Source organism: Gadus chalcogrammus, chromosome 4 (assembly GCF_026213295.1).
Source record: "Gadus chalcogrammus isolate NIFS_2021 chromosome 4, NIFS_Gcha_1.0, whole genome shotgun sequence".
Lineage (NCBI taxonomy): Eukaryota > Metazoa > Chordata > Actinopteri > Gadiformes > Gadidae > Gadus > Gadus chalcogrammus.
The window spans coordinates 3,863,212-3,934,626 of NC_079415.1; the positions used below are offsets into that span (position 1 = coordinate 3,863,212).

General features: G+C 47.6%; 4 protein-coding genes across 5 annotated transcripts in view; 2 read left to right on the forward strand and 2 right to left on the reverse strand.

Annotated features, from left to right (window-relative positions):
• The first annotated feature begins 5,756 nt into the window (after window positions 1–5,756).
• On the forward strand, window positions 5,757–30,788 carry LOC130380432 (uncharacterized). The gene is made up of 21 exons (XM_056587625.1): window positions 5,757–5,802; window positions 6,184–6,245; window positions 6,685–6,846; window positions 9,239–9,348; window positions 10,009–10,069; window positions 16,619–16,886; window positions 17,382–17,435; window positions 17,584–17,710; window positions 18,383–18,551; window positions 18,945–19,038; window positions 19,967–20,057; window positions 21,106–21,185; window positions 22,078–22,131; window positions 23,151–23,277; window positions 26,591–26,759; window positions 27,056–27,155; window positions 27,593–27,689; window positions 28,312–28,396; window positions 28,722–28,852; window positions 29,097–29,248; window positions 30,043–30,788. The coding sequence occupies exons 1-21, from the start codon at window positions 5,757–5,759 to the stop codon at window positions 30,678–30,680; spliced, it is 2,877 nt and encodes a 958-aa protein (XP_056443600.1). The 3' UTR covers window positions 30,681–30,788.
• A 5,245-nt stretch (window positions 30,789–36,033) lies between these two features.
• LOC130380434 (nascent polypeptide-associated complex subunit alpha, muscle-specific form-like) lies at window positions 36,034–45,611 on the reverse strand. The gene is made up of 9 exons (XM_056587626.1): window positions 45,363–45,611; window positions 45,101–45,227; window positions 42,133–42,301; window positions 41,826–41,934; window positions 40,792–40,888; window positions 39,602–39,686; window positions 39,176–39,306; window positions 38,642–38,793; window positions 36,034–37,577 (listed from the first exon to the last, which is right to left on the reverse strand). Exons 1-9 carry the CDS (start codon window positions 45,397–45,399, stop codon window positions 36,034–36,036), a joined length of 2,451 nt encoding a protein of 816 aa, XP_056443601.1. The 5' UTR covers window positions 45,400–45,611.
• On the reverse strand, window positions 45,572–47,903 carry LOC130380435 (protein mono-ADP-ribosyltransferase PARP12). Its single transcript, XM_056587627.1, has 5 exons — window positions 47,271–47,903; window positions 46,492–46,630; window positions 45,922–46,183; window positions 45,700–45,749; window positions 45,572–45,583 (listed from the first exon to the last, which is right to left on the reverse strand). The coding sequence occupies exons 1-5, from the start codon at window positions 47,543–47,545 to the stop codon at window positions 45,572–45,574; spliced, it is 738 nt and encodes a 245-aa protein (XP_056443602.1). The 5' UTR covers window positions 47,546–47,903.
• Window positions 47,904–53,482: 5,579 nt separating this feature from the next.
• etv6 (ETS variant transcription factor 6) overlaps window positions 53,483–71,415 on the forward strand; it is a 25,774-nt gene continuing 7,841 nt past the window's right edge. Inside the window, exons 1-3 of one of the 2 annotated variants that reach the window (XM_056588084.1) lie at window positions 53,483–53,844; window positions 55,396–55,525; window positions 67,094–67,258. In XM_056588084.1, coding sequence (XP_056444059.1) covers window positions 53,812–53,844; window positions 55,396–55,525; window positions 67,094–67,258 — 328 coding nt within the window. In that variant the 5' untranslated portion in view covers window positions 53,483–53,811. The remainder of the gene's footprint in view (window positions 53,845–55,395; window positions 55,526–67,093; window positions 67,259–71,415) is intronic. The other variant, XM_056588087.1, reaches the window with a different exon arrangement.

The following is a 71,415-nucleotide window of genomic DNA, read 5'->3' on the forward strand; positions in this document are numbered from 1 at the left end:
CCGAAACGTTTTTGCGGGAGCCAATCACCATGCTGGCTTTTCCCCTTGGTGCACTATTGGCTGACGATGACGACAGGGAAGCGACGGCAAGCAGCCAATCGTGTACAGAGTCAGTTGAACTAGGCCCGTTGATCATGCCCTTGTGCTGAAGAAAATGACAGCAGCTTGTACTTATTGACAAATGTACAAATGTACTTATTGTAAGTCGCTTTGGATAAAAGCGTCTGCTAAATGCCCTAAATGTAAATTTAAGCTTGTAACCCGTCAAGAAAGATAGTAACACAAAAGGAAATAATGGGTTGTGTGACATTCAGAAACCAATAGACCAACAACTTACCTCTGAGTTGTGTTTGCAACTGTGTTTGCTGTGTTTGTGTATAGCCCTTAGTTGTGCTTTATATCTCTATTGTATTACAACTTTTTATCCCAACAACAATAAAAAAATAACAGATGAATCGATAACAATTCATGATGCTGTTTATTACCCTTCTTTACAACATGCGTGTGTACCCTCAGCCATCCCGGAAAACCCTTCTATGGTTGGACGTCGACGCAACGCAACGACCACGCAGTCGCTCCGACACCGTCGTGAACCTTTTTTGGTCCTGCGTCGGGTTTACGTTAGCGGACCAATCACAGCCCTTGCTACTGCGTTGCATCGACGCAAGGTTACAATTTTTGTGAGGCGCCACCATCGCAAGGCCTGACGTGCGCCTCCAAAAACATGTAACCTTGCGTCAAGGCATGCCGCAAATGTCCTTCAATGTATCTTCATGGTCGCCATAACATAAGTTCAGAAATGTCTTGGATGCTGCATGCCAACTGGCATATTATTGACACCTGTTGTTTGTGTCATCTTTTGTATTTATATCCACACATCGGCTTATAGAAGCAAGCGACTTGATTGGCTGCTGTTTGGTCGATTTCTGCTTCCCTCCTCACCTCAGACCCAGAGCTACGCCCCTTTATTTCCCCCTTCATTTCCCCAATTAGCCCATATCAATCAGTTAATTACTCCCTGCCCTGCCACACACTATTTAAGCCTCACTTGTGACCACACCCCTTTCCTTTGTTCAGAAGCACTGAACACCTTGAGAGCTCTACCTTGAACTCCTTGTGTGCGCAATGCGCATACAAAGAATCTGAGTTGTTTTGTGGTCAATGGATTTTGTTATCTAACCTTATAAGGCTTGTACGATTTATTGAACTGAACTTGTGGCAATGCATTGTGGAGCTGATTGTTGTTCATTTTGTTTGCTTTCCAAAAACCACACATATCCTGCCTTAAGGCCTGATTCCACCGGACGCGTTACGGCAGCGTTACGGCTGCGGCACGTCTTGGCCGCGGTCACCGCAGCAGATAGGTTCCACTCTAATCAATGAGACCATTTCCACCGGGCATGGCTGCGTAACGTCTCAGCAGCGTCCCAGGAGCGGCTCGCCGTGCCGCAGCGCTATCATTCCGTAGGATTTCTATTTTTGCCGCAAGCCGTTGCTGAACCGCGTCAATTTCAACAGAGCAGATCGAGCAGGGCAGGAAGTGAAAAAGTAAAAGCCATAGAGCATCCGGTAAATTTTCAAAATGAAACACAATACTCAGCTCATGTAGCCTATCACAACTTCACATCAACATTATTACGTCATGACCGGTGGCACCAGGTCAGCAGTCAATCAATCAAAGGGTCTCAGAGGGTCGGCAACATGGACGACGAGAGACTCATTGTCGAAGTTCAGCAACATGAAGTCATTTATGTACCAAATCATCCTTTTTATAATGACAATGGCCGGAACGACAAAGCGTGGCATTTAATTGCAGTAGTTTTGGGAGTGGAAGGTGAGTACATTAGGTTTAGGATTATTGCGTGATCTCGTGATCTCGCGTGAATATGCCTGGCTCGCAAGGCAGCGTTGCGCTGCCGTAACGCGTCCGGTGGAATCCCGGGGTCAGCCACAAATACCTTAGCCACCGGTGTTGGGAACATTACTTTAGAAAAGTAATTAGTTATAGTTACTCACTACTTGTTCCAAAAAGTAACTGAGTTAGTACCTGAATTACTCTATAATAAAAGTAACTAGTTCCCATGGAAAGTAACTATTTGCGTTACTGTAAAAAAAAATAAGTTGCTTTGTCAAAGGATTTGGATTTTTTAAATGGTTGAACTGCCGATGCAAGGCCCTGATATACTTCCAACTGAATTTGAATTTGCTTGGTTGCTAAGGCTGTGGAACATCTGCCGAATACTACGGAAAATGCCAACTTTTCATCGGATTGCTCCGGACTTGCCATTTCTGCTGCTTAATCGAATCAGTTTGGTGTGTGCGTGTGCGGCGCGCGTGTCCTGGCTTGTGTCTAAAAACACTGGATCCGATTGGCTACCATGAAACATGACTCTGCCTTAGCCAATCATAATCGCTTATCTTGTTAACCCACCTGGTCTCCTCCCGAGAAGTTTGAGTGTGGAGCCAGGGATGCGTTCGGATTACGCAGTTCAATTCATTCAATTAATAGTAACGCACCGCATTTAACATACAGTAACGATAACTGCGTTGTAACGACGGAAACAGTAATTAGTTAGATTACCCCGTTACTGAAAAAATAACTAAAGCCGTTCTTTTAAACGGCGTTATTACAATCACTGTTAGCCACACACACATCCTACCTTAACGCACATCCTACTTTAGCCCATACATCCTACCTTAGCCACACACACATCCTACCTTAACACACATATCCTACCTAACTACCTACCCATCACACCTAGTTGCACATTAGCATCATACCTACCAAGACCCATCCATACAGCCCTGCTCGCACCTTTGGACATAAAGCCTATGCAACTTGGAACTCTGACTGGACAACCCTGTGTTCTCACCGACACCCCCATTGGTCTCAAGCCAGCACTAGACATTCCCCAAACCTCCTCTTCAGCTGCAGTATGCGTCTACAAAGAATAGTCCCGTATACGTCACACACGCCCTCGGTCATCCGTCGACAGACGCATTTAGTGTGAACAAGGCGACTACCTCTGTCTGTCGACAGATCTTATTGACTTTGCATGGGACTCTTGAAATGCATTGTGGGTCCGTCTGTTCTGTTGGCTCCATGGCCTGCGTCAAAAAGTTGAGAATCGTCCAACTTTTCAGGCAGCGATGGATCCGTCGGCCAATCAGATCACGGTTATGCAAATACACTCCAAGCGACAACTGGATCCATTTTGCAATAACAAGCAGGAAGAAGCTGGACAGTGTATTTGCGCATATTTGCAAAACACAATCTGATTAGCCAACGGATCCGTCGCTGCCTGAAAAGTTGAAAATTTCTCAACTTTTGACGCAGACCACTGAGCCAACCGAACAGACGGACCCACAATCCATTTCGAGAGCGTCCGAGGCAAAGTCATTGAGATCCTTCGAAGGATCGCATGTAGTGTGAACGAGGTTGCATTCACACTGCCTCCGCCCGTCGACGGATGGGGGCTTTTTGACGTTCCATCTGTTTTCCTGGGTTGTATTACAAAGGCGATTTCATTATAGTATACTTGCGTATATTTGCATAACACAATCTGCATGAATCAATCAAAAGGCCATTGCACAATCGTCATCATTATACAAGAGTATGCCAATTAAAACACTAATTATCAATTATGTAATTGTCAATACTATAAATACTGTTAATACTGGTGGAAGCTGCATTGCCATGAAAACGTTTGAGTACCAAAATCATAAAACAAACAGACGACCCAAAGCAAGAGCAGACAATAGGCTACACTTTCAACTGATAAGGCCTTGGTTATTAAAGTAAAGGATAAATAAAGTGTACGGTTGGCTAATAGTGCAACAGCAGGCTATTGATCTGAAGCAAGCTAATATTAAATGAATACCAAGCCTTAATTATTCTACATGATGCATAATAACTTAAGGCATGTAGGCTAGTGAGCCCCAGACGTCATGACATCACAAAATGGGGGGGGGGGGCATCAGGACTTCTTGTATATAGGGCCCAGAAATTGGTGCTACGCCCCTGTAAGCAGTCCTATGTTAACCGCAGAGACGAAGGCAACCTGTATGCTTTAGGATTATAACTCAATGATTAGGATCACATCATAGTTTTCCACAACACACATCTCTGACCGTGTTGCCAGATTGGGCCAGATCTCTCGTCGTTAGCCGTGTTCACCCCCTCTTTCAGGGGCTACTTCGCGACGTGAGGGGGTGTAACGTCGCTGGTGGCCTTGGTCATCACAGATCACAGGGTACTTCTGCATGTACGTATGTGTTAAGTAAATGGGCTAAGAAAATTTACTTACTGATAATCGAGACTACAATTGGCACAGAAACAATACAGACTCAAAAACGATCAGATTTTTCAATAAATGTATATATATTTTAAAAATACATTTACAGTTAAAAAAGCTATCACAGCTTGTTCCTTCAGGATGATACACACTACAGCAAATAAATAATGTTTTTAACCCTGCAAAACAACCTGTATTTTAAGGTAATCAAACGCAATCATGACATTGGTCGTAGTGGCGTTGGTTCGTGTGTAGTTGCTGCCCTCTGCTGGCCACAGGTCAGTACAGACATTTAAATGTTTTATATACACTCGTGATGACGTCCTCTCGCTGACGTGTGGACAGACTGGATGCGTCATGAATCCTTCATCAAGGCCAGCTGTGGTTTCCATCGATTTGAAAAATTATTCAACTGTGCAATCAAGCTCATATGCACAGAGCAACTCAAATATCATCTCCCACGGTTACCATAAAGCATTTTTCTGTGTGTGTATTGCATAATTGTGACGTACATCAATACATTTTCTTATTAGTATACCTCCGGCTTTTCAGAATATACCTCATGTTGAAGGGCGAGTCGAGACCCAAAGCCCTTCCACAGAACCACCGCCCTTTCACGACCCAAAGGTAGATCTAAAAAACCAAAACAGATTCCCAAAGTCCTCCAGGGGCGTGTCTCCATGACTCCCGAGTCCACCTTATTAGCCCCGCCTCCCCGCCCCGTCCCGCCCTAGCTCACCACACACTTCTTCGGGCTAGGGGAGGTCGGGGGCGGGGGGACGTAGAACTGTGAAGTGGGTTCCTCGTAGGCCTGGGTGTACACCGGCGTGGCTGTCAATCTGCGGAGGGGCGTGGCCCTGTGCACGGGCGTGGCACTGGGCACGGGCGTGGCCGTTGGCACGTGTGTGGCTCTTGGCACAGGCGTGGCACTGGGCACGGGCGTGGCCCTTGGCACGGGCGTGGCACTGGCCAGGAACGCAGACCCGTGCACAAACCTGGCACTGGGCACGGACGTGGCACTGGGCATGGGCGTGGCACTGGGCACAGGCGTGGCCGTTGGCACGTGTGTGGCTCTTGGCACGGACGTTGGTGGCCTTGGCACTAGGCACGGGCGTGGCACTGAGCATGGGCATGGGCATGCCCGTTAGCATGCGTGTGGCTCTTGGCACGGGCGTGGCACTGGGCACGGGTGTGACCCTTGGCACGGGCGTGGCACTGGCCAAGAACGCAGACCTGCGCACAAACATGGCACTGGGCACGGACGTGGCACTGGGCATGGGCGTGGCACTGGGCACGGGCGTGGCACTGGGCACGGGCGTGGCACTGGGCACGGGCGTGGCACTGGGCACAGGCTTGGCACTGGGCATGGGCATGGCTGTTGGCATGCGTGCTGCTCTTGGCACGGGCGTGGCACTGGGCATGGGCGTGGCACTGGGCACATGCGTGGCCCTTGGCACGGTCATGGCACTGGCCAAGGATGCGGACCTGCTTACCAACATGCCAGTTCGTAAGCAGTACCCTTCTTTCTCTATAAAGAAAGACCCTTCTTTCTTTATAGGTCCATGCCCTTCTTCTCCACAACAATCATTTTAAACATGACGTGATGACGTATTTATCGTATTACGACGTGATGACGTATGCATGAAGGAGCAATCGTGCCCAGTGCGACGGCCAATGGGCACTGGGCACGATTGCTCCTTCATACATATGTCATCACGTCGTAATACGATAAATACGTCATCACCAAGCGTGGTGTCCAGCTGCGACCACGGGCCAGCGGGGGGAGTGGGGAGGGGGGGGAATCGTGCTGAATCTTCCTGCAGCACGGAACAGGCAAACTTGCCTAGTGTGAGTGCGCCCTTGATTGTGTAGTCCTGGGACCCTGCAGTGAACTCCATCACCTCCTGGGGGTCGTTCTGGAACTTCTGCTCCAGCTCTGTGCTGCTGTTGGTCTGGAGCGAGCGAGTGGGCGAATTAACACACACACACACACACACACACACACACACACACACACACACACACACACACACACACACACACACACACACACACACACACACACACACACACACACACACACACACACACACACACGGGAGCTTTTGTAAGAACAAAACGGATTAGTATTTCTGTTTTTTTATCCTTTCAGGTCAGTTCTTTAAATAAATATTATTTGAGCATAATTTATGGCATTTTTTGTACTCTACCACCAATAATCTACCCTGGCCCCCCTAGCAGGTACTCTAAACTTAACGTTTACAAACAACAAACAAACTATCGTCTTACGTCTGCGGATGTGAGCCGATACAGGCTGGCGCCGCTTTGCGATGGTGCTGAACTCACCGGTGAATCGTACTGGTTCCAGTTCCCATGCTCTTCCTCCCAGTACCAGAGCCACTCGGTGGTGAGTAGGAAGGTGGGCTGGAGGACTGAGGAGATGGAGGAGAGACGCCTGACCTTCTGGAGTCCACGCGTCATGGTGTCAAAGCACACCGCTTCTACATCCACCGTGCTGCAGGAAACATCACACACCTTTGACCCTCAGTATGTGGGTTTAGAGATCAGCATAAAAAGTGCAGCATAAAAACACAACACAACTTTTGTTGCATCAAATCAATGATTAAAATTGACCAGACATTGGGAATACAACAGGAGCAAAGTGAGGTTTTAAACTGGGCTAAAAACTGGGGTTCAGTAACGAACTCCACCTTCAGTAACGAACTCCACCAACGGCCAACACAAAATTATATTTTGTGTAACAATTTACTTCAAGGCCATCCATTAAGGCTGGTGTCCTAGCCCTATTTCTGGCAGGTGACAGGTAGACTAAACTAAACTTCCCTCAACAAGCAATCACAAGTCTACTACCAGTGCCCTGAGAGCAGCAGACCCCTATAGTACTGCTGAGTGACTTGTGTTTGTCCTCTGTGAAAAGGGGCTATTCTAGCCCGGGCATTACCCCCGTGTGTGTGTGGGAGTGTGTATCAGGGTGTCAGATTCCCACTGTAACTCAATCTCCCAGCACATGAAGGGAAGTGGCCGCTCAACATCCAACCCCCCCTCCTCCCTACGTCCACAGTCACCAAAGACGCTCTTCAATTGATGGACGTTTCTATGGCAACTGCTAGTCGGCGACGTCTGGACAGACTCCAGACATGAACTCTGATCCGCACCTCACTGATGACAGGTGATCAGTATGGCGTGTCCGCCCCCATCCAGAGACACCCGCTTGGATAAATTGCCCCATCGATATCTGTGCAGCCACGGAGCGGAGGAAGCGAGCAGGAAAGAGTATCGCTGACCATGGCGGCCCTCACGGTGGCCCACTTTTCCCGACTCGTCCTCTGAGGGGCGTGGTGCGTCTCTGCCACCAGAGGGCAACAGAGCGCTGTACCGCCCATGGGAGAGACAGAGACGGGTCTAGCGCAGAGTTGTTACCCGTCAAGAAAGTTTAAATAGTAACACAAAAAGAAAGAATGGGATGTATGATATTCATAAGCCAGTAGACCTACAACTTACCTATGGGTTGTGTTCAAAGATTGTGCAAAGGGGTTTGTACTAGGGATCGACCGATATATCGGTCGGCCGATATCATCGGCCGATATTTACGTTTTTTACGTGTATCGTACCGGCTGATACGCGGCTGATTTTCACCGATTATTATTTTTTTTTTTTCTTCTTCTACCTCAGCTGTTTTTAATATTTGTTAAATATTCTTCATCTACTTGTTCTTACTTGTTCTACTTCACCTGTTTTTACTATTTGTTAAATATTGTTTTTTATATTGAAGTTCAATAAATATTCCTTTAAAAAAAAAAAAAAAAAAAAGAAACGGCTCAAGAAAATCGGTATCTGCGTATCGGCGTATCGGCTAAGGCTGATGAAAAAATATCGGTATCGTATCGGCCCTAAAAAATCGGTATCGGTCGATCCGTAGTTTGTACAGCCCTATATTAGTTGTACTTTATGTCGTTATTGTATTACTACAATTGATAACAAATAAATAAATAATAGTTATGGAAAAAAATAATCAATAACTTAAAGATATGATCTAAAACCTATTATACAATGATGTTAATAAGAGGTTTTTCAATGCTGTTTATTACCCTTCTTTAGAGTGTGCATGTTCCTTATTTGGTCATCCCGGAAGAAACTTGGGTTTCGTTTTCCAATTGTAAGAAAAGGAAACTCAAGCCGACTACTGCCGTGAATAAACGCGACCCACCCTTTCTTTACAAGGTCCATGAACCCACCGAGTTCACAGCCGTGTACAACTTGGAGTGAGAGCAGTGGTGGTTTTAGCATAGAGGCATAGGTAGGTTGTCCCCCAACCAACCTTAAAAAAAGAAAAAAATAGGTTTTTTTTTGCACACACAGAAACGAAGCAAGACAAGTCTAAACGATAGACTTGTCTTTCGTTTAGACTTGTTAAGGGTCGAGGTTATTCACGGCAGCAGTCGGCATGAGTTTCCTTTTCTTATGATTGGAAAACGAAACCTAAGTTTCTTCCGGGATGACTAAATAAGGAACATGCACGCTCTAAAGCGTTAAAAAATAAAATTAAGGGCTAGGAAAGGGTTGGTGATGTAAATTATTTTAGTCTATGCTATTTCTGATGACATGTGTCAACAGTTATGAATGGTTCTCCACGTAATGGACAACTCCATATAAGGTTTGATGATTTTGTAGATAAGTTAAAGACTACAAACATGGCCACTTTGCCATTCCGCTAAAGCCAAGACAGACCAAAGGTTTACCTGGGTAAACTAGAACGTGTAGGCGTGGCTTATTTACAATTCCTCCCACTTGCAATATAAACTGTTTGTTTACCTGTGTTTGGGAGATGCTTCATGAACCACCTCCAGAACTCAAGCTTGTTTACCGTGTGTCTCTGTTAGAATAAACCACGTGTTGAACATTTACCACTCTCCGAGTCATAGAGGAGGCACGAGACCGCCACACCACAAAGGATCAAAATAGTTTTTCATCAATTGGGGAGCAAGCCCGGAAGGCCGCGATCCGGACAACTCAACTTGGCGAGCCGGCACAGGTAAGCAGAGCCTTTTGAAGTCTGTTGTAGTGTTGACTGGGTTATACATGGTAAGCCAGTTTTGTCTGTCTGATCCATTCTCTTAAAATAACCTGGCGTGTGGTATAATACGTGGTATAGTGTTGACGGAGTGATAAATTCCAGGAAGGTTGTTTTATAAGAGGGTGTGGTTAGCCCTCGGACTTTCGAGTGACGACTCAATGGTAAACTGGTTTGGTAACTAGTTAGTCCTTACACGCCTATGTGATGGAGAGACTTCATAGGCTGGGAGATTGAGTTTTTTGTTTGTATTGTTGCATGGTGGGTCACTTCACCCATGCAACATTTATTCCTAATCGTCCCTTCTTCTGCGTCATCTTATAAACGTTGATGCCACTTTCAAATTTGAAGTGCCCCGAGTTTGGCCAGGCATTGGAAGAAATTTGTTTAGTCAAATACAACATTGCACTTCCTCTTCTGAAGTGAAAGTGAGATGTGGGAACCCGGTCGTTCCTGTAGACGTGTGTGGACGACAGGTTTTGAACAGCAATTTAAATGAGATAATGTCTGAAAGAATCTGAGTGGTTTAAAAGAAAGTGTTACCAAAGCGAAAGCCCCCTCAGTGACGTGTGTGTGTGTGTGCGCGTGTGTGCATGTGTGTGTGTGCTCGTTCTCTTTCAGTCCGCCGCCCGGCCCACCGGCCGCATGGAGGAGGACCCCGCCCGGCTGCCCTCCCACCTGCGTGAGTCTCACCTGCGCCACAGACAGACAGACAGGCAGACAGAACGACAGACAGAACGACAGACAGACAGACAGACAGACAGACAGACAGACAGACAGACAGACAGACAGACAGACAGACAGACAGACAGACAGACAGACAGACAGACACAAACCTGCGTACTCATGCATGCACCCAGGTACACACTCACATGGGTACTTACACATGCACATACACAAACACACGTACATGCTGACACGTACGTGCTGACACACACACACATACGTACACGCGGACACGCATACAAACATACGCATGCACACGTACAGTATACGCTGACATAAACCCAAACACACGCGTACACACTGACACACGCGCAAATGAAAACACACGGACATGCTGACACACATACACAGGAACGTGCTGACTTGTACACACGCAGACGCGCACACCCAGTCCAGCGGTGAGAGGCGGTCCCTGGGTCCATGCGTGGATCGGTGTGTTTCAAGGAGAGGAGGAGAAACGGTTTGTTTTGTGTTGTTCAGAATGACGTCAGTAATCCCTAAACTCGGCACGCACTAAAAATAGAACCTTGATGAGAACCAATGAGGGGACGGAGCACACACACCAGCGAGAGGCTGTCAACATCAGTGCAGTTCACACACACACACACACACACACACACACACACACACACACACACACACACACACACACACACACACACACACACACACACACACACACACACACACATCGAGAGCTCACACTTTGGTTGAATATTAGCACAAAACAGGCACTGGCACTTTTTAAGATGAGACATAAGATAAGATATACTTTATTCATCTCAGCAGAGAAATTTAGATGTTCCAGCAGCCAACATACATACACACACAACACAACACAAAACGTGTATGCATACATATCCCACCTATACAAAACCATGAGCCCACAATACCTAGGATAGAAAAAGTGGAATGGATGGTCCAATATACAGGTGCAAAATTAAAAATACAGGTTGATATAAACTTAGCACAAAAAGTAAGGAAAGTTGTGTTTGGTCGATTATTTCTCTGTGATAACAATGCTTTTTGGCAATAGATCTTATACCATTGGAAAGCCTGTTTAGTTCCCTTTCAAATGGTGCCCCATTTGTAAGGAACATGCATTTGTGGGATGAGCATCAGCGCTGAGTAGGTCGGTTGCGCCCATGAAAAATGTTGTCAAATCTTTTCTGCCATTGCCAAAGCGGATATTTTGCTGTTGCTATTGAGAATTGTTTTGAGCTTCTGGTACCCCCAGGTGCTGCCAATCAGGTGCCTAATTGGCATTTGATTGGGCAACTTCAAGCTGGTGTTCCGCAAAAACATTATTTGGAGTGAGCCCTAGTACCCTGTCCTGTCCTGTGTACGGCCGCTTGGAAGCTCCAAGTATAGCAGCATCAACAGCATTGACCGCTTCCTTCAATCCATCCCTGACACTCCCCCTAATCCTGGATACACTGGGGCCAACAGAAATTCTCTGGTGGAGTGGGCTAGCAGCAAAAGTCAACTATAGCTGCTACCAACGGGAAAATGGCGGTGGAGACACCTGATGTCTTGACCTAGGTGTTCTAACCTGAAACAAACCTTCGGTACCCTAGGTAGGTACCATCTCCAAACTGAAGGCCAAGTTCTATATAACGGAGGATGTCAAAGACAGGCCGCGACGTGGGCGTCCCAAGAAGACGACACCATAAGAAGACCATTTCATCACCCTGTCAGCACTTAGGTGCCGTAGGCTGTCTTCTACAGATTTGCAACCAAGGTTTGCAGGACGACATGGCCGACGGCTCTCTGCCCAGACAATCCTGAACAGACTACACCCAGCCAACCTCCGGTCTCATAGGGCTCCCAGGAGTCCTGCCATGACTGCCCTTCACCGTCAGGCCCGTTTGCACTGGTGTCGGCAACACGTGCACTGGAAGCTGAACATATGGAGGAACGTTATGTTCAGTGATGAGTCCAGATTCTGCCTATGGCAGTTGGATCGTAGGGTCGAAGTGTGGGGAAGACGTGGAGAACACGATGCTTATTGCTGCACCGATAGAATAACTCTTTTGGTGGAGGCAGTGTGATGTTGTGGGGTGGCATCTCCCTCACTGGAAAAACGAGGCTTGTGATCATTGGAGGCAATCTCAATGCAGAGAGATATAGAGATGAGATTCTACAACCAGTGGTAATCCCATATCTCCACAGTCCGGGACCGAACTCTATCCTCCAAGATGACAACGCTCGCCCCCACAGGGCGGGGTTTATCAGAGACTACCTCCAGAATGTGGGAGTGGAGAGGATGGAATGGCCTGCTAGCAGTCCTGACCTTAACCCCATTGAAAACTTGTGGGATCTCGTGGGGGTCAGAGCATGTTGGGGGGGGAGTAGGTGAGGTCCAATTAACTTGCGGGCGCGGGGGGCCTTTGTGAGGGGGGAGGATGTTGGGTCTGTGTGGCTATCAGAGGCCGGGGAGGTAGCCAAAGGCCCTGTTCTGAACCTATTAAAGAACCCGTTCAGCTCATTGGCCCTTTCCTGACTGCCTTCTACCTGATTTCCTTTCACTTTGAAACCGGTTATGGTTTTCATACCGTACCACACATCCCTTATGTTGTTCTGCTGGAGCTTGCTCTCCAGCTTCCTCCTGAATGCTTCCTCCTCTTTGTTTTTTCTCAGCCTCACTCTCAACTCCCTCTGTACGCTCTTCTGCTTTTCTCTGTCACCGTCCCTAAATGCCTTCTTCTTGTTTAGCAGAACTTTTAAGTCACTGGTGTGAAAGTGTTTGCAAGGCACCTCACTTTCCTAGCAGGTACCACATTATCAACACAGAAGGAGATGTAGTCTGTTATAAAGTCCGTCAGGGAGTCAATGTTATTCCCATGTGGTTCGCAGAGCACATCCCAGTCTGTAGCCTCAAAACACCCTTGCAGGAGCTCATGGGTTTCCTGAGACCACCTCCTGACCGTCCTTGTGGTTACCGGTTGCCACTGAACAACGAGTGTGTAGGTGGGACTAATTAGAACCAGGTTATGGTCTGACCTGCCAAGGGGAGGAAGGGCTGTGGATCTGTATGCATCCCTGTGTGTTTGCATACAGTAAATCCAGTGTTTTATTGTCTCTGGTAGGGCACATGACAATTTGGTGAAAAGTTGGGAGTGATGTAGAGAGATAGGCATGATTAAATTCCCCTATGTACGGTAGGAAAAAAGTCAGTACCTGACTGCCAATTCCCAGAATACAAGACATGCTGGACTCTCTTACTGGCAGCTATTGGTTTTCAGTCCTGGACAAGGGTATTGCCTACCACCAAGGCTTCTTAGATGAGCAGAGCAAACCCCTAACAGCATTCATCACTCCTTAGGGTTCATAACACTGGACTAGAATCCCATTTGGCCTAAGCTCGGCCTCTGCCGAATTGTAAAGAAACATGGAGGAGTGTTTGTGTGGCCTAAGAGATTTCATGTGTCAACCGTACCTGGATGATAACCTGGTACATAGTTCCAGCTTCGAGGGTCATCTCCAGTGCATCTAAAGAGTGCTACAGCGATACCAGAAGCATGGTGTCAAACTGAGTCCAGGCAAGTGTGAAGCATTCAAGAGGAAGGTGCGCTTTCTTGGACGCATGGTGTCAGGTGGTGTCTCTGCAACAGTGGGTGACCTGAGAGAACTGCTAGGATTTCTCTTCTACTACAAAAACATGTATACCAAACTTTTCCAGGTTAGCAAAACCACTGTATCAAGGGGAAAAGACAAGAAAGGGTTGAACACAAGAAACAAAGGTAATTTTGCCCCCAATTTGCCCCATTGACTGGACACAGCCATCAAGCCATCAAGAAAGGCTGCACTCTCTCATTGACAAGTTGACACCGCCGCTCTTCTTAGGCTACCTATCTCACTGAGCCCTTTACGCTTCAATGTGATGCATCAGAAGAGGGTCTGGGAGCAGTCCTTTACCAAAGACAGAAAGGGAAAATGGTGGTAATAGCATATGGTTCACGAACACTGACACCGCCTGAAAAGCAGGTGCTGTGAGCGCTTCCCGGATTACCTTTACCACTCACATTTCACTGTCTATTCATACAATAATCCTTTGATTTATGTCCTTTCAACAGCCAAATTAAATGCCTCAGGGCATGGCTGGGTTGCTCAGCTGGCAGACTTTCGTTTCACTATTAAGTACCGCCCAGACAGGTTCAAAGCCAACGCTGTCGTGTTCCTTTAGAAAAGGTTATCAAATCAGGATTGCTTTTAACTCACTTAATTTGTTAAAGTTTCGGTATGGTAACTATGAAGCAAAAGGAGGGGAATTGTATATACACACGTGGAGAGACGCTTAACAGGGCATCCTGGCTACCCTACCTCTAGAGTTTCTGCTCTATTCTTGCTTACGCGCTGTTTAGATACGGAGTAGGCTCGGCCTTTATGACGTAGTATGTAATCTGATTGGCTATGATATTGAGGCCCCGTCCACACGAAGCCGAAACGGGCGAAACCGTTACGGTTTCGATCTATCCGGTTTCGAAGTATCTCCGTAAAGACGAAGCCAAGCGAAACCGGATAGATCTGTAGAAACGCTGTAGTAAACATTCCAGGCCCATAAGGGGCGCTGCTTCTGGTACACAAATCCAGAAGAAGAAGAAGAGGCGAGCATGCGCATAAAGGCTGCCCCCCGAACCACTAACAACACAAACAAACAGCTCTTCTACGATGGCGAACTAGATTCTCAATAAATAATGGCTTAGCAACCCAACAAGGGACATGATATGCTGCAGAACGATTACAAGCTTGTAGTCCGCCATCATCTTTTTTGTTGTGATTTCTGAGACTCCGCGGGCTTAAGAGCCATTGGCTAGGAGGTCGAGGGGTGGGGCGATGACGTCATGGTTTGCGGTTTCAGTCGGTTTCAGGCGTCCACACGAAACCAAAACGAAACCGGATAGATTTGAAACCACCTCCGAGGGTGGTTTCAGAAGTTTGCGGTTTCGGTCAGCGGATTCGCCGGCTTCGTGTGGACGGAAGGCCGAACCGTACAAGACCTTTGCGGTTTCGCCATGAAATCGGCTTCGTGTGGACGGGGCCTTGAGTCCCCGCCTCCGGCTTCTTCATATGTGCGATGGTGCTGCCTTCTTGTGGCTATGTGTGGTTATTACAGCTTATATGCTTGTTGTTGCTCCCTGGTATATTGTGCAGACTTTACAGTTTATTTGCTTTGACATGTGCTGTGATCCAATGTTGAGTATCTCAGTTTTATCTGAATTTAACTGGAGAAAGTTATTTGACATCCAATTTTTAGCATCATATATCATGTAAGTCCAGACCAACATAACGGTTGTGTGCGAGATACATATGAACGTACACTTACCACTTTTGTAAATGCCGTGTATACAATACATTCGGATTGCATGATAGGAATCGATCGATTCCAATTAGAAATCTAATCGGATCAGAAGTGTCCATGTAAACGCGGCTAATGTCCAATAGTTATTAGGGGCGAGGGAGGGACATTAGATCTGTCACTCAAACCTCTGCGTCAGTCGTAAGGAGATTTGATTCATGATGTTTAGTCGAGCTTGTGTTGACTGAAAGGTTGATGTTCTTTAAGTTCTTGTATGATTATTTCAAGTTGAAGTTCTACATAAATGTAATATTAATTTCTGTAAGACTATTTTCAGGGTTGTTTTATTTTAGCTCATGTACCAAACATACATTTTCCGTGGCTGTGTCCCTGCACACACACACACACACACACACACACACACACACACACACACACACACACACACACACACACACACACACACACACACACACACACACACAAACACACCATTTAACATTTCTTTACCTCTATGTGGCTTTACTAAAACATTTTCAACCTCACTTTGGCACTACAGCACTCACCGCATTTTCTGCAGGAAATGCATTTTCTGGTTTCAAATGATGTCAGTATCAGATATCACAAATATAAAACATTGTATTTAGAGTGTTGTTAGTGTTTTTTTTTTTTAACCTTAAATGATTTGAGTGCATAAAGGTTTCAAAAACGACATAGCTAGACATTGGAACTACATTCCACCAAATTACTTTTACTCTTGATACTTAAGTACATTTGAACCCAAGTTCTTTTTTGACGTTTAAAGGGAGTACTTCCACTTTTACTGGAGTAATATTTTACACTAGGTATCTCAACTTTTACCCAAGTACGTGGTCTGAGTACTTCGTCCACCAAACGTTAGCGTGGGTATTTTTTTGGTATACTGTCAGAATGCAACACATAGAGGGTTGAAGTGATTCTGTTCCTCAAAATACACTTTAACTTTAATTTTGTGAGAAAACATTACCAACAGTTAAATCACTTTTTCTTTTGGAATCCAACTTTGAAATTGAATTCCAAAATAAAAGTTTAATTCTGAATCTGATTTAAAATTCTTTAAAATGTCTTTCTTTAATTTATCTTTTACTATGGAGATCACCATTGCCTTGCCACGTGAATTTCCCTGAGGCAATCATCCATAAACACCCCCTCTCCTCTCCCTCGAAGGTGTGCTTCGACTACACCAACAACGGATGCCAGGAGGGCTGCATTAGGATCCACATCTGTGAGCGATACCTGCGTCGTAACTGCTGCGGCTCGCGGGCCCACGATTTCTACGAGCCGCAGCCTTTTGAGATGCTGCAGAAGAGCCGCATCCCCAACGACCTCATGGCGGCCATGGAGTCGATGTACATCAACAAGGAGGTCCTGGAGGCCAAGGCCAAGCAGGCCGGACAGGCCAATCAGGTCCCTGCTGCTGGTGCTGGTGCTACTAGTGAGTGAATCAGCACATTGGGGGCGCGTGGCTCAGGAGGCAGCGTGGGTTGGCTGGTACCCGAAAGATTGCTAGTTCAATTCCCCGGCTACTCCTAGCTGAGTGGCGAGGTGTCTCCGACCAAGATACCTCACCCTAACTTCTCCCGACGAGCTGACTGTTGCCTTGCGTGGCTAACACTGCCGTCGGTGTGCATGAATGGGTGAAAGTTCGGCAATATCGTAAAGCACTTTGAGTGGCCACTGGTTATAAAAGTGCTGTATAAATGCATTCCATTTACATTGATATATCTGTTTCAAAACAATGACTAAATATTACTTGAAATGCAACACGGTGTCATGAATGTTATGTATTATGACGTAGTAAAAATTGTTTTAAGTGCAACACGATGTCTGGAGAACTGGAGAAAATTTTTAAAACACATTTTAAAACTTACGTGGAAGTGCTCGTCCTTGGATCTGAAAACAATTGTTCATTGTTTGTTGTGTCTTTCAGATAAAACCGAGATTTGTCTGCTCTTCCTCGAAGGCAACTGTATCCAACCCGTAGGTGAGTTCAAACGAATAGATCATATTTTAGAACCCATCGCATAGAAGACAGCTTTCAAACCTGATGCCACCAGTGCACCAGAGATGACCTGATGTGTTAGCCGCATGAATCACCAATAAATAATCAATTGTTCCTCCGTCTTCTTCAGAAAAGTGTTTCGGAGCTCATTACAAGCTGCCTTACAGATGGGAAGTTCTGGAGGGCCATCAGTGGACGCTGCTGGACAGCTCAGAGAAGATAGAAGAGGATTACTGTGACCCCAAAATAACATACAGGTATGGGACACACGAAAGCGTATAGGATTGAAGGTGCTGATAGGATGAGGAGACTCTAGTCGTTACAAGCAGACCTGCCACTGCTTGTACATCTCTAGTCAAAACCCTTTGGTTTAAATGAGCCTAGTCCGTTTAATCCAAGTTTGAAACCCTTTCTGTTTAAATTAGCCTACTCGGTTTAATACCAGTTTAAAACCCTTTTTATTTAAATGAGCATATTCCGTTTAATACCAGTTTGAAACCGCTTTTGTTTAAATTAGCCTGCTCGGTTTAAGATCAGTTTGAAACTATTTTTGTTTAAATGAGCCTAGTCCGTTTTAATGCAAGTTAGAAACCCCTTTGTTTGAATTGGCCTACTCTGTTTTATCCCAGTTTGAAACCCTTTTTGCTGAAATTAGTGTACACCATTTATACCAGTTTAAAATATTTTTTCTTCAAATGAGCCTACTCTGTTTTATCCCACTTTAAAAGCCTTTTAGTTGAAATGAGCCTACTCTGTTTAATCCCAATTTGAAACCTCAGTATGCTCCGGTTGATTTCTATTGTCCCCTTAATCCTGTCTGTTTTTCATTATTGAATTGATTGAACAAGTGTTGCGTTGTGTTTTTATGCTGCACTTGTGATCTCTAAACCCACATACTGAGGGTCAACGGTGTGTGATGTTTCCTGCAGCATGGTGGATGGAGGAGCGGTGTGGTTTGAGACAATGACGCGTGGATTCCAGAAGGTCAGGCGTCTCTCCTCCATCTCCTCAGTCCTCCAGCCCACCTCCATACTCAGCACCGAGTGGCTCTGGTACTGGGAGGAAGAGGATGGGAACTGGAACCAGTACGATTCACCGGTGAGTTCAGGACCATCACAAAGTGGTGCCAGCCTGAATCTGCTCACATCCGCAAGCGCAATAATCCAGCCGATAGTTTGTGGTTTGTTAAGTTTAGAGTACCTGCAAGGGGAAGCAGGGTAGATAATTGGCGGGAGAGTTAAAATATGCCATCAATTGTGCTTAAATATTTATTCGAATAACGTATTCAAATAGACAAATGAACAGAAATTCTTAACCAACGAAACCATTACTTATCCCATGTGTTTAAAAACATTACTGTGTGTGTGTGTGTGTGTGTGTGTGTGTGTGTGTGTGTGTGTGTGTGTGTGTGTGTGTGTGTGTGTGTGTGTGTGTGTGTGTGTGTGTGTGTGTGTGTGTGTGTGTGTTCATTCGCCTGCTCGCTCGCTCCAGACCAACAGAGCACTTGAGCAGAAGTTCCAGAACAACCCCCAGGAGGTGTTGGAGTTCACCGCAGGGTCCCATGCCTACACACTCAGCCTCCAGGGTGAGGCCACCGTTACCCAACCCCCGATCCACCATCGGTGTACACCCCGTGAGCTGATATAGATTGTCATACAGCGGGGGAGGGATGGTGACGTTGCCAGGGAGTTTCAACCCCTTGGACCAAAGAGGTTGCTGGTTCAAACCCCAAGCTCACTGCATTAACATTTAGGGCATTTAGCAGACGCTTTCATCCGAAGGGAGTAAGCGACATACAACCACACACACTCGTCAGGAGAGGTTAGGGTGAGGTGTCTTGCTCATGGACACCTCGAAACTAAGCTAGGAGGAGCCAGGGATCAAACTAGCAACCTTCCGGTAACATCTCAACCCTTTATTAAAGGGGACCTATTATGCTTTTTCGACTTTTATGACCTATAAACGTTGTTATAATGATTGATAGTCATGTTTAACCATACTAAAGTGTCAAATAATGACGTACATGCATTTCGACGTATTCCCTGCTGACAGTCTGGGGTGGCTGTGCAGAGCGCTAAACACTCGGGACAACGTTTGCGATTCACTTGTTCACATTTCCGGGAAGTCATCTACGTAGAGGCACTCCTGCCACGCCCCCATATGCCTGGTCAAATCCGCTTCAAGGTAAGTAACCAATCACAACGGAGTTGGGTTGGCAGGAGGGGGGCGAGGGGGCGGAGAAGGACGAAACCGAGCGTTGACAGAGAATGCTGAAAGCGCCCAAATGAGAGGAAGAGTTTCCCGAAAATCTACATCGTTTTTTTTGTGTATGGTTAAACATGACTATCAATCATTATAACAACGTTTATAGTTCATAAAAGTCGAAAAAGCATAATAGGTCCCCTTTGATGATCTGTTATGTGAATTCTCTGTGAGTCGCTTCAGACAGAGTCTGCTGAATGACTCAATTGAAATGTAGCAACATAAGATTTGTATTCCTTTGCATTTTGCAGACATGATTCAGACCAATAAGAGTTACAGCACCAAGAGGCTGGTGAGGCGACGGCCTCGGTTCCTGTCCTCCGCCGTCGTGCAGCTCATCAGGTAGGGGTGTGACGATACACTCAGCTCACGAGACGAGACGAGACACGATATTGGGTTCATGAGAACGAGACGAGACGAGATTTTAAGAAAACTACAATGACAAAATATATGACTGGACCAACAGACATTTATTTAACCAAGTCGCGCATGCATTTTGAAATGTTTTATTATAACTCTTTACATGCATGAAATTGAAACTAAAACTAAAATTTATAAAAGTTAAATTAAAATAAATTAAATTCAATAATTCTCTTTTTTTCAAGTGCAAACAATACTATGTGCAAAACCAAATCAAAGTACCCAAAATGTACTTTGATTAAATGTATTCGTTTTTGCGGTTATTCAGCCTCTTCTTCTCCTCCTGAAAAACACGACCGCATTGCATTGTGGTATACGGGAGTAACATGTAGGCTACATCGTATGTACACTCAAATTTTGGGTATTTTAAGTGCACTATATAGTGCATGAAATTAACCACTGAGATTTCGAACACCACTACAAAATGGCGAGCACCCTATATAGTACACTATATCCGTGATAGGGAACGATTTCGAACACAGCTTATGGCTGCTTTCGATGCTTCCCCTGCTTCCCATCCTTCTCCTCCTCTTCTTTTCCTTCTCCTTCTTTAGGTTCTGGCAGGAAGATGTAGCAAAGGCGCATTACTGCCCCCACAGGCGACAAATAGAAGTTTGGATAAATCACAAATCTTGCGAGACCAATTTTTAGCGCGACGGGTAATATCGTCGAGTTTAATCTCGTCACACCCCTATCATCAGGACAAGGTGCCTTCCACCTAGAGGACGAACTGCCTCTCTGTTTGCTTTTAGAGAAGCCAAACGTCTTGGTCCCGTTGCACCAGTGGTTCTCAAACCTTTTCTACTAGTGTACCCCCCCTACGATTATTTTTTTAACCAAATACCCCCTTCACAAAACATTTTCGGCAGAAAAAAAAATGAAATTGAGCATGAATAATATATGGGCGTATTTGGCAACGTAAAGTTGAACATTGAAAGGGTCACGTTTCCACCACCTTTCCATTTTCTAGAGCTGGTGCTACTGGTGGTGCTGGTAGTAGTGCTGGTGTTGTTGCTACTGGAGGTGGTGAAAGGAGAAGCCCGCCCCAAGGTAAAGCAGAACGTTTATTTGATATTTTTACGTTTGTTGTCACCGTATGTTTTTTTTCAGCACATTGGCGGCACGTGGCTCAGGAGGCAGAGCGGGTTGGCTGTTAGGCGGGAGGTGATAGTTCGATTACCCGGCTACTCCTAGCTGAGCGGCGAGGTGTCTCTGAGCAAGACACCTCACCCTCACTGCTCCCGACGAGCTGGCTGTTGCCTTACGTGGCTGACACCCCGGGCGAGATTCCCTCTGAGGGGCGTCCCACCCGTATGGGCAGGTGCATGCTCCCCTAAAAAAGTTTGGGGAAATCACTGCTCCAAGTCTATTTTTAGTAATGTGATTGTCACATTAACTATCTATGGTTTCTGTAGGCTTTCCGGCTATAATTGGTCTGTAGACATCAAATTTTGGATGAGGGTGTGCGGCGATTCTAGCTGAGCTTAGCGTCTCATGCATTGTTGAGGCAGGGCAGCTTAGCCAACGCGTTCCTCTGTATGTTCATCACATAACCCTGCAGGCTTCACTAAGGATTTCAATTTGTGTATCCCCATGTCCGTTCCATTTGGGAGACGCAGAGTTGAACTTTCCCCCGTTCCCCGTTCCCCGTTCCCCGTTCCCCTTCTCACACAGCTTATGTGCACGGCACCTTCTCAGCAAGGGGGGGGGGGGGGGGGAGGGGGCGCCAATTTGCCAATTCCCCACACAGTGATATGATTGATAACAGAAAACCGCTTGCGGCGCGGATTAGTATTATTTTTTAAGTGCTCGTGCTGCCCCCCCATGTGTCATGAAATAATGCCGCCCTGGGCGGCTGTCTGCTTCGCCCGTGCCTAAAACCGCCACTGGTGCTCATCAATTGATCTGAAAACAATTGTTCATTGTTTGTTTTGTCTTTCAGATAAAATCGAGATTTGCTTGTTTTTCCTCGAAGGCAACTGTATCGACCCCATAGGTGAGTTCAAGCCACCCGTGGCGCTACCATTGACCCACCCATTTTAGGTCCGGGCCCGCACATTTTGACCCAGGCCTATAGTGAGTAGTGAGGGATTTTCAATCTAGCTGTTCATCCAATAAGCAGCCTGAGGAAAGCTTTGAGTAAAAGCTTCTCAGCCAATCAGCGGCTTCTACCCCACGTGTGGACTGCCTGCCCGCAGGCTGCAAGTGATCCAATGAAATGAACGACGTTGGCGCACAAGCTTTTCAAGCAAGCTCAATGAGACAGACGCAGACAGTAGCTAGCTATTAGCTAATATGAAACGCAAAGCAAAGCAGCTTCTTTTCATTTAAATTCAGCAAGAAACGCTGCGAGGAGCAGGAGGAGGAAAATCCTGGCATTTTAAGTGATGCGATTACAAGTGACGAGTTACCATCCTGATCGGCCGCCCTCTCCCCATCAAGTCCTCCCGTAGCCCCCCCCCCCCCCCACCCTCACACCTGGAAGGCAAGTAGGCTAACAGTTAGGCTAACATAAACGCTAGTGTCTGGCTATCTGTATGCACATTTTCTGGAGAGAAAAATAATATTGGCAGTTGGCAGAGGTAACTTATGATAGCGTTTTATGTGTTATAGGAGGAGACAGGGTTCAGTAGCCTATAAACGCCGTTCCCCAAGAAGACCTGTCACAACCTCCGTTAGAGCTGTCATCAATAGATGAGCCTGCAAGCCAGCCCAAACTCTGTACATTCCCAGCCACACACATATCGGGGAAAGATAGGAGTTTTTCTGACGGGTGGTACTCAAAATCCCTGTGGCTGGAATACAGCATCTCAAGAGATGCTGTTTTTTGTAAGTCATTTCCCTGAAGCAGCTAATGAATTACTGAATTGTATTACAGAACCAATCGTATAGCAGACAGCAGAAACCTCATGCCACCAGAGCACCGGAGATGAACTGTTGATGAACTGTTGAAATGAACTGCTAGCCTCATAAATCACCGATACATAATCAATTTTTCCTCTCTGTCTTCTTCAGAAAAGTGTTTCGGAGCCCATTACAGTCTGCCTTACAGCTGGGAAGTTCTGGAGGGCCATCAGTGGACGCTGCTGGACAGCTCAGAGAAGATAGAAGAGGATTACTGTAACCCCAAAATAACATACAGGTATGCAACACACAACAGCGTATTGCAGGGGTCAGCAACCTTTTCAACATGCAGTGCCAGTTTGAAATGTTCTCGTTAATGAGTGTGCCTTAAAGGTCCCATGACATGAAAATCTCACTTTGGGAGGTTTTCTAACATAAATATGAGTTCCCCTAGCCTGCCTATGTTCCCCCAGTGGCTAAAACTTGCGTTTGGTGTAAAACTAGCACTAGCTGTTCTGCTCGCCTTTGAAAAAACGGAGGCTCAAGCGCGCTGATTTGGAATGTCTGTGCTTATGACGTCATCAGGAATCTCAGCTCCTCCCCTTACTCTGCCTGGCCCGCCCAGAGACGTTGGCCCGCCAATGAGACTCGACCTTGCGAGCGCCACATGTGTGTGTGTGAATACACACACTGTAACGCAAGTGTTTCTTGTCGGTTCTTTGACGTGTCTTGTATTTCCACAACGAGACTGTCGTGGGGGTTATCTAAGCCATGGTTGAGAAGGAATTGGGGGAAAGGAACTTTGGTTTGACTCGCTGAAGTACATGAACTGCGACATGCCGCCGGTTGCCGCGAGGCACCATCGCCCGGCAGCAGGCAGCCGGCAGCAGGCAGCGCGCGGTTCAGTCGACTTCAGGTTGATGTGAAAGTGGAAGAACCAGAGACGTCGCAGAACCCGACAAAGTCGTTTGTGATTCATAATATCGTCTGGAGGCGCACACAATATGTTATATGATATAGATATCTATGTATTATATGATATTATTTAGATATAGAGCTCCAGGACTGTAACGCAAGTGTTGTACACTTCCTTGTTATTTGGATAACCGTTCTGCTGTTGGTGTGATGGCGCATAACACGTCGGACTCTCGTCTCTGGTATTTCTACAACGAGACTCGTATTGGGGGTTATCTCAGCCAAGGTTGAGAATGAATTGGGGGGAAGGAACTTTGGCTTTGACTCCCTCAAGAACATGAACCACGACAAGGAGGAGAAAGGGATCTTTGCCGGGCAGCGCTTATGCACCTCCGCCTCCGGCGGTGGTCCCTCAGCGGGGCTCAAGCGGGAGACATTCGCCGCCAACAATCCCTTTCTCCTCCATGTCGTGGTTCATGTTCTTGAGGGAGTCAAAGCCAAAGTTCCTTCCCCCAATTCCTTCTCAACCATGGCTCAGATAACCCCCACGACAGTCTCGTTGTGGAAATACAAGACACGTCAAAGAACCGACAAGAAACACTTGCGTTACAGTGTGTGTATTCACATTGATGTGGACGTTGAAGAACCAGGAACGTCGGAGAACCCAACGCGGTCGTTTGAGATTCATAATATCGGCTCACACAGCTTTTGGCCGTGATAATATATATTATATGATATAGATATCTGTGTAGGCTATATGATAATATTTAGATATAGAGCTCCAGGACTCCCGTGTGTTCTAGAATATTTACAGAACACGGCTAAAGGCTGTGTGCGCTTCGCCATTGCGATACATCCACTGTAAACAGAGCGCATGGTGGCTGCAAGCTGCTCAGGGCCACACCCCCACCCTCCTCCTTGACACGCCCACCGAAACAGCGCATTTGGGGGAAGCTCAATGTGCGACTGGCTCGGAGTGGCTGTAATGGCGCGTTTCCACTGCAGGGTGCGGAACGGATCGGATCGCAAAGGTGCGGGTCGGGTCGCGTTTCCACCGCCAAAAGTGGGCGTGACCCGGACTTTGCCGTACCCGTTCCGGCCCCATTCTCGGGACTGCTCCGTTGCAGTACCCAAAACGAGACCAGACGCCTGAAAGGGTCCCGTGAAATTCTAGCTACACCCCCCCCTCCGTTGATTGGTCGACAGAATCGTCACTTCCGGGTGACGCAGGGATAAAAACAAACAAACAGTAGCCTCGAGGTATTATTCTTTACAATTAACATGTCGCGTAAAAAGCTTGCTTGGGCGAACAAGGAGGTGGAGACGTTCGTCTGCATTCTTGGGGAGGAAGCCGTTGTTTACGATGTTTACGTAGCTGCCGCGGCGATTGACATCCGGCCTACCACCAAGGATACTGTCGGCAGTGGAAACGCAACCTCGGAACTGAGCTGGGCTATACCGCCCCCTCCCTACCGCACCTTTGCGATCCGATCCGCACCCTGCAGTGGAAACGCGGCATAACTCTGCACCACGGCTGAATTTAGGGAACGTCTTTGAATACTGTGTTAGTTGCCCACTAATACCTATATTAAAGAATACATAAAATAGCATGTCATGGGACCTTTAAGCAACAATATATCAAATATTAAGCAGATTTATGACACAGCGACCAAAAACATTTCCAGAAGACCTGGAATTGTATTATGTTTTTTTTGTTGTTATATTTGCAACATGGGATTACAAATTATAATTACATATGTCTCATCTTAAAACACCACTTTCAGAAACTCATTCAAAAACATATTTGCAATGTGAGAAATGTAAAATACGAGAATATATGAGAATGTTGGAACAATCCACATCTTTAAGACATGTAAAGCTTTGCAAAACCATGTGAAGCCGATGCATACAGGCCACTTGCAAAAATATTTTAAATATTTTGTTCTATATTACTCACAAGGTTTAGGCTACATACTATTAATTGATCCCATTTCAGAACACTGCTTTCAGTAACTCAGTTAAACATATTTGCACTGGGAGGAAATGCCCTAAACAGAATAAAGCGCAAAAAAAATCGGTAGTAATGATTATGCTGCCGCATTGTGACATTTTTTGATAATATATTTTTTTTCTCAAGTGTGCCATTGATTAAGCCGGCCACTTGCCAGTGGTGGCACGCGTGCCTAGGGTTGTCGACCCCTGGCGTATAGGATTGATGGTGCTGATAGGATGAGAAGGCTCTAGTCGTTACAAGGAGACCTGCCACTGCTCTTACCTCGTTTAAATTAGCCTACTCTTTTTAATCCCATTTTGAAAGCCTTTTATTTTAATTGAGCCTACTCTGTTAAATCCCAGATTGAAACCCTTTTTGTTGAAATGAGCCTGTTCGGTTAATGCCAGTTTGAAACCCTTTTTGTTTAAATGAATCTACTCCATTAATACCAGTTTGAAACCCTTTTGGTTTGAATTAGCCTACTCTGTTTAATCCCAGTTTTGAAACCATTTTAGTTTAAATAAACCTACTCCGTTTAATCCCAGTTTGAAACCTCAGTATGCTCCTGTTGATTTCTAGTGTCCCCTAAGTCTTTTTTTCTTTATTGAATTGATTGAAAGAATGCAGTGTTGTGTTCTTATGCTGCACTTGTGATCTCTAAACCCACATACTGAGGGTCAACGGTGTGTGATGTTTCCTGCAGCACGGTGGATGTAAAAGCGGTGTGCTTTGACACCATGACGTGTGGACTCCAGAAGGTCAGGCGTCTCTCCTCAATCTCCTCGGTCCTCCAGCCCAACTTCCTACTCACCACCGAGTGGCTCTGGTACTGGGAGGATGAGCATGGGAACTGGAACCAGTACGATTCACCAGTGAGTTCAGCACCATCGCAAAGCGGGGCCAGCCTGACTCGGCTCACATCCGCAAACGCAATAATCCAGCCGATAGTTAGTTTGTGGTTTGTTAACGTTAAGTTTAGAGTACCTGCTAGGGGGGGCAGGGTAGATAATTGGTGGCGGAGTAGAAATATGCCATCAATTGTGCTTAAATATTTATTTTAATAACTGATTTGAACAGACAAATAAACTGAAACGACAGTATTACTCAACTCATATGTTTACTGTATGTGTGTGCGGCGTGTGTTCATTTGCCCGCTCGCTCTCTCCAGCCCAACAGCAGCACAGAGCTGGAGCAGAAGTTCCAGAACGACCCCCAGGAGGTGGTGGAGTTCACCGCAGGGTCCCAGACCTACACACTCAGCCTCCAGGGTGAGGCCACCGTTACCCCCCCAACCCCGACCCACCCATCGTTGTACACCCCATGAGCTGGTAAAGATTGTCATACGACGATGATGACGTTGCTAGGGAGTTTCAACCCCTGGGCAGAAAAGGTTGCTGGTTCAAACCCCAAGCTCATTACATTAACATTTAGGGCATTTAGCAGACGCTTTCATCCAAAGCGAGTAAGCGAAAATACAACCGCACACACTCGTCAGGAGAGGTTAGGGTGAGGTGTCTTGCTCATGGACACCTCGAAACTAAGCTAGGAGGAGCTAGGGATCAAACTAGCAACCTTCCGGTAACAACTCAACCCTTTATTAATGATCTGTTATGTGAACTCTCTGTGAGTCGCTTCAGACAGCGTCTGCTGGATGACTCAATTGAAACGTAGCAACATAAGATTTGTATCCCTTTGCATTTTGCAGACATGACTCAGACCAATAAGAAATACGGCACCCAGAGGCAGGTGAGGCGACGGCCTCGCTTCCGGTCCTCCGCGGACGTGCAAGACGACAGGACAAGGTGTGTTCCACCTGGAGGACGGACTGCCTCTCTGTTGGCTTTTAGAGAAGTCAAATGTCTTGGTCCCGCTACACAAGTGGCTCTCAAACTTTTTCTACTAGTGTTCCCCCTCTAAGATACTTTTTCAGGTAGCACAAAACATTATGGGCATAAAAAAATAAAATTGAACATGAATAATATATGTGTGTTCTATTTGGAAACATGAATATTAAGAGGGTCACGTTTCAACCACTTTCTCGAATATCTACGTTTCAGTATTTAAAGTTGCTCAGGGCGAAAAAAAAAAAGACAGTTAACTTTAAGATTTTCTGAGTACCACCTGCAGTACCCCATAGTACCCCTAGGGTTAAGGGTACCCCCACTTGAGAACCCCTGCCCTAAACAATATAAAAAAACATTACAGACGATTGTACGACCTCAGAAAGCGCCGCTGAGTGTACCAGTAAGGCGACTTTGTATCGCCAGATCTACCGTCACTCCTCTGTCCTAACGTTGATCCTCATATTTCAGTGAGACACCCACTTTTACATCAGGTACTTTGGACCGCTGCCCATAAAATAGACACAGAACGGGTCCTTTCTATTACGCTTCAAATGAAGTTATTGTTATTTTTTTATTTCAGTAAAAGGCCTCCAAATGGTCCATCAAATGTCCAAGCTTTACCCAGACGCTGGGACAAGTCCCAGGTTCCTGAGATTGGACACAAGGTAATGATAATCCTTATTATAGGGTTACATAGAAGGCTTAAATGCAACAAAATTACCTAAATTTCCTTTTTCAGGTCGAGATCATAAATTTTATGTGCTTTTAGAAACGTTATATTCATTATTAGAGAATGATGTTAACCTTATTTTGATTTTTATCCAGTGTTGATGTTGATGACATCCTGGTGATTAATAAAGTTGTATTGATGATGCATTGAAAAAGATGAGTAAACAGTATTTAAAAAGATGAGTTTCATGACATGAACCTTTGGGTTGTTCTAACGGTTCTCAAAGGTAAATTAAGAGCTCTCTCCTCTGTCTCTCATAGAAAGTACTGCTGCGAGATTCGTCCAAAGAATACAAGAAGGTGGAGACGCTGTTTCGTCAGACGATGACCGCCTTTGACATTGTGAAGATCGAGAGGATTCAGAACAAGAGTCTCTGGGACCAATATCAGTTGTATGTCGGTTGGTCGGAAAAGCCGTAGAATTGCAGACACGAGGGACTCAAAACGATAATGCATATATGATCAAATGTCATTTTAAAATCAAATTAATTAATTTTAATTAATTTTACAACGTTATCTTACGTTATAACATTATCTTATCGTTATGACGTTATCGCTATTTTTTGTAATGTTTTATAATGTTATAAAAAAAGTATGTTTTTATAACGATCTTTTTTAAATCGTGTTTTCTAAAAGGCAAAGGGAACAAATGAAGACGAGGAACGGCGGGCATTCCGTGGTCGAGAGGAAGCTGTTCCACGGCACAGACTCCAAGTTCATCGACCCCATCTGCTGCTCGAACTTTGACTGGAGGATCTGCGGAACCCACGGGACCATCTTGGGCAAGGGTGAGCTTACCACTAAGACATCGCTTCAGGACTTAAAGGTGCAGTGTTTACGATTAGCGGCATCTAGCAGAACAGTTTTGGCAGAGAAGGTATATTCATAAGTGTGTTTTAGTTATTGTATAGCCCATAAAAAATCATTGTTGTTAATTTTTACAATGAGCCCATGCCGTTGAGGTGGCCATGCTTCTTCAGTAGCCTAGAACGGACAAACTGCTCCGGAATTTAGAATTTAGGCTTTAGAGTTTAAAATGTTAAATAATCGCTGTCATTCTTACACTATCAAACTATGAGCTAAAGCTGGTCAACACCTACTGCCACATCACAAGCCAGTACAGGCCGCCTTTCCTGTCCTATGGCTTTTGAGAGGGAAAGGTGAGACAGGGAAGATATCCGGTTGGTTGCAATATGCAACCTCACCTCTAGATGCCAATAGATCCTACAGACTGCCACTTTAACAACTGGCATGTGTTGGAACGGCTTGGATAACCAAAGGTTGCACAATCAAAGTTTAGATGTGCCGATATACTCTAAAGAAATGGGTCAAACTTTTTTGAAAAAGATGTATTGTTTTTTGGTATTTTCTGCATGTAATCGATACAATGATTGTTTATGTTTCAAAGCACAATCAAATGAATTATCTGGAGATAAAGCAACACTTTATCTTTTCTCTCTTATCTTGTCACTCTTCCTCCTCCTCTCCTCTCCTCTTTCTTCTCATCTATCTCCACCTCTGTCTCCCCTCCCCTCCTCTCCTCTGTCTCCCCCTCTCCCCTCGTCTCTCTCCCCATCCTCAGGCAGTTACTTCGCCCGGGACGCCAGCTACTCCCACACATACACCAGCTACGCCGCGACGGTCCGCTCCATGTTCGTGTCCCGGGTGCTGGTGGGCCACCACACCTGGGGCTCGGCCGGCTACGTGCGCCCGCCCTCCAAGGACGGCGGGGACACCCTCTTCTATGACAGCTGCGTCAACGACATCCACTCGCCCTCCATCTTTGTCGTCTTCGACCGGCCTCAGATCTACCCGGAGTTCCTGCTCACGTACAAGGCGAAGGCTGCGGTCGTGGCGAAGGCTGCGGCCGCCGCCCCGGTGGGGAAACCCAGGCCTGTGGTAATACCCACACCTGCTGTGATACCCACGCCTGTGGTGAAACCCACGCCTGTGCCCAGAACCACGCCCGCGCAGCAGTTCCCTGGTGCTTCCACGTACCTGAAAAACGTCTCTCAGCCACATATCTACCGCCCCCTCACAACAGCCCTACCCGTCCCCCCTACCCCGCCTGCAAGCCACTGTCCCCCGCCATCGAGCTCCTGCCCTCAGACCCACCAGGGGTTCAAGGGCATATCCAAGAGAATGCGAGAGAAGGCGTCAGGCATGGACTGGTACAGTGTCCCGGGTGCCGCGCCGGAGGTGAAGCGCCAGCGCCTGTGACCTGAGCCACGCCCGCACAGCGGTTCCCTGGTGCTTCCACGTACTTGAAAAATGTCCCTTTGCCACAGCCCTACCGTCCGCTCACAACAGCCCCCCCCCTCACCCCGCCTGCGAGCCACAGTCCCCATCGGTTCCCCGGCCCCTTCACATACTCGATAGCCGTTCCTCCGCCACACTCCTACCGACCCCTAACAACAGCCGCCCGCCCCCGACCTACCGGCCTCAGATCTACCCGGAGTTCCTGCTCACGTACAACAGAAAGTGAGAGAAGGCGTCGGCCGTCGACGACTGGTACAGTGTCCCGGCCACCACGCCGTTGGAGAAGCCCACACGCCTGTGCCCAGAGCCACGCCCGCACAGCGGTTCCCCGGCGTACCCATTCATGTACTTGAATGCTGTTCCTCCAACAAAGCCCTACCACCGCCATCCCGCCTTCCAGATTCAGCCCCCTGCCCCCAACATACCTATTATTCCAATTATGCAATATACACAAAGAAAATACTTTATGGGAACCGTGGGTTACATATAGGAAATTTTGTGAAGTGTTTAAAAAAATCAATTAACGGTGGCAAACTTGAAGAAAAATACTTAGATATAAACGTGCAAAGTACAATAATAATCAGGCGCATGCCTTCCATATGGGCAGGTGGGGAAGCGAACTCCCTGCAAAAGCATGCTCCCAAAAAAATAGTTCCTCATTGCTCCAAGCTTATTTTTAATAATATTTTCAAATTAACTATCTATAGTTTCTGTAGGCTTTTCAGATATTTTTGGTCTGTTGGCATCAAATTTTGGATGATGGGGGCGATTCTAGTTGAGTTTAACGTGTCATGCGATGTTGGGGCAGGGCAGCTCAGCAACCTCGTCCCTCCGTATGTTTCTCGCATAACCCTGCAGGCTGCAATAAGAATTGCAATCCGCGCTATAAGACGCCAGTATGGTTGAAAAGTAGTCTGCCCCATGGCCATATTCTAGGACTGTTGTTGTTTTAACTCGAATTATTCCGCCAGTATCGACCTGCCGATATTCCTCTCTTTGGAAATATGCAAATTTCCCGATTCGTGTGCAAATTTCCCGACTCGTCCTCTGAGGGGCTGGACTGGGTTGCCCCGCCCATTCTGCCGGCAATTTGAGTTCGCCATGCACAATGGTCTTGAGAAGAGCAATACATTTCTTTCTGCTTCCGAAACGTTTTTTGCGGGAGCCAATCACCATGCTGGCTTTTCCCCTTGGTGCACTATTGGCTGACGATCACGACAGGGAAGTGACGGCAAGCAGCAAATCGTGTAGGCTACAAAGTCAGTTGAACTAGGCCCGTTGATCACGCCTCTTGTGCTGAAGAAATTGACAGCAGCTTATAACCCGTCAAGATAATAACACAAAAGGAAATAATGGGTTGTATGACATTCAGAAACCAATCGACCAACAACTTACCTCTGAGTTGTGTTTGCAACTGTGTTTGCTTAGTTGTGCTTTATATCTCTATTGTATTACAACTTTTTATCCCTACAACAATAAAAAAATAACAGATGAATCGATAACAATTCATGATGCTGTTTATTACCCTTCTTTACAACATGCGTGTGTACCCTCAGCCATCCCGGAAAACCCTTCTATGGTTGGACGTCGACGCAACGCAACGACCACACAGTCGCTCTGACTCCGTCGTGAACCTTTTTTGGTTCTGCGTCGGGTTTACGTTAGCGGACCAATCACAGCCCTTCCTGCTGCGTTGCATAGACGCAAGGTTACAATTTTTGTGAGGCGCCACCATCGCAAGGCCTGACGTGCGCCTCCAAAAACATGTAACCTTGCGTCAAGGCATGCCGCAAATGTCCTTCAATGTATTTTAATGGTCGCCATAACATAAGTTCAGAAATGTCTTGGATGCTGCATGCCAACTGGCATATTATTGACACCTTTTGTTTGGAGACACTGAACACCTTGAGAGCTCTACCTTGAACTCCTTGTGTGCGCATACAAAGAATCTGAGTTGTTTTGTGGTCAATGGATTTTGTTATGTAACCTTATAAGGCTTGTACGATTTATTGAACTGAACTTGTGGCAATGCATTGTGGAGCTGATTGTTCATTTTGTTCATTTTGTTTGAGTCCCAGAAACCACACATATCCTGCCTTAAGGCCTGATTCCACCGGACGCGTTACGGCAGCGTTACGGCTGCGGCACGTCTTGGCTGCGGTCAGTGCAGCAGATAGGTTCCACTCTAATCAATGAGACCATTTCCACCGGGCGCGGTTGCAGAACGGAGTTGTGTCCCAGGAGCGGCTCGCCGTGCCGCAGCGCTATCATTCCGTAGGATTACTATTATTGCCGCAAGCCGTTGCTGAACCGCGTCAATTTCAATAGAGCAGATCGAGCTGGGCAGGAAATGAAAAAGTAAAAGCCATAAAGCATCCATTTTCAAAATAAAACACAATACTCAGCTCATGTAGCCTATCACAACTTCACATCAACATTATTACGTCATGACCGGTGGCACCAGGTCAGCAGTCAATCAATCAAAGAGTCTCAGAGGGTCAGCAACATGGATAACGAGAGACATATAGTCGAAGTTCAGCAACATGAAGTCATTTATGTACCAAATCATCCTTTTTATAATAACAATGGCCGGAAGGACAAAGCGTGGCATTTAATTGCAGTAGTTTTGGGAGTGGAAGGTGAGTACATTAGGTTTAGGATTATCGCGTGATCTCGTGTGAATACGGCTGGCTCGCAAGGCAGCGTTGCGCTGCCGTAACGCGCCCGGTGGAAATGCAAGCAGGGCAGAGTCGCAGCCCTTCCGTGCCGCAGCCGTAACGCTGCCGTAACGCGTCTGGTGGAATCCCGGGGTCAGCCACAAATACCTTAGGCACCAGTGTTGGGAACATTACTTTAGAAAAGTAATTAGTTATAGTTACTCACTACTTGTTCCAAAAAGTAACTGAATTACTCTATAATAAAAGTGACTAGTTCCCAAGGAAAGTAACTATTTGCGTTACTGAAGAAAAAATAAGTTGCTATGTCAAAGAATTTGGCTTTGGATTTTTTAAATGGTTGAACTGCCGATGCAAGGCCCTGATATACTTCACACCTAGTTGCACATTAGCATCATACCTACCAAGACCCATCCATACAGCCCTGCTCGCACCTTTGGACAATAAAGCCTATACAACTTGGAACTCTGACTGGACAACCCTGTGTTCTCACCGACACCCCCATTGGTCTCAAGCCAGCACTAGACATTCCCAAAACCTCCTCTTCAGCTGCAGTATGCGTCTACAAAGACTAATCCCATATACGTCACACACGCCCTCTGTCATCCGTCGACAGACGCATTTAGTGTGAACAAGGCGACTACCTCTGTCCGTCGACAGATCTCATTGACTTTGCATGGGACGCTCTCGAAATGCATTGTGGGTCCATCTGTTCTGTTGGCTCCGTGGCCTGCGTCAAAAAGTGGAGAATTGTCCAACTTTTCAGGCAGTGATGAATCCGTCGGCCAATCAGATCACGGTTATGCAAATACACTCCAAGCGACTACTGGATCCATTTTGCAATAACAAGCAGGAAGAAGCTGGACAGTGTATTTGCGCATATTTGCAAAACGAAATCTGATTAGCCAACGGATCCGTCACTGCCTGAAAAGTTGAACATTTCTCAACTTTTGACGCAGACCACTGAGCCAACCGAACAGACGGACAATCCATTTGGAGAGTGTCCGATGCAAAGTCATTGAGATCCTTCGAAGGACGCATGTAGTGTGAACGAGGTCGCATTCACACTGCCTCCGTCCGTCGACGGATGGGGGCTTTTTGACGTTCCATCTGTTTTCCCGGGTTGTATTACAAAGGCGATTTCATCATAGTATACTTTCGTATATTTGCATAACACAATCTGCATGAATCAATCAAAAGGCCATTGCATAATCGTCATCATTATACAAGAGTATGCCAATTAAAACACTAATTATCAATTATGTAATTGTCAATACTATTAATACTGGTGGAAGCTGCATTGCCATGAAAACGTTCGAGTACCAAAATCATAAAACAAACAGACGACCCAAAGCAAGAGCAGACAATAGGCTACACTTTCAACTGATATGGCCTTGGTTATTAAAGTAAAGGATAAATAAAGTGTACGGTTGGCTAATATTGCAACAGCAGGCTATTGATCTGAAGCAAGCTAATATTAAATGAATACTAAGCCTTAATTATTCTACATGATGCATAATAACTTAAGGCATATAGGCTAGTGAGCCCCAGACGTCATGACATTACAAAATGGGGGGGGGGGGGCATCAGGACTTGTATATAGGGCACAGAAATTGGTGCTACGCCCCTGTAAGCAGTCCTATGTTAACCGCAGAGATGAAGGCAACCTGTATGCTTTAGGATTATAACTCAATGATTAGGATCACATCATAATTTTCCAAAACACACATCTCTGACAGTGTTGCCAGATTGGGCCAAATTTCTCGCCGTTAGTCGTGTTCACTCTCTCTTTCCGGAGCTACTTCACGACGTGAGGTGGTGTAACGTCGCTGGTGGCCTTGGTCATCACAGATCACAGGGTACTTCTGTATGTACGTATGTGTTAAGAAAATGGGCCAAGAAAATTTACTGACTGATAATCGAGACTACAATTGGCACAGAAACAATACAGACTCAAAAACGATTAGATTTTTCAATAAATGCATATATATTTTAAAAATACATTTGCAGTTACAAAAGCTATCACAGCTTGTTCCTTCAGGATGATACACACTACAGCAAATAAATGATGTTTTTAACCCTGCAAAACAACCTGTATTTTAAGGTAATCAAACGCAATCATGACATTGGTCGTAGTGTAGTTGGTTCGTGTGTAGTTGCTGCCCTCTGCTGGCCACAGGTCAGTACAGACATTTAAATGTTTTATATACACTCGTGATGACGTCCTCTCGCTGACGTGTGGAAAGACTGGATTCGTCGTGAATCCTTCATCAAGGCCAGCTGTGGTTTCCATCGATTTGAAAAATGATTAACTCATTTGCACAGAGCAACTCAAATATCATCTCCCACGGTTACCATAAAGCATTTTTCTCTGTGTATATTGCATAATTGTAACGTACATCAATACATTTTCGAGACCCAAAGCCCTTCCACAGAACCACCGCCCTTTCACGAACCAAAGGTAGATCTAAAAAACCAAAACAGATTCCCAAAGTCCTCCAGGGGCGTGTCTCCATGACTCCCGAGTCCCGACACACCATGACTCAGCAGAACTCACCGGGGATGCGACCCTCATGAGCCCTGTGCCCCAATCCAACACCCTAACAGAAACCACCTTATTAGCCCCGCCCCGCCCCGCCCTAGCTCACCACACACTTCTTCGGGCTAGGGGAGGTCGGGGGCGGGGGGCTGCGTCTGGAAGGCCGGGGGACGTAGAACTGTGAAGTGGGTTCCTCGTAGGCCTGGGTGTACACCGGCGTGGCTGTTAATCTGCGGAGGGGCGTGGCCGTTGGCACGCGTGTGGCTCTTGGCACAGGCGTGGCACTGGGCACGGGCGTGGCACTGGCCAAGAACGCAGACCCGCGTACAAACATTGCACTGGGCACGGACGTGGCACTTGGCATGGGCGTGGCACTGGGCACGGGCGTGGCACTGGGCACGGGCGTGGCACTGGGCATGGGCATGGCCGTTGGCATGCGTGTGGCTCTTGTCACGGGCGTGAAACTGTGCAAGGGCGTGGCACTGGGCACGGGCGTGGCACTGGGCAAGGGCGTCGCACTGGGCACGGGCGTGGCAATGGCCAAGAACGCAGACCTGCGCACAAACATGGCACTGGGCGTGGCACTGGGCATGGGCGTGGCACTGGGCACAGGCGTGGCACTGGGCACGGGCGTGGCCCTTGGCACGGGCGTGGCCCTTGGCACGGACGTGGCACTGGCCAAGAATGCGGACCTGCGCACGGACATGGCACTTGGCACGGACGTGGCACTGGGCACGGACGTGGCACTGGGCACGGGCGTGGCACTGGGCACAGGCGTGGCCGTTGGCACGCGTGTGGCTCTTGGCATGGGCGTGGTACTGGGCACGGGCGTGGCACTGGGCACAGGCGTGGCACTGGGCATGTGCATGGCCGTTGGCATGCGTGTGGCTCTTGGCACGGGCGTGGCACTGTGCAAGGGCATGGCACTGGGCACGGGCGTGGCACTGGGCAAGGGCGTCGCACTGGGCACGGGCGTGGCACTGGCCAAGAACGCAGACCTGCGCACAAACATGGCACTGGGCATGGGCGTGGCACTGGGCACAGGCGTGGCACTGGGCACGGGCGTGGCCCTTGGCACGGGCGTGGCACCGGCCAAGAATGCGGACCTGCGCACGGACATGGCACTTGGCACGGCCGTGGCACTGGGCACGGGCGTGGCACTGGGCACGTGCGAAGCCGTTGGCACGCGTGTGGCTCTTGGCACGGGCGTGGCACTGGGCACGGGCGTGGCACTGGGCACATGCGTGGCCCTTGGCACGGTCATGGCACTGGCCAAGGATGCGGACCTTACGAACATGCCACTTGGCACGGCTGTGGGCTTCACCACCGGCGCGGCGGCCAGTACCCCGGAGAACAAGTCGTCTGGAGCCCACACCTTTTCTCGCTTTTCCTTGTAAGTGAGCAGGAACTCCGGGTAGATCTGAGGCCGGTCGAAGATGACAAAGATGGAAGGCGAGAGGATATGGTTGACGCAGCTGTCGTAGAAGAGGGTGTCCCCGCCGTCCTTGGAGGGGGGGCGCACGTAGCCGGCCTCGCCCCGGGTGTGGTGGCCCACCAGCACCAGGGACACGAACATGGAGCGGACCGTCGTGGCGTTCCCGGTGTAGTTGTGGGAGTAGCTGGCGTCCCGGGCGAAATAACTCCCTGGGGATGGGGAGATAGGAGTCGAGGAGGGGAGAGGGGGAGACAGAGGAGGGGAGGGGAGAGGGGGAGAAGAGGAGATAAGACAAAGGAGAGAAGAGAGGACGAGGGGGAAGTGTGACAAGATAAGAAGAGAAGAAATATGAAGTGTTGCTTTAACTCCAGCTTGTGCTTGTGTTTTGAAACATAGACCCTGAATCCATCGAATACACACAGAAAATACCTCCAATTCATCTTATCCAAAGAGGCTCAACCCTTTTCAAGTATATCGTCACATCTAAACTTTGTTTGGTCAGCCTTTGGCTATCCAAGCCGATCGAACACAAGCCAATCGAACCAACCAACCAAATATCGCCCCTGCCTCACCTTTCCCTTTCCACGACGTAGGACAGGTAAGACGGCGATACTGACCTGTGAGGTGCCAGTAGGTATCGACTAGCTTTAGGTCATAGTTTGACAGCTTAAGTATGACAGTGATTATGATTTAACATTTGAAACTAATCCTTCTAGAGCAGGGGTCACCAACACAGACCACATGAGGCGCCCGCAGGCCTGTTCTAAAAAATAGCACAACTCATTCTTGAACAACTCTTTCCCAACTTTTTTAAGTCATTGTTGATAATTATTGTGAGAAATCATTAACATGATCAGTGTCTTCACATAGATGAGTATCATTAAGCATTAATAATAATATATAAATAAAGGCTAAATTAGCAAATTTGTCATTTCAGAAGAGTTTATCAAACTGGGTGCCCTTCGTATGACTCTGTACCAATGAAGTAGCTCTCAGGTTCAAAAAGGTTGGTGACCCCTGTTCAAGAGCCATTTGTCCATTCTAGGCTACTGTAGAAACATGGCAGCCTCCATGGCATTGGACACCCTCTGTAGACATTAAAGGTTCATTGTAAATCAACAACACACGATTGGGATATTTTTGTTATGGGCTGTATGATAACTCAAACACACTTTTGTATACACAATCCCTGCCACGACTGTTGTGCTTGATGCCCCTCATCGTACACACTGCACCTTTAAGCCCTGCAGCGGTGTCGTAGCGGCTAGCTCACCGTTGCCGTAGACGGTCCCGTGGGTTCCGCAGATCCTCCAGTCAAAGTTCGAGCAGCAGATGGCGTCGATGAACTTGGAGTCTGTGCCGTGGAACAGCTTCCTCTCGGCCACGTTACGGCCCCCGTTCCTCGTCTTCATTTGATCCCTTTGCCTTTTATAAAACACGATTTAAAAGATATTTTAAATATTTCAGTTGATTGTTGTAAACGTTATCGTTGAGTCGAACACCGCACAGGTCTGCACCGTACGAGTCGAACACGTACTTAAAATGGCCGACGCGAGAGAAATCAAACACCGTATGGTGTTAGACTCAAAAAGATAATGCTTATAATGATAAAAATAATAGTGTTTAATGCTTATGATAAAAAATCGTGTTTTTAAACAATGTCCTTTCAACCATTTAAAAGGGTTAGGGGTTTAAATGACAGTTGATCATCATAAGCGTTATCTTTTTGAGTCGAACAGGGTGCTGTGTTTGATTTTCCTGGCGTCGGCCTAACCCATTTTACGTCTTCTCCGACCGAGCTACGTACAACTGAAATTGGTCCCAGAGACTCTTGTTCTGAATCCTCTCGATCTTCACGATGTCAAAGTTGGTCATCGTCTGACGAAACAGCGTCTCCACCTCTTTGTATTCTTCGGACGAATCTTGCAGCAGAACTTTCTACCAGAGACGGAGGAGAACGGTCTTAATTTACCTTTGAGAACAGTTAAAACAACCCAAAGGTGTATATCATGAGACTCGTGTTTTTAATTACTTTTTAAATAGATCCTAAATTTGTTTATCATCAGGATGTCATCACCATCGACACTGGATAATACTGAGAAATAAAGAAGTTAACATAATTTTTCTTATTATGTTTCTATTAACGCATGTACTTTATGATCTTAAAATTAAAAATGAAAGACGCAACATGTGGTTGCTTGTAACTCTTCTAATAAATTATAATTATCTTAACCTTATGTCCAGTCTCAGGAACCTGGGTCCTGTCCCAGTGTCTTGGCATAGCTAGGACATTTGTTGGACCACTGGGAGGCCTTCTACTGAAATAGAAAAACAATAATAACTTCACTTGCAGCGTAATAGAAAGGACCCGTGTGTGGTTTATAAGGCAGCTATCCAAAGTGCCTGATGTAAAAGTAGGGCTGTGTCTCACTGAAAAAGGAGGGTCAATATTAGCATAGAGTTGTGACGGCAGATACGACGATACAAAGTCGCCAGTCAGTGGCGCTTTCTGAGGGCGTACAATCGTCTGTGCGTGGACATTTTCATAAAGTAGGAATGGAACATTTCCCAAAGCTTCCTGGTCATGAAGCAGTAAAAGTGATAGTGATTGGATTGATTGGATTCATCAGGGTTGGAGCTGGGTATGGGTGTGCCTGAAGGGGGCAGGGTCATGCTTTTCTTATATTGTGTATAACTGGTACTCAAATGGGGGTACGCGTACCCCTAGGGGCACTTTGAGGTACCACAGGGGATACGAAGCAAATTAAAAAGTAAAGTTTATCTTTTTTTCCATCATGAGCAACTTTGAACTCTGAAAGCTAGACAATAGCAAATCGCAGAAACTGGACAAGTGGTTGAAATGTGACCCTTTTAATGTTCATGTTTACACTGCCAAATAGAACGCACATACATTATTCATGTTTCATTATATTTTATTCTGCCCAAAATGTTTTGTGCAGGTGAAGGGGGTACTCCTTCCGCTGAAAATATAACATAGGGCGCACTCACACTACCATACTCAAGTACGATTGCCCCCCCCCCCCCCCCCCCCCTCCCACCTCTGTGCCGCTGGCCTGTGCTCACACTAGGCAATCTCAACTGGGCTTGAGTACGGTTGCCTCTTGTACATACGGTTGCGTATTAGCATCTGTACCGTGGCTTGAGCACACCTCTCTGAAGTGTACTCAGGCCACGGAAATTAACTGTACTTGAGTACGGGTGGCGTACTCAAAATAGCCAAACGATCTAGACTTTAGGGGATGAACGTTCTCGGGCACGGTACAGATGGCATATTGTGAGTGTGCCCTTAGAAGGGGGTAAACTAGTAGGAAAAGTTTGAGAGCCACTGGTGTAGCGGGACCAAGACGTTTGACTTCTCTAAAAGCGAACAGAGAGGCAGTCCGTCCTCCAGGTGGAACTCACCTTGTCCTGACGACCAGCACGTCGGCGGAGGACAGGAAGCGAGGCCGTCGCCTCACCAGCCTCTGGGTGCCGTATCTCTTATTGGTCTGGATCATGTCTGCAAAATGCAAAGGAATACATATCTTATGATGCTACGTTTCCACGTAGTCATCCAGCAGACGCTGTCTGAAGCGACTCACAGAGAGTTCTCATGACAGATTATTAATAAAGCGAAGGCAGAGTTCGCTGCTTGTTCAAGGGTTTGCTTAGACCAGGAGGTAGGGTGGGTTGGCTGGTAACCGGAAGGTTGCTAGTTCGATCCCCGGCTCCTCCTTAGTGTCGAGGTGTCCCTCCCTGAGCAAGACGCCTCACCCTAACCTCTCCTGACGAATGTATGACAAACGTATGACAAACAATACTAGCTCATGGGGTTGTACACCGTGGTGGATGGATGAGCAGTTTGTTGTGTTGTGTGGGTCGGGGGGTGGGAGGGGTAGTAACGGTGGCCTCACCCTGGAGGCTGATAAGGGGCCACTCACACTAGGGCCGCGGCCCCGTGCCCGAGCTCATTTGCATACTAAAGTCTGGAACGTTTGGGTGACCACGCCCTCCGTATTCCAGCACGGAACAGCCCCTTGGCCACGGCACACTTGGGAGAGGTGTGCCGTGGCCAAAGTATAGATGCTAATGAGATGGCGCACGCGCGCGGATACGCAACGTGAGCTGGATGACGTAGTCCTTGCGCGACCCTTCTTTCTTTATAGGTCCATGCCCTTCTTCCCCACAACAATCATTTTAAACAATGGCGGCAAGCGGTTCACGAGTGGGTTTACGTTGGTGCGATAGTGAAGTCGAGTGTTTACTTGAAATTTGGGCCGACGACAGCATTCAGTCGCAGCTGGACACCACGCTTGGTGATGACGTATTACGACGTGATGACGTATGTATGAAGGAGCAATCGTGCCCAGTGCGACGGCCAATGGGAGCAGTGGGGGGGAGTGGGGAGGGGGGGAATCATGCTGAATCTTCCTGCAGCACGGAACAGGCAAACTTGCCAAGTGTGAGTGCGCCCTTGATTGTGTAGTCCTGGGACCCTGCGGTGAACTCCATCACCTCCTGGGGGTCGTTCTGGAACTTCTGCTCCAGCTCTGTGCTGCTGTTGGTCTGGAGAGGGCGAGCAGGCGAATGAACACACACACACACACACACACACACACACACACACACACACACACACACACACACACACACACACACACACACACTTAACGTTTACAAACAACAAACAAACGTCTGGTTTATTACGTCTGCGGATGTGAGCAGATTCAGGCTGGCATCACTTTGCGATGGTGCTGAACTCACCGGTGAATCGTACTGGTTCCAGTTCCCATTCTCGTCCTCCCAGTACCAGAGCCACTCGGTGGTGAGTAGGAAGGTGGGCTGGAGGACTGAGGAGATGGAGGAGAGACGCCTGACCTTCTGGAGTCCACGCGTCATGGTGTCAAAGTACACCGCTTCTACATCCACCGTGCTGCAGGAAACATCACACACCTTTGACCCTCAGTATGTGGGTTTAGAGATCACAAGTGCAGCATGAAAACACAACACAACCTTTGTTGTATCAAATCAATGATTAAATTTGACCAGACATTGGGAATACTACAGGAGCAAAGTGAGGTTTTAAACTGGGCTAAAAACTGGGATTTAAGTCAGGGCCTTCAGTAACGAACTCCACCAACGGCCAACCCCCAAACACAAATTTCATATTAGGTGCCAATACAGCCACAATATGCGCTACTGCATAACATCCACAACAAGACAGATGATTTTCAGCAACAACAACAGCGCACACGCACACCACTTTGCAATACACCGAGTATTGCAGGATCACCATCAGATCTTTCCTTATGTCACTCCGCAACCAGATTGCACATCACACACATGACACAAAAACAAGTGTTCACAGTTATTGTTATTTTCACCGGATGCTTTCGCAACTTCAACGGATTAAATAAAGTAGCCTATAGCGACAATATTACAAGTGCAACGCCAGTTCATTAAAGGGGACCTATTATGCTTTTTCGACTTTTATGACCTATAAACGTTGTTATAATGATTGATAGTCATGTTTAACCATACTAAAGTGTCAAATAATGACGTACATGCATTTCGACGTATTCCCTGCTGACAGTCTGAGGTGGCGGTGAAGTAACCAATCACAACGGAGTTGGGTTGGCAGGAGGGGGCGGAGTAGGACGAAACCGAGCGTTGACAGAGAATGCTGAAAGCGCCCAGATGAGAGGAAGAGTTTCACGAAAATCTACATCGTTTTTTGTGTATGGTTAAACATGACTATTAATCATTCTAACAACATGTATAGGTCATAAAAGTCGAAAAAGCATAATAGGTCCCCTTTAACAAAAATAAGTAGGCCTTTATCCCACATATTTTACAACAGCTATTCCAGCCAGAATATTAAGCCAACAGGAGTAGTAGTGAACGGGTTAATTGAATATGCTTATTAAGCAGCATCCACACAAAGCATTACCATTAAGCCTACTGCCCAAATTCCAGCAATATATTTGTGTTTCAAACCATTAAAAAAAATGCGTTATGAACTAAAGTACCACAACAACATTATCGCTCCTACACAGTGCAAAGTAAAACTCACCCATCACCCATGGCCTGATGTTTTAAAGCTGCCTTGGTGAAGCTATAAGACTGCTAAATCCGGCGCTGTTCCATGTCCCCTCACTGATGTGGAACAGCAAACACGGCGAGTAGAATAGGTTGTTCTGAACGGTGCTAGCCGTTAGCCAGTCATCATAGCGGCTGTAAAGTGCCGCACAAAACCTTTACCGGCCTGGGTCAGCCCATCGGGCTTCGGTGTAGGTCTTCCTCTTGAAATAAAGTCTGTCTTCTCTCCAAACGATCGCCTTGAAAAAGGCAAACGAAGGAGATCAGAAACAGGATCGCTATGTGCTGTGAAGGCGGTGGGCATAGTAGTTCACTATCAACTCTGTACTAGTGTTGGCTCGTTCGTTCGCGAACCGGTTCAAATGACCGAGTCTTTAGGACGAACGAACTGAACCGGTTCGTCTCTCTCGTTCGTTCGGTCGTCTCGTTCACCATTCGATTCACCGGAGACTCGACTGAACGAACGAACGAGTTTCCGGTAGCACTAACTCCACTGAGTCTGACTGACTCAACTGAGAACCGTGCAATGGTGTGCATTCCATGATGCGATTCACCGTTACCGGACACTAGGCTGAATCGCGAACGACTCCTCCACGTTCAGTCGAGTTTCCGGTGAATCAATTCACCGGAAACTCGACTGAACTAGGAGGAGTCGTTCACGAATCGTATGTTCGTTCAGCCTGGTTTCCGGAAGCGGTAAATCGCATCATGGAATGGACCCCATTGCACGGTTCTCAGCTGAGTCAGTCAGACTCAGTGGAGTTAGTGCTACCGGAAACTCGACTGAACGAACGAACGATTCGCGAACGACTCCTCGTGGCGAACTGAATCACGTGAACTGGGTCACGGAAACGAATCATTGAATCCACCACTACTCTGTACGCCAACGATTCAAAATTCGCTGATGACATCACCGGGGGCCAGCGCCCGCATATCCGGCTGTTAAGCATGACGTAACACCCTTTCAAAATAAAACTTCCGGGTCCAACTGCTCCGTCGAACATCAAAACAAACGTATTTCTATAATGCCGCAGTGCTGTGTTCCCAGCTGTTTGAACAGGTCTGATTAAAAAAAAAACGACAGAATTATCTTTTTACCACTTTCCCATGGATGAAAAGGAGAAGAGGAAACGGCTGCAGTTGATATGGTAAGTTGCATTTCTTTAACAACTGAAAAAATCTTTTAGCGCTATCTTTGCTGGGCCCTGGGGTCGTTCTATTATTTCACATCAACATTTGATTGGCTGATTACACACGTCAGTCACATTTATTATCCAATGGGAGGTGGCAGCTTCAGCGAAAGGGTAGCAATACTTTTAGTGCTGGCCCCGCCGGTCCATGTAACCTAGCTGTGAGATGCGTTATTCAGCTGAGCTCAGCCTTACAAAAAAATAAAACAGTTTTCCTTCTGGAATAATGTTGTAAGTACTGAAATAAAATTGGGAATTAAGATGCGTTCAGACACAAATTAATGTCATTTTGAAAAAAAAAAATATAGATATTTATTATTCAGATTTTGACAGGGCCAGCAGAGAAGGCCCTGCTGGCCCTGATGGCCCACCACTGTTCAAACCTGGATTCACCTTCTTAGGCTAATTTAAACAGAAGAGTTTCAAACTGGGATGTCCCATACCTCTGTGTCTTTTTGGGGTTACAGTAATCCTCTTCTATCTTCTCTGAGCTATCCAGCAGCGTCCACTGATGGCCCTTCAGAACTTCCCAGCTGTAAGGCAGACTGTAATGAGCTTGGAAACACCTTTCTGAAGAAGACAGGGAGGAACAGGATTATCGGTGATTCATACGGCTAACACAACAGGTAATCTCTGGTGCTCAGGTGGCAACAGGTTTTTTGTGTACGATTGAGTTTTAAATAAAATCCGTTAGTTTGAACTCACCTATGGTGTGTCTACAGGTGCCTATTAGGAAGTACATGCAAATCTCGGTTTTATCTGAAAAACAAACAATGAACAACTATTTTCAGTTCATTGGACGAGCACTTCAATGGAAGGTTTAAAATGGGTTTAAAACCCAGTTCTCCAGACATCGCACTTAAAACGTCATAATATATTTTATTTATGACACCGTGTTGTATTTCAAATAATATTTAGTCGTTGTTCTTTTGAAACGCAGATATATCAATGGACTTTAGAATGTGCTGAAGCTGATTCACTCACACACAAAAACATATAGGGGTAAACAAATGTTAATATTAAATCCTCGTTCCGGCTTTACCTCGAGGCGGTCTTTTCCTTCCACCAGCTCCACCTCTTGGAGCTCCAGCTCTACCGATAGCAATAGCACCACGAGCACCAACCACAGCACAACCAGCACGACCACCACCACCACCACCACCACCAGCTCCACCAGATCCACCGGCACGACCACCACCACCACCACCACGACCACGACCACCACCACCACCACCACCACCACCACGACCACCACCACCACCACCGGTCCCAGGGACCTGATTGGTCTGTCCGGCCTTCTTGGCCTTGTGCTCGATGCCACTCAGGACCTTCTTGTTGATGTACAGCGGCTTCATGGCCGCCATGAGGTCGTTGGGGATGCGGCTCTTCTGCAGCACCTCGAAGGGCTGCGGCTCGTAGAAGTCGTGGGCCAGCGAGCAGCAGCAGTTACGACGCAGGTAGTTATCACAGATGTGGATCCTTTTGCAGCCCTCCTGGCATCCGGTGTTGTTGTAGTCGAAGCACACCTGTCGGGATGGAGAGGGGGTGTTTTGAAGATCATCATACAGGACAGGGATATTCGCACGGCAGAGCAATGGTGATCTACATAGTTAAAAATATATATATATTATATAAAGACATTTCAAGTAATTAAAAAAAAATCGGAATTCAATTTCTATTTTGGAATTAAATTTGTATTCTAAAATAAAAAAATATTTAACTATTGGTAATGGTCGCTCACAAAATTAAAGTGAAAGTGTATTTTGAGCAACAGAATCACATCAACATCTATATGTTGCCTTCTTAAAATATGGCAAAAAAAAATAAAACTTACAGAGGGGAGCAGGTCCATGTCGTTCTGCAGCAGCAACACACATATCTCCTTCTTGTCCAGATCTTCCAAGCCGTGTGTTCTCATAAGTCCGGCGTTGTGTTCGGAGTGGAGGTCGTGGGAGAAAGAACACCTGGCCTGCCTGTAGGGGGGGGGGGGGGGGGGGGGGGGACGTCCGCAGAAAACGGTCAGGGTGTCGCACGCATTTGGAAAACATCACGTGTTCAAGGAACGCATACCACGAGATGATAGTCGTTCCCCTCACGAGAAGCCGAAGAATAACACAATTACAAATCACATGTGATGGTACCCCTTTAATCTCACATAGAGCACCTTTAACTCCACTGGGCAACGTCAACGGGGGTCCACCACACTGTATGTTATATATAGATATATATATAGATATATATAGATATAGATATAGATATATATATATATATATATATATATATATATATATATATATATATATATATATATATATATATATATATAATAGATAGATATAGATATAGATATATCTATATCTATATCTATAGATAGATAGATAGATAGATAGATAGATAGATAGATAGATAGATAGATAGATAGATAGATAGATAGATAGATAGATAGATAGATAGATAGATAGATAGATAGATAGATAGATAGATAGAGAAATGAACTGCAGGTCAAGGTTTCTCACTCTACGGGAGTGTTTTAACGCTCGGTAAGTGATTCAAAATAAATACAACATTTAGGGCCCATTGGTGCACCATGCATGATAGTAAATCGGCCCTCACCTTCCAGGAAACTGGCACTCGCCGTACAGGTATGTTTTACAGAGATGTAAACTGCTGCATCCAGGTCCAGCGCACACCAGCCTTCTGCACAGTCGGAGAGCCGTCTTGGCGATCAGAAGCTTCTCTCCATTATAATGCGCGTTGGCGAACCGGTCTCGGTTGCTGATGATCTCGTTCACCGTCGAGGCGTCACCAAACACACAGTTGGCCACCAGTTCATCCCTGTTTGTGGATCCGAGGTTCCCACAGAGATATTTGACTATCGCCGATTCCATTTCAACGCCCTGTAGCCTATTCACTGGCCTCTCACTCCAAGTTGAACACGGCTTTGAAGTTTGGACTTGGTTGGTCGCGGCTATTCATGCATTCGGCATGAGTTTCCTGTTCTTACGATTGGAAAACGAAACCTAATAACATGCTGTAAACGAAACAGCACCGGACTTCCTCGGGTTTCTTAACATTATTTTATAACAGGCTGTTTTAGATCATATTAATTAGCTATCGATTAATTGGTTCATTTCTATTATTTTTCTTTGTTATCAATTGTAGTAGGCTAATACAATAAAGACATAAAGCACAATTAGGCTGCACAAACCCCTTTGCTAACACAACCCATAGATAAGTTGTAGGTCTACTGGTTTATGAATATCATACATCCCGTTATTTCCTTTTGTGTTGCTATTTTAACTTTCTTGACGGGTAACAACTCTGAGGCCGACGCGTCTATGGGCGGTACAGTGCTCTGGCGCCCTCTGGTGGCGGAGACGCATCACGCCCTTCAGAGGACGAGTCGGGAAATGTGGGCCACCGTGAAGGTGCAAGGGTCAGCGATAATCTTTCCCTGCTCGCTTCCCCCGCTCCGTGGCTGCACAGATCCCGAAGGGGCGGTGTAGCCCAGCATGTGTCTCCAGATGGGGGTGGACACGTCACGCCCTACTGGTCAGTGAGGTTCGGATGAGAGTTCTTAGATGGTATGGAGTATGTGGAGAGTATCTGCATTCTTCCACCTCCGCAACATCGCCAGACTCCGCCCATCACTGACCCAATCCAGCACTGAAATCCTAGTTCACTCATTTGTCACATCACGCATAGACTAGGCCTACTGCAACGCCCTCCTCACCGGACTCCCCACCAAACTCATCAACAGATCATTCAGAACTCAGCCGCCCGGATCATCACCCGCACCAAATCATCTGACCACATCACCCCTGTCCTCATCCAATTTCACTGGCTCCCAGTACACTACCGCATCCAATACAAAACCCTACTCCTCACCTACAAAGCTCTCCACAACCTAGCCCCCAGTTATCTCTGCGACCTCCTCCAAGAATACACACCCTCCCGCTCCCTCCGCTCAACCTCTGCTGGACTACTATGTATCCCCACATCTCGACTCACTACAATGGGTGCCCGGCAGGGACGTGCACAGGAATTTTGAGGGGCAGTTGCTCTGACAGGCTATATGAAGGACTGAGAATAAAAGGGTCTTCATTAATATATTAATACAAATAAGCAAAACACTGAAATAACTACTACTAACGATAATGCAGAAAAACATGACTTGAAGAAGAAGAACATAACATGAACACAAACATAATTAAACAACATCCTATCAAGTCACTGATAAGTTTCTCCAAATTGACATATTAAAAATGCAAAGCTTCAAAAGAGAAGCCTGCAGAACCTCTTCTTTGTCGATTGGTATGTCCTTCTCTATGGATAGCAGGAGGAGGTCAGACAGCCGCTCTTGACCACACTGATTTCGGATTTCGGACAGGGTAGTGATGTGCTCCTCTTTGCTGCCTCCTTTAGTTGTCTCTCTCTCTCCTGAATTCTCCTCTTTTCACTGGGCATTTCGGCTTCACTTAACAATAACAAACAATACCCAAAATAGTGATAAGATTTAGGCATGAACCATTTTGAATGAAAGAATTTATGTGATGCATTACTTCCATCTTTTATTCTTCTTGTTAAAACGAAATGTTAGAAACTAACTATCAGCAGACATGTAGCATAGTTTGCCTACCAAAAAATGTGTAGACTATGTGATAACGGGCTGCTTGTCTGCAAGCTAGCTAGCTGTCTGATTATTTAGGCAAAACGTTACGTGGCAAACTGAGCCTGGATTTATGAAGATTGTAATTCATTTCATAAAACGTGATGATGATTGTTTGTTTGTTATACATCTCAAATTCACCTTTTCCGACAACATCAAGGCAGTCATCTCACAGGTGCCGGTGTTCCGGTCGCGTGCAGCGCTGCAGCTAACTTTCACACGCCGCGCGGCAACTCGCCGTCCCCATTCATTTCAATGAGGGAAGGGCGGCAGAGGGGAGGCGGCAAAAGCGGCTATTGCCGCGCGTCAGAGTTTGCCCTCCCCCTACTGACTTTCACTCTCAGTGCCCGAACGGAATTGAATGAGGCTACGCTTACTTTATGAAATGTTTCGAGTGGCGATTTTTTTTATCTAGGCCTACATGAAATTCTGCATCCATTAAATTATAAAAAATAAATAAAAAATAAAAAATAATATTTCCTCGGAAGGGCAACCTGAGTCAAGGAGGGCATATGGGCAGTTGCCCAAGCAACCTGAGCAATCCCCCTGTGCACGTCCGGTCATTCAGCTGTTCAGCACCCAGGCTCTGGAACTCCCTCCCCCCACACATAAAACAGTCAGACACCATTACAACCTTCAAGTCACAACTCAAAACTCACCTGTTCAAACTCGCACACAACGTCTAATTGATCACTGTTTTGATTGTTTGTTTGTTTTGTTTTGTCTTGTTTTGGTTTTATTTATTTTTTATATTTACTTATTTATTTTTATTTATTTTATTTTTTATTTTTTTCCACAATGTCTTGTTTTTTAAACGATTTATGATGACTATATGCTCTGTAAGGTGACCTTGGGTGTCTTGAAAGGCGCCTCTAAATTAAATGTATTTTATTATTATTATGTCCAGACGCACGCCACCGACTAGCGGTTGCCATAGAAACGTCCGTCTTCGCACGAATCACACCTGTGGACGGAGCGAGGAGGGGGGGAAAGGGTGCTCGTTTTGATTTGCTGAAATTAACGATGTCGTTGCTTAAAGGACAAATCCGGTGTAAAATGGATGTGGGATATGTTTGGTATGATCAGTGTTGGGGTAGTTACTCAAAAAAAGTAATTAGTTACTTATTACTAGTTACTTCTGTAAATTGTAATGAGATTACTTAACGAGTTACTGACTTTTGAAAAGCAACTTCACTACTTATTACTTTATTTTCCCGTTTCTTAATTTACAGATACATGGACAAACATCATAGCCCTATCATCACTTATTAGTGTTAATTGTATAAATCTATACAAAATAGCATATAAAACCATGTGAAAGGCAAAGCAAGGCAAGGCAACTTTATTAGCACTTTTCATACACAAGGCAGACTCAAAGTGCTTCACATATAAACATTGTCATACAATAAAATTAATTTAAAATGTATTAATAGAAAAGATGAAAGAACGATATCACTGTCTGCACAAATAAATGCCTCACTGTACAATCCACAACAACAGGATAAAGTAGGCTATGGTGAGGTCAATCAGTAGTATACCAACACACAAGTTTCAAAACACAGGCTTTGGGAAACATGAGAACAAAAATCGAACCGGTTCATTTCTCTCGTTCGTCTCGTTCACCATTAGATTCACCGGAAACTCGACTGAACGAACGAACGATTTTCCGGTAGCACTTACTCCACTGAGTCTGACTGACTCACCTGAGAACCGTGCAATGGCGTGCATTGCATGATGCAATTCACCGCTACCGGAAACTAGGTTGATTCGCTAACGACTCCTCCATAGAGTTTCCGGTGAATCGATTCACCGGAAACTCGACCAAACTGGGAGGAGTCGTTCGCGCATTGTTTGTTCGTTCAGCCTGGTTTCCGGTAGCGGTAAATCGCATCATGGAATTGAAGCCATTGCACGGTTCTCAGCTGAGTCAGTCAGACTCAGTGGAGTTAGTGCTACCGGAAACTTGACCGAACGAACAAACGAATGAACGATTCGCAAACGACTCCTCTTGGCGAACTGAATCACGCGAACTGGGTCACGGAAACAAATCATTAAATCCACCACTAGGTCACCTATCGACGCCATCTTGTTTTTAAGACGCGATAAGTAGATTGGCGAACACAGAGCTTGTGTGTTGTTGACAGATGGCACAATCTCTGTGTTCGTCAATCTAGTTATCGAGTCTTAAAACAAGATGGCGTTGACGGGTGAACTAGGCTACTGATGGTGTATAAAATGTCCTTTTTTAATAAAGAATCTGTAGACTTACAAAGTTATCAATGCCTCGTTTTATATGTTAAGACCCTTATTATACCACTAAATAAATTTCGGGCTACTTCTAGCCTATAAGTGGTTTAAAATAGCGATTTAGTTTTTACCATAACGCATGCCCCTATTGTTCCAAGTTTATAGCGTTTTGATTGAATCGGCTAAAAACAGCCAACTGAAGAATGCGTCTATATGCGCCTTTTTTGCTCGAAAACGAACATTCCAACTCGTTATCATACCAAACATATCCCAAATCCATTTTACACCGGATTTTTCCTTTAACTGGAATTCTAACGAATATGTAAATAATTAAAATGAGGGAGGGCACAAATTCAGTGCAAAGACGTTGATGGCGGGATTCTTTCGTTACAACACTATTGTAACACAAACTAACCTCTGCAGAAAGGCGTTGGATGTTGACCGGGCACTTCCCTTCATGTGCTGGGAGATTGAGTTACAGTGGGAATCTGACACCCTGATACACCCTCTCACACACACAGGGGTAATACCCGAACTAGAATAGCCCCTTTTCACAGAGGATAAAGACGGTCACTAAGCAGAGTAGAGCTACTATAGGGGTCAGCAGCTCTTGTGTACCCAGGCACTGACACTAGACTTGCGATTGCTTGTTGAGGAAAGTTTAATTTAGTCTACCTGAGATTTGGGGAATACTAAAGACTATGATGGCGTCTCTGTGGAAAGGGTCTGTGTTGGAGTTGTACAGTCTCTTCCACTGTCTGTCACGGTGTCAAGCGCGGTTCTGTCCGAGGGTTCGTTGTGACAGCATCGTTTGGCCAGCCTCTGGACTAGAACCCTGCCTGGACGCAGTTTCATCGCTCACTCACTCACTCACTCACTCACTCACTCACTCACTCACTCACTCACTCACTCACTCACTCACTCACTCACTCACTCACTCACTCACTCACTCACTCACTCACTCACTCACTCACTCACTCACTCACACACAGCAGTGCAGGTTGTATGGTCGGAGCTTCACACTGATCGGAGGGGTGGTGTATCAGGCTCTGGTGTGAATGGAGATGAGCTGAGACCGACGCACCTGATTAGCTGGCCTCCCCAGGGGGAAGACAAGATGATGCACTTTATTCTTCCTGGATCAATAATTAGGGCAGAAAGGATGTTAGAAAATAAAAAATATGCACTTACAATAAGAATAACAAAATACTGCAAATATACAACTCTAACAATACAATACACAACAATATGATATACAATAACAGAGGTAGTAATGTAAACGCAAAATAAAATATGCAGACATTATTTGGTGCTTCATCCTGTCTGGACAGGATGTAGTTGTGACTGACAGGTGGACTCTAGGGCCCGCCTCCAGGGGGTCTGTGCCGGGCTGGGACCGGTGGTCTGCTTGTGTTTCTGCAGAAAAAATTGTTGCACCTTTTATTTCCACTTCAGCTATTAAAGTTGTTTATTATTTAAAGTGAAGAGCATCTGAATAAAATAAATGAATACTAGACAAAGACTATAATGATCTAGCAATATATCCATCTAGCTATCTATGATGTATACAGTATATATTTCTCTCTATCTATCTTCGATACATATATCAATCTTTCTATCTACGATAAATATAAATCGTTCTTTCTACCCATCTATGTTAAATGCTGTCATCAATCTTTCTATCCATCGTCTAACAAAGTGCATATTCAACACAGTGTGTGAAACTGATTTCTCTGTTCGGCAACAACAACCCATCACGGTGAGATTAAGGCGCTCCCGGTGGCTGCAGTACCCCCAGCGGCCGCAGAGGTCGCTGTTGCGCCGTACGACCGCTGCACAGCAGCGCTGCTGCCGTGCAACACGATCAGCGGTTTCCTGCTTCGGGTTTCCCTTTAAGGGGGCAAGGCTCGATGCTGGGAACTCACGTCATTTCGCCGTTTACACATCCAAATCAATGAGCTCGGCGAGATGTCCGTCGTTCACTCCGATCTTCCAGGAAGGGATTAACCAGCGCGCTGCCGAGATGTAGGGCCGACAACACGGCGACCAACGCAGGGAAACAAAAGAAGTTTGTACAAGATCGGGTGATGGTGAAGTAGAGATAACTTTTATTCCGAGGTGAAGCAGACCCACTGCCTGCTGTTGAGCCGGGGGTCGGCGGGCCAGGGGGGTTGTTTTTTTTCGGATAAGACGGGAAAGCGTAAAAACCCGAAGTGGAGGAGCACAACTTCACGGGAGATGATGTCCGAATCCTCCTCGATCACGACCAAGGTAGTGCGTTTGAATCCGATCGTCCGATGTGTGTTTGAAGCAGAGACCCGTCCAGACCACTTGACTTCATGGATTGATCACATATGTTGTTTGTCATCTGTTGCTCGGGCTCGTTTCGGACTCGTTTCGCTGCGGGGTGAAGGTGGCGGATCCCCCGCTGTGCGGCTTCGCGTCGCCCACACGTTGGACGTGATCTGATCACGATCATTGAGATGATCCATAGCAGCAGGATAGATGTCTCCCGGGAATAGATCATCTGAGACGGGTTTGTGGGGTTGCCTTCCAAAGGGAAACTAAATAAAACGATTGTAAAAGCCTGCATTTGAATAACATGGATAATCAAATCATGATCCGCGGTGGTGTGCGTTTAAAACCAAGGAGTAAATGTGTTGATTGTGCAAATCAACATTAGTTATTGATGTGGTGGACTTTTTATGGGGCCGTTTGGGAAAGGTTTTTAGTGTTATTGATTTGGATCCACACATAACATGAACGATCACAGGGTTTTTGTTTGTATTGTTGCATGGTGGGTCACTTCACCCATGCAACATTTATTCCAAATCGTGTGCTGAAATCCCTTCTACTACGTCATCTTATAAACATTGATGCCACCTTCAAATTTAAAGTGCCCCAAGTTTGGCTAGGCATTGGAAGAAAATTGTGTTGTCAAATTCAATATGGCACTTTCTCTTCTGAAGTGAAAGTGACATATAGGAACCAGGTCGTTCCTGTAGTGTGTGAACGACTGGTTTTGAACAGCAGAAAATTAAAATTCAGATGATGCCCGAAATACAGTAGATTAATCACTGATTGTTATGTGAGTGATTTAAGATGAAGTGTGAGTAGCCAAAGTCATCACACTGGTGTGTGTGTGTGTGTGTGTGTGTGTGTGTGTAGAGCTGTTGAATAGAATATGTCTAACTCCACTCAGTTAAGGTCATGCCGTATTGTGACCACACACACACACACACACACACACACACACTATGTCAATACGGCATTAAAGCCTAACTTGTACTCATACTATCATGACCAGCAGATGCTTAATCAAAGTGACCTGCAGTGCACTGAGACACATGTCAGAGAAAACCAGTATCTTCTCAAGAACGTCTACACCTTAAACCACCGACACGGGGATCGAACCCAGAACCTTTCCACCAGCCTGCCCCCACGATGATGATTAACAATTTGGGGATTTTGCAGATGCTTTAATTCAAGGCGATTTATTACCATTCACTAACACATTCACACACCGACGGTGGAGTCAACCACGCAGGGTGACAGCCAGCTGGTCAGGAGCAGTCAGGGTGAGGGGGGGCTTGCTCAGGCACCCCTCAACGCTCAGCTTGGAGGAGCCGGGGATCGAACTAGCAACCTTCTGGTTACCAGCCAACCCGCTCTTCCTCTTGAGCTCCCGTCGCCCCCTTTCCACCATCCTGCCCTCATGATGACGACGACGATGATAATGAAGAAGACGATGATGGTGTGTGTGTGTTAGTGTGTGGTGGATCCTAGTGAGGCATGCCCCGTGTCCCCTGTGTGTGTCCGCAGCAGGAGAGAAGCTCTTTCAGTCCGTCGGCCAGCCCCCAGCCCAACTCCACCTCCTCCCCCGTCCATGCCCCCGCCGCCCGGCCCACCGGCCGCATGGAGGAGGACCCCACCCGGCTGCCCACCCACCTGCGTGAGTCCAGCGCACCTGCGCCGCCCACACACACGCACATACACACACACACACGTACGCACACACGCGCATGGATGTACACGCAAGCACACATGTAGCTGCGAACACACACACACACACGCGCGCGTACTCGCGCATACAGAGGTTGAAACACACGCACATGTACATACTGACACACACTCTTGAATGCTGACACACACGTACATGCTGACACACACACACACACACATACACACGCGCTTGTACACGACGACAAATGTGCAAACACACGCACGCACGTACGCAGACACTTTCTTGCTGACACATATGTACACGCTGACACAAACGCGCACACACACACGTACGTGCACACTGACACAGACGCACACGCGACCATGCTAACACACACACACACACACACACACACCTGCTGATACACACAAGCACACACCCAGTCCAGCGGTGAGAGGCGCCCCCTGGGTCCATGCATGGATTGGTGTGTTTCAAGGAGAGAAGGAGAAACTGTTGGTTTTGTGTTGTTCAGAATGACGTCAGCAATCCCTAAACTCTGCACGCACTAAAAATAAAACCTTGATGAGAACCAATGGGGGGACGGAGCACACACACGCCAGCGAGAGGCTGTCAACATTAGCACACACACACACACACACACACACACACACACACACACACACACACACACACACACACACACACACACACACACACACACACACACACACACACACACACACACAGTTGGTTGAATATTAACACAACACCGGCAGTGGACTGGTCATGCGTTGCCTCTGGACTGCGGAGGTGTTCAACCATATCCTGGGGTCGTTGACGCTGGCCTGTGTTTGTACAGTAGTTCAGCTCCTCCACGGCTGGCCCACAGTCACTGGACCCGGGCCGCATCGCCGCAGTAAAGAGGCAGTGTAGGACTGGTACTTCGCGGCGTCACGACGCAACGGCCGCCTCCATTTTGTTAGCTTTTTTTTTATTGGTGGTCAGGTTTATTTTTGTCATTGTTTAGTAATTAACCGTAAAATTATTGTTTGTAATGGGCTGGCATTGTCTTGTTTGAAACTTGGTAGAGGTTGAAAAAATAACACTTTTACGGTATATTATGAGTCCTCAAAATGTGCCGGGTATTTGCAACTCAAAATCCCATGATGCATTCTGATGCACGCCAATGGAAGCCCTACAGGCAAAATCCAGAAAAATGGATCCCAACAGTGGAAGGATCCCAACAGTGGGAGGATCCCAACAGTGGGAGGATCCCAACAGTGGAAGGATCCCAACAGTGGAAGGATCCCAACAGTGGGAGGATCCCAACAGTGGGAGGATCCCAACAGTGAAAGGATCCCAACAGTGGGAGGATCCCAACAGTGAAAGGATCCCAACAGTGGGAGGGTCCCAACGGGAGCATAATGTGCATTGAGAGAGAGAGAGAGAAGTAGAGCGTGGGAGGGGTAGAGGTAGAGAGAGGCGTGGAGATAGAGCGAGGGCCTTACGTCCCCCAGCTGTCTGCGTGTTATCAAGGTGTGGTTTTGCCCCAGGTAAATGTACACCTGTGTCTGCTACCTCTAGCAGAGGGGCTGTTTGTTAGCGTGACCTAAAGAAAGGCGAAAGCTAAGCCGGGCGGACGTCGGTTGAAAAGTCAACACCCCCGGGGCCCGACTTTGAAGCGGAGCCAAGCTTGCTGACTCCCGCTTGCGTGGGGCTCTTCGCGCGGCCCATGACCGGTTATTACCTCCGCCCATCCCTAGGCCAATCAGAGGGGCGGGCGTGGCTGGCTCCGAGCCAGGACGGGGTCCGCCGTGTTTACCGAGAACCTTGGCTCTGCTTTATCAATGGAGCTATCAATATTTAACCCGCTAACCCGCTGCTGCTGCTGTCACCGCTACAGCCCGCGGCCGGGCCCCGTTAGCGCTCGACCTCGAGTTCCGAGTTCTGCGACGTCTCTTGCCATTGGCCATGTGGTCAGTGCACAGGAAACACCCCCCCCCCCCCCACCCAACCCCCCACCCGGCCGGCTCCTCTGTGTTCTACTTCCTCTTTTGTATTGTAACCGAAAAAAGGAAGAGGTCTCAACAGGTCTGCGTTTCTGTTTGTGTCCCTGCCAAGTTCCCTGACTGACGGCCTCCCCGTCTCTCCCCCCCCCACCCCCCCCAAACCCCCCCCCCCCTCGCCCTGACTCCCCGCCTGCACGGACTTCCTTAACCGCTCGCTCGCCCCGCTCTCGCTCTCCAGAACGGTTTGGACTTTGGGTTTATTTATCTTCCCTATCTTGTTTTGCCGTCCTCCCCGACTTCCCTTTCTTCGGCGTCCAAGCCGCCGCACAGAACCCCCCCTCTCTCTTCCTCGTCCGCCCGTCGACGGAGGCAGATGCGTGGAGGCGCGCACACACGGGCGTCTATTAAGCTCGCATTCAAAGGGAGGGCTTCTCTTTTTTTTTTTTTCTCCCTTTTTCTTTTTTAGTCCCGCGGGGAAAAGAAGGGAAGGGAAGGAAGCAAAGAAGACTGAGGAGAAGGAAAAAAACGGGGAGTGAGTGAGAGGGGAGGAAATTGCAGTGTGGGCAGAAATCCTCCTTCTCCATTTCCTGAGCAGGAAGTGGAGATTAGATCGGAAGAGTCGCCCCGCTTGCTTCTCACTCTTGGAGAACGCCACCGGGGGGCGGGATCGGTCCTGCTTCTTCTTCTTCTCCTTTTTATTAACCCCCTGACGCTCACCGGACACTTAACCCCCGACCGGACGCGACCGTGTCGGAGGCACGTCAGCCCGAGAAACGGGCCTTTTTCCCCTGAACAATCCCAAGAAGTAAAGGCTGCGGTCACTAAATCTCTCCTGTGTATTGAGAATGGTACCCAGCTGAGAATGTGAGGAATGGGCAAGTGGACTACATTTATTCAGCGCTTCTCCAACCAGCGGCCACTCAAAGCGCTTTCAAATGCTGCCTCACATTCACCAATTCATGAAACACATTCATTCACACACCGACGGGGGTGTCAGCCAAGCAAGTCGATAAACAGATCGTCAGGATCAGTCAGGGTGAGGCGTCTCGACCAGGGACGACCCCGGTACTCGGCGAGGAGGAGCCGGGCATCGGACTAGCGACCTGCCGAGATCTGATATTGTTGTATTCCTCTCGCCTCGTCATTCCCCCCCCCCACTTTCTGACGAGTGGCCGTAGGGCCCGGTCAAACAGGCGGAGGTCGTCGTGGTTATCGTCGCCATGGCGATGGATGCTTAAGGCTCAAGCAGCCGTGGCACGACGCTGAGGGGGCAGAGGGGCGACGTGTGTGTGTGTGTGTGTGTGTGTGTGTGTGTGTGTGTGTGTGTGTGTGTGTGTGTGTGTGTGTGTGTGTGTGTGTGTGTGTGTGTGTGTGTGTGTGTGTGTGTGTGTGACTGGGGCGTCTCTGTGTTGGTTTGTTTGTGTTGGGGGTTGATTCTGTGACGGTGTGCGTCCACCCGCTTGCGGGGATGAGCGACCACAGGGCGAGAACACACTGTGCACAAAAGATAAGACACACACACACACGCATTACTCATCCACCCACTCATACAGGCATGCTTGGCGAACACCCAGCTGGGACACACACACACACGCATACACATATACACACACACGCACACGCACACGCACACGCACACGCGCGCATACACATATACACACACACACACGCAAAATGATGTTGACGTGAATGTTCAACCTTGTTGACAGATAGGTCTTTCTGCAATTCTGGTGTGGGTCTGCATATGTACACAAGCAAGCATGCATGTTTAAGTGAGGGGGCTTCATGCATCTGTTAATGCCTGTGTGTGTGTGTGTGTGTGTGTGTGTGTGTGTGTGTGTGTGTGTGTGTGTGTGTGTGTGTGTGTGTGTGTGTGTGTGTGTGTGTGTGTGTGTGTGTGTGTGTGTGTGTGTGTGTGTGTGTGTGTGGAGGCGGTTGTGTGTGTGTGTGGGGGGGGGGGTACACACTTCCTTCCCCTGGAAGCAGCTCTTGTCCTCAGGAATTTCCTGAGTGGGCAGACGGCACTTCCTGAATAAATGTGTGTGTGCTGAAAGGGAAACTGTTCTCGCATGGCAACGACTCTGCCACCCCCCACGGTGCCCCCACCGCGTTTTCCTGTTTGCAACACACTCCACATGGCACTGGTGTGTGTGTGTATGTGTATGTGTATGCGTGCGCGTGTGTGTGTGTTTGTGCTCGCTTCTGCGTCTGTGTGTTCCTTAAGCATTTCTACGCACAAACTGGCACCACACACTGACATGACACTTATTTATAGTATTCTAGCTACAAAGAAAAATAATCAATTGCATATCTCCTCGTCTGACTGGGGGGTTTAATGAGAGCCCTGGGTGAGTGTGCCCAAACAGACCAGTTAAAAGATATCTCTGGATCCACGGGGGCGGCGGTGAGTCGTGATGTCGACTCTGGGCAGCTTTCAGTGACTTTAAGATTGCAACCGCGGCCGATAACGAGGGATTACAATTTCCTCGCGGAGCGGGAGGGAGTGGGCGTGGCCACCGCCACCGCCACAACGTCTCGCCTCTCCCCCCCCCCCCCCCCCCCCCCTCCCCCCCCCCCCCCTCCACGTTCACGGTAATGTGTGCGTTATTTGATGTGCTGTGATAACAACAAGCGTGTCTTCACTCTGGCTGCGACGGCGAAGCCGCATAGAGACGCGCTCTCCAAGCCTCTTGGAGGTGCGTCGCTGCTGCTCGCTCCTCCTCCCTTCTTCTCCTCCTCCTCGCGGCCCCTGCTCCTCGCTCCTTCTCCTTTTCATTGCTCCTCCCTGCTCCTCTCTGCTCCTCCTCCCTGCTTCTCCTCCCCCTCTCTCTCTCCTCTCTCCTCCTCGCTGCTGCTCCTCTCTCCTCCTCTCTCCTCCTCTCTGCTCCTCTCTGCTCTCGCCTCCTCCCCCTCTCTCCTCCTCTCTCCTCTCTCCTCCTCTCTCCTCCTCTCTCCTCCTCTCTGCTCCTCTCTCCTCCTCGTTGCTCCTCCTCTCTCCTCCTCTCGCCTCTCTCCTCCTCTCGCCTCTCTGCTCCTCTCTGCTCCTCTCTCCTCCTCTCTGCTCCTCTCCTCCTCTCTGCTCCTCGTTGCTCCTCCTCTCTCCTCCTCTCTGCTCCTCTCTCCTCCTCGTTGCTCCTCCTCTCTCCTCTTCCCTTCTCCTCCTCGCTACGGCGGCACGCGGACGAACAAAGAGGAAACGACCGCAGCGTCGCGGTCGGCCATCAGGATCCAGGAACTCGCCGTGAACAAGATCGAGCCTAGCTCCCTCACATCCCTACCGAGGGCGATCAACACCCTCAACACTCCCCCCCCCCCTCGTAGAAACAGGTTGAGCAGCTTTCCCGTTCGAAGCAAATACAAGAGGCCCTTTTGATTGGCGGTCTGGTTGAATGTTTGTTTTGACTGGCTGTTGGGGGGGAGGGCCACGTGCACAGACTTGTTGAGGAAATGAGGAGGAGGTGTGTGTGTGTGTGTCTGTGTGTGTGTGTGTGTGTCCTGTTCAGCCGCACCCACCTGGGAGCGGTTGTGCGAGAACAGGAGGAAAGAGGAAGAAGAGAGAAAGGGAGGGAGGGCGAGAGAGAGAAAGGAAGACTAACAGCCTGGAGGCAGGAACCTCACACCAGCCCCCCCCCCCCCTTCCCCCCCCCCACACACACACCTCCTTTCTTCAGTCGGGGTGGACGGAGGTCACGGCAAGCTCTTATCCTCCACCACCACGTCCTACTACTCCCTAGCACACCTGTTGAGCAAGATAGAGGCAGGGAGATACACAGAGAGAGAGAGAACACTGCCGCTGCGAGGAAGGACACACCAACTCAGCGCAGTGGCCTTGGGCAGCTTCTCTGTCGGGTTGGTTTGCGGCGGGAAGACAATAAAGGGCGAGGGTGCGTGACGCTTCTGTTCGTCAGCGTTGATGAAAAGCAGCGGCTGAATGGAGAAGGGAAAAGCGCTTCCTGTTACTGACGGAGAAATACACCTTCAGCGTCTTCTGTTCTGCTGTGGTGGTATTATAGCTTGTTGAACCACGACGTTGTGTGTGTGTGTGTGTTTGTGTGTTTCGGCGTATTTAAACGTTTGACGTGTGAAAACGAATGCGTCTCACACACAACAAATTCCGATAAGAACACACCGAAAGATTAAGATAAAAACTAATCAAAAATTATTCCTTCACAACGTTAACCTAAAGGCGGTAATTTCCACGTGTGCGTCATCGTGACGGTCAGATGTCAATGCTGGTCAGTGACTCCCCCCTAACTTCCCCCCCCCCCCCCCCATACCAGGCAGAGAATGGGAAGTTGTGGACTTCTGTAATGTAGCCCAACAAGGAAACAAGATACCAATGATCTCATCCTCTCCTCTCTCCTCCATTCATCTCCAGTGCTTGTGGGTTGCCCTGGCAACACTTTACTGTGTGTGTGCGTGCGTGCGTGCGTGCGTTAGTGCGTGTGTGAGAGTGTGTTAGAGGGAGAGTGCCAGATAGACAGGAACAAGGCAGGGGTCTGAGAAACCACCGGGAAAATTGTGTCATCAGAGAGGATTAGCAGTCTATGGTTTAGACATACACTCTGCAAGCCCACGCACGTACCTACGTACGTACGTACGTACGTACGTACGTGCGCACACGTAGCAAACCCGAGCCGCCTTGAATGAAGACACGAATCGATGAGAGAAATGTTGCCAACCTAGTAATAAAATAAAGACTCAAAAACCATAAACCCTCGCCCGCTACACACGCGTGAAAAGATCCTGTTTTTTGGCAGATGGGAGATGAGTTCAACAGTGAGGTGATGAATAAATTTCACCTTTTCTCCAAACATGTCTTTCTCTTTCGGACCGATCTTTGTCTGCTTTTCTATGATCTTCCCTTGTCTTCACTTTCACACTGCTACCCTTCAGGGCTCAAATGTCTCAGAACAGATCCTCCTTCTCTCTCTCTCGCTCTCGCCCCCCCCCCATCCCCCCTCTGTGTTCTGTACGCACACACACACACACACACACAGGCACATAGACACACACCCCCCACACACCCCTCGAAGCTAACGCAGGAAGTTTCCTGTTGCTGAGACCAAAAAGCCCACGCTGGATTACTTCCTGCCAAAAGTGTGTTGTGGGACACGTTTGTTTGGAGCTCTTCTCCCTCCCCACCCCCCCCCCCCCCCCCCCTCCTCCTCTCGTTCCTTCCTCTGCCGGGCCAGGACAGATGGCCAGTTCCGTCCGGGGCCGGATCTCCGAAGTCCAAGGGGGGGGGAGTTTGGCAGAGAACTACTTCTTTGCTCGGGGGAGGGAGAGAAAGCGAGAGGGAGGCAGAAAGCGAGCGGGAGTGAGCAGCGATACCGCCGTGCCCGACCGCCCGGACGCCCATCGGTGGCGCCGTAGCCGGACGCACGCCACCGAAGTACCAACGAAGGCACGCATGGCCCCCCCGCTAGCGGCGGTCACGGGGATCAGGAGGCGGCGCGGTACGGGGCGTGTGTCGCGGACAGGCGCTTTTATTGTGAAGGACCGATTTACCGGTACTTCACGTTGCTGATCAGAGAGAATCCTGGTCACATCCTGGTGTGTGTGTGTGTGTGTGTGTGTGTGTGTGTGTGTGTGTGTGTGTGTGTGTGTGTGTGTGTGTGTGTGTGTGTGTGTGTGTGTGTGTGTGTGTGTGTGTGTGTGTGTGTGTGTGTGTGTGTGTCGAGTGGGCGGTATGGCCACGCTAACCCATGCGTTGGCACACACAGTTCAATTTTCGGGCAATCAGTCGGAACCATGTATGAGTCTGTGGGTTCCGTAGCCGCCAAACATCCCGTCACAGCAGCGTGGGCGGTCACCGGCCGGTCGGGACGGCTTCTCCAGTCCGGTGGCCATCGTGGGAACTGCGTCCTGGGGCGGGCATGGTCCTGGGGCAGGCCGGGCTCCCCCAGGCCCCGGAGAGACCGGTACGGGACCACCCCGCTGCCAGGACGGGAGAGAGCAGCGACTCTAAGGCTCAGAGATTAGCTTTTTGTTTGTTGTGTTTATGCTGTTTGTATTGATCGCCCGCAGGTTTGTTTGGAGAGAGAAAGGGGGGGGAAGAGAGAGAGAGAGAGAGAGAGAGAGAGTGAGAGAGCGAGCAACCGCAGTTTGTGCGTTGGTTTGTGTGTGCATGCATGTGAGCTTGTAAGCATGTGTGTGCGCGCTTTTGGGTGTGTGTGTGTGTGTGTGTGTGTGTGTGTGTGTGTGTGTGTGTGTGTGTGTGTGTGACACTCAGCGGCGGCCAAAGATAACAGTTGTCGCACTCACAAGAGGAAGTGTTTGGGGGTTGTTGATAAGTGAGACCTCAGGAATGACGATGAGCTGGAAGGGAAGCTCTGATCTCACACACACACACACACACACTCAGACGCACACAGGCACGCACACACACATGCAGACACAGACACACGCGGACGCATTCCCACACTCCCACGTACACACACACACACATCCTCGGAATTCTTGATGACTTCCATTTCAACACATCGACCGAGACTTGGCCTGTCATTCCTCCCTGATCCAGTGGTCTGGAAGGAAGAACAACACAACGTGTTGTGCGTTGTTTCGTGGCGTTTAAGGGTCGCCCGTGGGCCGTCGAAGTTCCCAAAATCACAAACTATGTCTCATGTCACGAAGTCAAAAAACATGCAACTGAAAAAACAGTGTGTATACACTCACGCACGCATACGTAAACACATGAATACCAGTCGTGATTCAACCCGGCCTTTTTGTTTTCGGACGTCAATCACCGCCGGCAGTGTGCGTGGAGACTTTGGCCTCCGGTGTTTCTGCTCGGGCTCGACCGTGCAGATGTTTCTCTGCCGCGTTTCCCACGGTGACGGCCCAGAGAAATCTGTCAACCCGGGTTCCTATTTTTATTTAACATGCGAGGACCCCGGGGCTGTCCTTCGGGACGCCTGCCGAGAATGATTACAACTGCAAAGGGCCCCGCGGGGTCACACAAGTCGTCACCTGAGGCCTGTCCTGCTCTGCTATTGATTTCCTCACTGACAGACGGGAGACACAATATTCCCCCTGCAAGGTGTTCTCTCTCACTCCGCGCGCGTGCACACACACACACACACACACACACACACACACACACACACACACACACACACACACACACACACACACACACACACACACACACACACACACACACACACATTCTTTTTTTATATAACTGTAATCCGCACTTCCTCAATATCATTTTACTGCCTCACCCCCCCCCCCCCCCCCCCCCCACAACATCCCTCCTCCATCTCATTTCCTGCCTCCCTCCCTCCCCTCTTATCACCACCGGCAGCTCCCCTCCCCCCCCCCCCCTTCCCCCTTCCGCTCCTTCCTGTCGTCTTCCTTCCTGCCCCCCCCTTCCCCTCCCCCTCCCCCGTGTTTAACAGCCCACTAAATTCAACCCAAGACACCTCCCCCACGCCCCTTTTAGTCATAGCCTGTAATCTCCCCCTCTCTCCCTCCCCCCTCTCTCTCTCTCCCCTCCCTCCCCTCTCTCCCTCCCCTCTCTCTCTCCCCTCTCCCTCCCCTCTCACCCTCTCTCTCTCCCCTCACACTCTCTCACCCTCTCTCTCTCTCCCCTCCCTCCCCTCTCACCCCCTCTCTCCCTCCCCTCTCTCTCTCTCTCTCCCCTCACACTCTCTCACCCTCTCTCTCTCTCCCCTCTCCTCCTCTCTCCCTCCCCTCTCTCTCTCCCCTCTCCCTCCCCTCTCACCCTCTCTCTCTCTCACTCCCCTCTCCCTCCCCTCTCTCCCCTCTCTCTCTCTCCCCTCCCTCCCCTCTCACCCTCTCTCTCTCTCTCCCCTCCCTCCCCTCTCACCCTCTCTCTCTCTCTCCCCTCTCCCTCCCCTCTCTCCCCTCTCTCTCTGCTTCCTCTTCATTCTTCCTGTCCTCCCTGAGCTATGAATGCCTTTATATTTATGACTCTTTGCTGTTTACCTTATGTGGCTACATCGATGGGGAAAGAAAAGAAAAACCCATGCGCGTCCACACACACACGCACACACATACACACATGCACACACACACACACGTGTTCACGCACACACACACACACAGTGTTTGTAGTCCATGCACAGCCAGTGTTTTTCTGCTTTGAACAGTGAACTATCAATAAGCTTGCCTTGCTACATAAATCCAGGGAAATTATTCATAGTACTTTACGATGTAATGAAATGGAATTATGGCTTTGTTTTAGATAAAAACAAATAACAAATTCATGCCAGAAAAAACATTATTGCATATGTAATTACAAAGCACCAGGTTGAATAACTTTTTTGAATGTGATTTAGTGCCATGATTGTATTTTTCACCCATCATCCCAAGAGGTGAAATTCAGTTCACCATTCATCCATTGAGCCAAATCCACATACAGAAGATGACTAACCAACAACACATCCTACTAACGGGTACGTGTGTGGGACATCTTTCATAATCCTCCCCTCCAAACCTAGATGTACGATGGATAGATCAGTCTACCAGCCTACCCAGTGGACTGTAGCAAACGTTGCTTATATCTATCCATCATACATCTAGGTGGACACGGCCACTTGTGATGTCACTTCAACACAGGAAAAGGCAGATTTTCAAACGGTTTTGTAGTGGCTAATCACATTCACACCTGGTGGCGTAATATCACACCTTTACGTGTGCATGCGCCTCACTGCTAAGTACACAGGCGTGTCGGTGCAGAGACGTAAAATGTTGTGTTTAGAAAGTTTCGGTGTCCGAAATAGACTTGTCAATAGTCGTAATGCGAAGAAAACACAACGCCACCAGATCCGGCGCCGTTCACGCTCCCTGCGCATCGTTAAAGCGTCGTGCTTTAGTTCCCAGAACGCTAGAGAAGCAACGCTCTTGACCATCCATCCCCACGAGGGTTCTGACCCCCAAGTCATCCCGGGATCCACCGTGGCGGGAATCGAACCCCCGCACACAGGAAGGGCCCACAGATGCGGGGGTTCTTTGCATTGTTAGTATTCCCAACCGGATCGTTGCAACCCGTTTTGCAGTCCCGACCAGTTTATTGGTTCCTGACCGATTTTGCTGTCCCGACTTTATTTTGGTTCCTGACCCTTATTGGGTCCCGTCCCCTTTTGGGTTCCCGACCCATTACTGGGTCCCGACCCCTTTTGGGGGTCCCGACCCCTATTGGGTTCCCGACACCTTTTTGGGTTCCCGAACCGTTTTTGGGTGTCCCGGCCCCTTTTGGGTGTCCCGACCCCTTTTGTGTTCCCGACTCCTTTTGGGTTCCCGACCCGTTTTGGAAACCCAAAAGGGGTTCCCGACCCCTTTTGGGTGTCCCGACCCCTTTTGTGTTCCCGACCCCTTTTGGGTTCCCGACCCGTTTTGGGAACCCAAAAGGGGTTCCCGATCCCTTTTGGGTGTCCCGGCCCCTTTTGGGTGTCCCGACCCCTTTTGGGTTCCCGACCCGTTTTGGGAACCCAAAAGGGGTTCCCAACCCCTTTTGGGTTCCCGACCCGTTTTCCGTACAAGTCTTCAGTAGCGGTGCGTGAGGCTGACGCTGTGCCCCCCCCCCCCCCCCCCCCCACAGGGCTGCAGCCGGTGTTCTGGGGCCGGGAGGACGTGGCCCAGTGGCTGCGCTGGGCGGAGCGGGAGTTCGCCCTGCGGCCCACCACCAGCTCCTCCTTCCAGATGAACGGCAAGGCCCTGCTCCTGCTCACCAAGGAGGACTTCCGCTACCGCTCGCCACACTCAGGTACACACACACACACACACACACACACACACACACACACACACACACACACACACACACACACACGCAAACACGCATGTTAACGCAAACGCATTATTATGCATACAAACGTATGCATTCACGTGTGCATGGGCGCGCACTTGCAAGAGCACACACTAATGCACGCACGCACGCACGCACGCTCACTGACGCAAACACACGTGTGTACGCACACGCTATGTTATGGATACAAACACATCCATCCGCATTAGTATGGACTCGCATGTTTGTGTGGACACAAACTTGTACGGACACACACTTGCGAGAGCACATGCTTTTGCACATATTTGTGGAAGCACACGCAATATTATGGACACAAGCACATACATACATGTGAGCATGCACAGACACACACATACACACGTTTGTACGGATACTTACTCTTGCAAGAACACACACTAGTGCACAGACGCACACACAAACTCCTTTTAAACTGCTGTAGTGTGTGTGTGTGTGTGTGTGTGTATGTGTGTGTGTGTCTTTTCGCAGATGACGTCAATGGTTACAGGTTATTATTGAACCTAAACGCATAGCCGCTTATACTTGACACACAGACACAGAAACACACACACACACACACACTCACTCAACTTTCCTTTGATATAGTGCACTAACTGACAATTTGCGCACACATGCAGTGTTCATGTGTTGCTTAGCAACACAGTTTTCTAGTGTTGTGCACTGCCTCGCAGTGCGTTTGGTTAAGGTAAATGTTAGGATTTTGCATCGTGTAATTTGTCATAATTCCTTCTTTGGGGAATCATCCAATGCAAAGGTTTGAACAGCAGATGGGGGACTTTTACTTTGAAAAGCACGACGTCAGGAGGTGGACAAACACTCCCTTGTAGAATCTCCCTTTGTGTCAAAAGAGTTGGCGTCTCGGCGTGTTTAAACCCAGGAGCCCGGAGAGGTGTCGAGTGAGGACGGGGGTGGAGGGGGCTTCACTGCGAAGCCTTCCACCGTCCTCAGGCCTAAAAAAAAAAGCTTGGTTCCTGTTGGTTGTCAGTTGAGGTCATGGGTAGGTAGGGAATTTATTTTATTTTTTCCAGTGGCAGCGAATGATAGGTAGGTTTGTTTTCATTTACAAGCGAGAACATTTGCTCATCCTTGTATAGAATGAAGAGGTGCTGTACCAAAACGTAATTATAGTTTGCATATAGTTTTTTTTTTTTTACCTCATAAAATAATTTGGGTCGCACATAAATTGACAGGGTCGGTCGGAAACCGGAACCAAACAATTATTTTGGCGCATCTGAGCCACACGTCCATTAAGATCCTTAAAGGGGCAGACGCGGCATTGCTGGCCTTCTGAGGCAGCTACGTGAATCCATGAATTACTACTTTACGTGCCAGGGCCAGGATAACCAAAAGGCCCTGGGTTCGATCCCCAATGCTCTTGGGTGGACTGTTTGTACGTTAAGGTGTCTGTGCCCTTTCAATGTAGGACTGTCTGAATTGTGTTAAGTCGCTTGGGATAGATGCTTCTTCTTGATTGGCTCTGATTGGAATGAGTTTGCTCAATGACCGCTATCTTAAGTGTTAGGCCGGGAAGTGTGTGTGTGTGTGTGTGTGTGTGTGTGTGTGTGTGTGTGTGTGTGTGTGTGTGTGTGTGTGTGTGTGTGTGTGTGTGTGTGTGTGTGTGTGTGTGTGTGTGTGTGTGTGTGTGTGTGTGTGTGTGATAATGCTAGTTTGTGCATGTGATAATTCTAGTGTGTGTTTGTGTGTGTGTGTCTTATTGTATGTGTGTGCTTATGGGTGTGTGCATGTGATAATGCTAGTGTGTGTTTGTGTGTGTTTGATAATAATATTGTGTGTGTGTGTGTGTGTCGGATAATGCTTGTGTGTGTGTGTGTGTGTGTGTGTGTGTGTGTGTGTGTGTGTGTGTGTGTGTGTGTGTGTGTGTGTGTGTGTGTGTGTGTGTGTGTGTGTGTGTGTGTGTGTGTGTGTGTGTGTCGGATAATGCTAGTGTGTGTTATTGTATGCGTGTTATTGTTTGTGTGTGTGTGCGTGTGTCATTGTGTGTGTGTGTGTGTGTGTGTGTGTGTGTGTGTGATAGGCGCCTCTGTGGTGAGGGCTCAGTTACTGTTCCTCCATGGAGGAAGTCAGAGCGTCTGGTCGGGTTAACGGTCGGTCGGAATGAAGAAACACAAAAGATTTTTTTTTATACATAGCCCTCAATTGTCGCCGTGGTTACCCGTGTCAGAGTCAGATGTCAAGCGTGTGTTAAAAGGTACGGATCAGACCGCCGACGTTCAGAAGGCTCGGTCCTTTGTTTGTTTATTGGAATCGAGTTCAAGAACATTCCCTCGCCCGTCTTGGGCGCGCAGAGTCTGACGTCAAGCGTTTGGGGAAGAACCTTAAAATAGACAAATCAAGAGCGGGGTCTTCCCATCAGCCCTGACTGGCCGCCAGCCAAAACACAGATCCTTAAAACACAAATTAAAACACACCCCCCTATTGGTATTAGCATTTGAGTCTTTATAATAGGATATTTTATTGTGTAGCCATTCGCCGTTGTGTAGCCGCACACTCTTAACACCAGGCAACATCTACACAACACACAGCAATTCCTTATTTCCTTCTCGCACAATCTTTTGTTATGGTTCAGAGCTTTGATTTGAAACGGCAGGCGACTCGACATGTAGTGCGATTTTAAGATAATTCAAGCTGGAAAGCTCTGCATTAATAGAAGGAAATGGTTTGCGTACAAACTCGTTGTGGTAAAGCAGGGCGTGTTCATGTCTTGGGGGGGATGGAAAGTGACTGAGGCCATATGTTTGCACCTGTAATGACTTGATTGTAATAGTTATGACTTGATTCAAAATATCTTTAATGCTTAAAGCTCGTTAATATAACACAATGCGTCCTATTGGTCGAATTCTATGCTCTTTAGCAGTGTTTGTTTTTCACTTATCCTGCATCATGGAACACTTTTTTTAGGGCATAGCGACTTTGTCCACAGTTCCGCGGCAAACGTGATGGCGAAGCGTGAATACCACCTTTAGTTTTCTCAATAGGACTGAGATGAAAATGGGTCAATAGGATAAGGATTTAAAGCGAAAGTATGATCAACAAGGGGTGTGGCAATCACATAGGAGTGATACTGGCCACACGAACCAGCGCCGTAAAGTTTTTCACTGAACAGGAAGTTAAACTCGGGGGAAAGTACTGAGTGCTGTTGTTTATTTGCTCCATATAAATGTCAATCATGTCCGCCTGTTTTTATAGGGACAGCATGTACAAAGATCAACATTTGCCGAGATGTTTGTTTACATTTGAGTGACCCTCTGTAAAAGTCAACAGACACACATGCCCCAACATATATTGATATCCACCTCTGAAAAGCTCCATCGAGAAAAATAAATGTGTCATTAAACACGTAGGAGCACATTAATCAGTACTGCCGAGTGTTTGATAGCCGTAGTAATATTAACCATTATGGCAATTAAAAGTGATGAACGCTGAGGGCTGGTTGCAGTGAGCTTCAGTCTGGCCCACCCTGATTAGTTTACAGCACACGCAATTTATTGTCATCGAAGCCAGTAAGTGTCCACTACGTAATATTCAACACTTCATTGTTTGTAGATGAAACCCATAAGCCATATAGTATTACAAACGAAGAGGGAAGTGGGAGTGTGTGAGTGTGTGTGTGTGTGTGTGTGTGTGTGTGTGTGTGTGTGTGTGTGTGTGTGTGTGTGTGTGTGTGTGTGTGTGTGTGTGTGTGTGTGTGTGTGTGTGTGTGTGTGTGTGTGTGTGTGTGTGTGTGTGTGTGTGTGAAATACTTTATTAGAATCATTTCCTGGTTGACTGTATGCTTTTGGGAAAGGCTGTGTACGAGGTTATGTCAGGACAACACTTCCTCGTCACTTGTTATTAGTGAAAGCTAGGGTAGGCAATGTATTTTACACGCAGTTTCAATAATTTCTGTTAAAACTCTCTTTTACATCCTGGCAGCAATTAATAAATCAAATGATCTGGCAAAATATTATCTGAAAAGATCCTGTTGTTGGGGGTCACAGGCCTGTTATAAGCCTGTCCAATCATTTGATTCGGCCCGAATGACATGATTGGTTGGCCTACCAGTCTGTCTACCTAGCTACCTGGCTACCTGCGAGTCC

Excerpts from the sequence above, each read along its gene's own strand:
- LOC130380434 (XM_056587626.1), bottom strand. The coding sequence starts at position 45,399 with ATGTACTTCCTAATAGGCACCTGTAGACACACCATAG. Across the intron at positions 40,889-41,825 it reads CAAGGGCGCACTCACACTTG|ACATGATCCAGACCAATAAG; the intron begins GCAAGTTTGCCT and ends TGCATTTTGCAG. Across the intron at positions 38,794-39,175 it reads CTCTGGGACCAATTTCAGTT|GCAAAGGGATCAAATGAAGA; the intron begins GTACGTAGCTCG and ends GTTTTATAAAAG.
- LOC130380432 (XM_056587625.1), top strand. The coding sequence starts at position 5,757 with ATGGCACTGGCCAAGGATGCGGACCTGCTTACCAACATGCCAGTTC. Across the intron at positions 18,552-18,944 it reads GGAACCAGTACGATTCACCG|ACCAACAGAGCACTTGAGCA; the intron begins GTGAGTTCAGGA and ends CGCTCGCTCCAG. Across the intron at positions 19,039-19,966 it reads CTACACACTCAGCCTCCAGG|ACATGATTCAGACCAATAAG; the intron begins GTGAGGCCACCG and ends TGCATTTTGCAG.
- LOC130380435 (XM_056587627.1), bottom strand. The coding sequence starts at position 47,545 with ATGGAATCGGCGATAGTCAAATATCTCTGTGGGAACCTCGGATCCACA. Across the intron at positions 46,631-47,270 it reads GAGTGCCAGTTTCCTGGAAG|GCAGGCCAGGTGTTCTTTCT; the intron begins GTGAGGGCCGAT and ends CCCCCCCTACAG. Across the intron at positions 45,750-45,921 it reads CAATCAGGTCCCTGGGACCG|AGCTGGAGCTCCAAGAGGTG; the intron begins GTGGTGGTGGTG and ends TGCTATCGGTAG.